Consider the following 72,089-nt stretch of genomic DNA (forward strand, 5'->3'; position numbering starts at 1 on the left):
CAAACCTATTGCTTTAGAATGAATGTACTTTAATGAAGTGTTGAATTAAAACCTGTAATGGGTACATGAAATTCAGGTTACTTAATCACAGTGGGTTTTTTTTCACTCCTGTTTTTATGTCAACATTTCTGATCCTTGTGGCTTTATGTCACTATGAAGTCAATCTTGTGAAAGAACTCCATTTGGGGTACACAGATGTGATTAACAATTTTATTGTAGGAGAAAACACAAGATGCTGCTTCCTGATAGCAAGGCTTCAAATTGGCAATGAAATTTTGGGTTTTTATACTGTTACATTGATGGCAATCCTTAAAATAGTTTAGAAATGAAAACAACTTGGTATTGGCATAAAAACAAACAAGTGGAACAATGGAATTAAATCAAAGACCTGGGTATTAATTTACACACCTATGAACACCTGATTTTTGACAAAGAAGCTAAGGTTATACAATGGAAAAAAGAAATCATCTTTAACAAATGGTGCTGGAATAACTGGATGTCCATATATAGTAGAGTGCAAGTAGGTCTATATATAACCCCATAAACAAAATTCAAATCCAAATGGATCAAAGACCTCAACATAAGTCCAGCCACACTGAACCTCATAGAAGAAAAAGTGGGAAGTAGCCTTGACTGCATGGGCACAGGAGACCACTTACTAAATATGACACCAGTAGCACAGAAAATGAGAGCAACAATTAATAAATGGGACCTCCTGAAACTGAGAAGCTTCTGTAAGGCAAAAGACATGGGCAGTAAGACAAAATGGCAGCCTGCAGAATGGAAAAAGTTTTTCACCAACACCACATATGACAGAGGATTGCTTTCCAAAATATACAAACAACTCAAGAAACTAGACATCATAATATCAAATAATCCAATTTTAAAAGGAGGTACAGTTCTACACAGAGAATTCTCAACAGAGGAATCTCAAATGGCCGAAAGACATTTAAGGAAATGTTCAACATCCTTAGACATCAGGGAAATGCAAATTAAAACAACCCTGAGATGCTATCTTGCACCTGTCAGAATGGTCAAGATCTAAAACACTGATGACAGCTTAGGCTGGAGGGGATGTGGAGTAAGGGAAACACTCCTCCATTGCTAGTGGGGGTGAAAACTTGGAAATCAGTATGGCAGGTTCTCAGAAAATTGAAATCAATCTACCTCAAGACCCAACAATAGCACTCTTGGGCGTATACCTGAAGAAGGGACACTCACACCATAATGGGAGCCTTAAAATTAAAGCCTTTAGGACTCCCTCTCAGGGTGCAATTAAAGATGCCATGATATGCTAAGGGGTTAAAAATCTGAGGGGTAAGATCTGAGGGGTAAAGAATTCTACTCACAGCAGGTTCCAACTGTCCATGTTTCTTTATTCTTCTTCTTTCAATCCCTCTTCATCCTTGTGCTCTCTTGTTCTCCTTTGTTCTCTCTTGTTCTACCTGTTACAAATGTTCCTTGTAACACATACTCTTAAAACCAGCAAATCCCCAGCCCTAGCAGGTTCCAGGGCAGGAATTCTTTTGCTCTATAAAAATTGGATAAGGGTTTTCTCCTTTAATTTTTATTTTTATTAAAAATTTCCATCTTCTCCCCTCCTCCTACTTCCTTCCCCTCCCCTCCACCCATACCCCCCCTCTCCAGGCCAAAGAGCCCTCAGGGTTCCCTACACTATGGGAAGTCCAAGGTCCTCCCAACTCCCCCCAGGTCCAGGAAGGTGAGCATCCAAACTGACAAGGCTCACACAGAGCCTGTCCATGCCGTAGAATCAAAGCCCATCACCATTGTCCTTAGCTTCTCAGTCAGCCTCCACCATCAGCCACATTCAAAGTGTCCAGTTTGATCACATGTTCCATCAGTCCCATTCCAACTGGTCTTGGTGATCTCCCGTTAGATCTGTCTCACTGTCTCAGTGGGTAAATGCACCCCTCACAGTCCTGACTTTTTGTCCATGTTCTCCCTCTTTCTGCTCCTCATCAGGACCTTGGGAGCTCAGTCCAGTGCTCCAATGTGGGTCTCTCACTTTATCTCCATCCATCACCAGATGAATGTTCTATGGTAATATGCAAAATAATCATCAGTATGGCTATAGGACAAGGCCAGTTCAGGCACCCTTTCCTCTGCTGCCCAATAAACAAGCTGGGGATATCTCCTTGGACACCTGGGAACCCGTCTAGAGTCCAGACTCTTGCTAACCCTAAAATGGCTCCTGTAATTGAGATATATACTTCCTTGCTCCCCCAACCACCCCTCTTCCATCCCAACCATCCCATTCCCTCAAGCTCTCCCCATCCTCTCCTTCTCCCTTCTCACCCTGCATCTCCCCTTATCCCCAACTCACCCCACCCCTGTGCTCCCAACCCCTGCCCAGCAATTTTGTCCATTTCCAACATGCAGGATGATAACAATATGTTTTTCTTTGGGTTCACCTTCTTATTTATCTTCTCTAGGATCATGAATTATAGGCTCTATGTCCTTTACGAATGGCTAGAATCCACTCAAAAACACCAATGATACCCTATACTGGAGAGGATGTGGAGTAAGGGGAACACTCATCCATTGTTGGTGGGAATGCAAACTTGTTGAACCACTTTAGAAATCAGTGTGGCAGTTTCTCAGGAAACTGGGAGTCAACCTACCTCAGGACCCAGCAATTCCACTCTTGGGAATATACCCAAGAGATGCCCAATCATACGACAAAAGCATTTGTTCAACAATGTTCATAGCATTGCTATTTGTAATAGCCAGAACCTGGAAACAACCTAGGTGCCCCTCAATAGAAGAATGGATAAAGAAGGTGTGGCACATATACACTTTAGAGTTCTACTCAGCGGTAAAAAACAATGACATCTTGAATTTTGCATGCAAATGGATGGAAATAGAAAACACTTTACTGAGTGAGGTAACCCAGACCCAAAAAGAGGAATATGGTATGTACTCACTCATGAGTGGATAAGGGTTTTCATACACACACACACACATACACACACACACACACACATACACACACACACACACACACAGAAAGAGAGAGAGAGAGAGAGAGAGAGAGAGAGAGAGAGAGAGAGAGAGAGAGAGAGATCTGTGGCTGCAGTGGTGGGAGTGGCTAGTACACATCTAGTGAACTCTTTAATAAAGAAAGTTAAGGAAGGAATTAAATCATCAGGGAATCCTAGAGGAGGAAGGATAGCACACAGTTTTAGGTGATTAGTAAAGAGCTTATTTTCAGTGTGCTGCTTTTTTCCTTTTCCAGCATGCATAAAATCAGGCAACCAGCAACCTACATGAACAGTCAAGGAGAAGCTATGACTTGTGATCAGATAGCACATACACCAGACGGTGAAGTTTCTACAGGCCTAGGTCAGAAGTTAGACTTACTGCTCTAAGCAAAGAAGAGACCCCAAATTATCAGTTCTGGGATAGTTTATTATCAGTTATTCTTATCGTGGGTACTGTGGGATAAAACCAGAGCAGCAGTTTGGGCAAGAAGTAATTCTATGTCCTTAGGTATCTGCGAATATCTTAAAGGGAATACTCTTTCCTGGACTCTAAGCGCTGACCAAATGCCTGCTAGTAAAGATAATTGCAGGAAGGAAGATCTGTTCATTTACCTAGGAGAGAGCAACAGAGGCCTGACAGTGAGAAACTGTTTTCACACATAGCTAGAAGAAAACAGTTCTGAAATCTGGGAATTAATTCCCAAATATGTACCAGAAAGGGAGTTAACTACAGAGAAAGTCTACAGCAAAGGACAACAACGTATTCACAAAGCAATAACACCAAAATTTCCTTGAATCTTGGTTTAAGCTTTCTGAAAGCCTTTGGTTCTGATAAGTTGCTTGTGAAAAGCTGGCTGAATAATTTCTATATAATGTTGCATTTTGTAGGAATACCACCAGGACATCTTCTAAACTACTTTCATAACAGCATTATTGGTAATAACCACAACCTAGAAACAACATAGATGCCCCTCAACCAAAGAATGATGAAGAAAATGTGATACATTTACACAGTGGTGTATTAGTGGGAAATAAAACAGTGATATCTTGACATTTTCAGGCAAATGAATGGACCTAGAAAAAAAAAAAAAAACATCCTGAGTAAGGTAACCCAGACCCAGAAAGACAAACATGGTATATGTACTTGCTCATAAGTGGATATTAGATATAAAGCAAAGTATAACCAGGCTGCAGTCCACAACCCCAGAGAAGCTAGGTAACAAGAAGAACCCTAAGAGAGACAGACATGGATCCCACCAGGAAGGGGAAATAGCCACGAACTCCTGAGTAAGTTGGTAGCATGGAGAAAGGGGAGGGGGAGGAGTAAATGAGAAAATTGGATGGTCTTTCCCAGGAGGAAAAGACATGGAGAACAAAGAAAGAAATATCTTGATAAAGAGATCCATTATTGGGTTATGGAGAAACCTGATACTATGGAATTTCCCAGGAATCCACAAGGATAACCCCAGCTAAGACTCCAAGAAATAGTGGAGAGGGCATCTGAACTAGCCTTCCCCTATAATCATATTAGTGACTACCCTAATTGTCATCATAGAACGTTGATTCAGTAACTGCTGGAAGCAAATGCAGAGATCCACAGCTAAGCACTGTATGAAGCTCCTGGAGACCAGAAGAAGTGAGGGAGGAGCAGTAATATGAGCAAAGGGGTCAAGATCATGAAGGGAAAACCCACAGAGACAGCTGACGTGAGCTAATGGGAGTTTACTGACTCCAGACTGATAGCTGGGGAACCTCCATAGGACTGAACTTTGCCCTCTGAGTACAGATGACAGTTGTGTGTCTTGGGAAGTCTGTGGGGGCCACTAACAGTGGGATCAGGATTTATCCCTAAGGCATAAACTGGCTTTTTGGAGTCCATCCCATCTGGAGGGATACCTTTCTCAGCCTTGAGGGGCTTGTTCCTGCCTCAAGATGTGTCTTACTTTGTTGACTCCCCATAGGAGGCCTTGCCTCAACTGGGGTTGGGAGAGGGAATGGGGAAAGGTGGGGAAAGTAGGAGTAGGGGAGGGAGGGGGAACTGAGTTTGGTATATGGAAAAAAAATATTGTTTTTAAATAAAAATGTAATTTAAAAATAAATAATAAAATAAATAATAAAAATGAAAATAGTTTTGTTTCCAAGATTCACTATGTAGTACTCTGAACTACACAAATTTTGTTAGAAGACCCTATGCTATTTCTCACATATTTAGTCGACTTATTTGATTTCAAATTGTATTGTGTTTTCAAACAGATAAAAGAATAACAAAGCATATGCATTTTATCAGTTTATACTTCTAATGTTATTTCTTGTATTTGAAGCAGTGTTTCTTTTTCAAATATATTCACATATATTATATATTGCATCTATATTACATATTAGTCATGTAGCATGCTACTCTTAATAAGAAAAAACTCTGAGGAATTCTATTTATTAAATCTCTAAATTTGGGGGGCTTTTATAATTGTTTTCAGTTAGGACACTGAAAACACGATCAGAGGTATCTCCAGCTGGTCCATGAAACTGTCTTAGGGGAAGGGTTTCTTTTTTTTTTTTCTTTTTTTTTTTTCTGGTTTTTCGAGACAGGGTTTCTCTGCAGCTTTTTTAGAGCCTGTCCTGGAACTAGCTCTTGTAGACCAGGCTGGCCTCGAACTCACAGAGATCCGCCTGTCTCTGCCTCCCGAGTGCTGGGATTAAAGGCGTGTGCCACCACCGCCCGGCTGGGAAGTGTTTCTTAATTATTCTATTCACTCCTGTGTATTTGATCAATATAAAGAAATCATAGAGGATTTGGGACATAGCTCAGTTGGTAAACTGCTTGCACTGAGGTTGTTTCTCCAACTCACACATTGGAATGGGATTTCATCTTACCAACAGCATTACTTTCTGTTTAGGAAAATCCCATTCTTCTCATATTGATGTCCATGTTCATGGGATCTTTAAGTGGCGGGGCAATGACATGTACATTTCCTGTTTCCTTTGATCAGGAAGATGTTGTATGGTGTGTGTCCATTAGAGAATGTGAGCACACACACACACACACACACACACACACACACACACACACTAGTCTTTCTTCGTCCTTAACTCTGCATCTGGTCCTCACAGAAATTTTAGGAACAATGGTAAAGAAACAAGGATACGTTCTTCAGTACTGACTTGGAAAACAGATACAGGCTTTCCATGGAAGCTATTCAAACATCTCCAAGAGCTGTAGACATAAACAGACTAGACTACAGGTATATTATTAAAGCTGATGTTAACAAGTTCTAACAGCTTTCTTCTTCACTATGTTATTGTACACAGAACTGAAATGTTATGATTTGGGACAGGTAGGACTGCTCTTCAGTGAGAAACACAGGACTAACAATCACAGTGTTTGTTTGCATAGTTTCCTTGTCCAAGGAGATCTAAATCTCTCCCAGGGCCATTAATTCTTTTAAAAAGCATTCCATGGAGGCAGTGAGCAGGTTCAGCTTGCCTAGTGTGGAAGAGGGAACTCAAGCATGGGTAGGACTAATGTCCATTCATGTATGGAGATTTCTTGATGCAAGTTGATAACTGGGGTCACTGGCTCTTAATATTTGTTTGAATATTAGCCAGGAAAACCAAAATTATTTCATGTGTTTATTCAACAACAGCACTGTTGGCAGTGTTAAAAATGGGGAGGTTTCTTTTTAAAACCTGTATCTTTTGTTAACAATGGATAGTTTTCATATTGAAGGAGTGTACTCTCACACAATTACAGCCAAACTCAGGTCAACTTGAGTTTGGAGACCCCAGCACTGTTCCTTTCTCTGCTCTGTCTTGTTCCAGCAGGCATTTGTGTTTGGGAGACTTTGTGAATATATAACCATATAACAAACAGAGTGTGTCCTTAGCAGTGATTCTTCCCCTGAGATTTCTGAAGCGCCCTGGAGGCAGGCAGTGTGCCTTCTTCATGACTCGGAACAGTGCCTATCTTGTGACCACGAGACAACCAAGTTTTGATGAGTTGATAAAAGAATAAGCAAGGAAATGTCTTAAAATAGTATTTAATGCACACTGTCCCTTACCAGGATTATTTATGATAATTAGCTATCTAACTGGAAAGTGTATTTGAGAGGTTTTGTTGTTGATTTTCCAGAAATAAAATCATTGGTTGAATTTACATTTCTATACTGCCAAGTTTTTGGCCAAACAAATAAACAACAAAAAATAAGACAACAACAACAACAAGAAAATCACTGTAATGGTGATTTCAGCCCTAGAATTAAGGATGGCTACTTAGTTAGGGCTTCTGTCGATGTGATAAAGCTCCATTACCAAATCAGCTTGAGGAGGAACGGGCTGGTCTCCCTTTATGCCTCTTAGGTCACAGTCCACCACTGAGGAAACTCAGAGCAGGAACTGAAGGCAGATAGATACTCGGGGGCAGGAAATAATTCCGAGATCATGGAAACACTGCTTACTGGCTTACTGTTCACCACTTGCTTGCCCTGCTTTCCTTCTTATACAAAAGCCTACATAAGTAAACTTTCCATGTGTTTCTAGTTATAGAAGTAATTGTTCGATACAGCAGAGATTTTAAATAATTTGATTGATGGGTAAAGGAAGCACAGATATAAATAGTACCCATGCAAATTTCTGTTTGTTTTCAAATAAAACCACCATTTCAAATTTCACCCTCTTTTTTTTTTTTGCCTGTTCAGTGGAAGTCAAATAAGCCTCAGATAATAGCTGCCTGATGTACCTGTCAGTCATCATTGGAGCGGAAATTTCCTGTTCTTTCTGAGTTCAGAGAAAATCACAATAAGGCAAATTGAGAAAGACAGGCTGATGTAGCCAAGACTCATATATCAGTAGTTTAATGTTCCTAAATGAAACTCCATTTCTGGCAACATCATAAAATAATAATAATTCCAGTTGAAAAGCAGACAGTAAAAACTGACTGTCCAAGACATCAAGTGACTACCTCAGAGTGTCAGGGAGCAAACCTTCCTTCAATTAGGCAATGGACAAAATACATATGCAAAACATTATTTCTAAAACTTGAAAATATAGAGCATAAAAATATTCTATTTAATTACTGATTATTCTGAAAATTATTTTCATTCTGATTAATTTAAAACAATGTTAATCAAAAGTTTGGCATTATATTGAAATTATTTGCTATTCAAACAATATATTGCCCAGACTCCATACTTACCAAATATTGATATAAGACATGGAAGTGAGTCTTACAATAGCAAGACTGAGAAAAGTGGAGTTGGATAGCCAGAGAAGAGGAAGAGAAGTTAAATAAAATGAACAAAGAGAAACTGAGATATACAACAGTCTTAGAAAATGTAAAGAGTTTTGTGATCTAATTCGTGGTTGACTGGGACATCATTGTTGCCTCTTTCAGAGGGAATTGCTAAGTGTGTAAAGATGTCACATGAGAGCACCATAGCTCAGCATCATTGTGTGTTTCTATGCAATCACTGACAACAAAGGGTGTAGGAAATAGCATAATTTGCATTTGAGGTAGATTCAAAACCTTCTGCATACTAAGATTAGACTAGGCAATAACCTTGTACTTGAGATACTGGAAAATAAGGCAAAGTCATCTGCACTGGGGAAACAATACAACAATAACGATAATGACAGATCAGAAACAAGTAACTGTAGTCATTTCCTCAGCTACAGTAGGTTAGTTATCAAGAGGCTGTCCAGAACGGAGGCACATATATCCCAGCACTGACTTCACATTAGTTAAAAAAGGGGGGGCCTTCTACATGCCTAACTTTATGAAAATACTTCGATTCAAGTCCCAACAGAACATCCATGTCTCTTATTGCCTCCTAGAACTTTTGGGCCCCAAATCTCTATAATGAAGTAGACACTAGAAGATCCCTCAGGCTCATTGTGTGTCTAATATTTCACACAGATGTTAGGTGAAAAGAAGCAATGCATGCGCATTATCTGTTCCAAGCTTTTGACCTGGAGGCAGCCCCAGGGAAGCATGACTAACCAGTCTGGTAACACAAGAATGAAATAAAATTCGTCATTGTGAGAGAGCAGCTGAAAATGCAAGACATTTCCAAAAGCCAGACAGATAACTGCATACAAGTTCACAAAGTGAAGGATCAAGAATCAGAAAAAGGAAAAGTTAAAGGGCAGAAATACTTACTTTGTTGAACCAGAAAGTTGAGTGTGTACCAGAAACAGCTATTCTGCTGACTGTGCTGTATGCAGGCTACAAGAGTACTTTTTGTGGTGTGTGCCCACTAAACAGAAGTTAGAAACTCCTTGAAGCATTTTTGAAATTTGTTTTTCTTTTAATCTTTTATTGTATTTTAATGATCTATGGGTAGGTTGCTCTCACTTGTCTGTACGAGTAATAGTGTATTTTTATAGGTAAGTTATGTTGGCTCATAGATGCAAATATGCATCTATTTTTTTGTTTTACATACCAATCCGTTTCCACTCCCTTCCCTTCTCTCATTCCCTCCACCTTCCCTCCTCCCCACCCCTTATAGATTCATTTTTTAACCTGAACAAAAATAAGACTTACTGCTGAGATGAGCAACAAATTCATGATCCTAGATTTTTGCATGGCACAATAAACCACTGTTTTCTGTTAGTGCTAGGATACACTGGGAAGGTATCCTAGGTTAAAGATGTCTTTTATCCCTGTAGAACCAGAGCCAGAGGACCCTGATAACTCTGGAAGGTACAGAAACACACCAAGTACTTCATCAGACAATCATTAGAAAAAGTTCTTCTACTTTCCTGGAAACCCTTCTGGCATATGCACAGCAGGCTGGTAGAGTGACAGACTCATCTCTTTTGCACGTGTATGGTCACGGGCTGATAGGATCACTATTACTTTTAGTGCCTTGTTTGACTAGGATGAGGTTAGTAAGCCTTGAAGCTTGCTCCACTGTTATACAGTGTGTGGTCAGTATGTGTTAAATTATAAAGACCAGAGAGATTTCTGCTCCACAGATAATTTTTCAGGATCGAAAAAACACTATACTTGTTGAATGATTAGAAGCAATTAGAAGATATTTTATGGGGTATTTTCTTGAAATTCTTTACAAGGGTAGAATGCCTATGAATATTTGAAATAAGAGGTTGAACAACAGTGTCTCATTTTCTCACATTCTTCTTGAAAATACATTAGTCCAACACGTTATAAGGTTTCCTATCTTTTTTTTTTTTTTAATAACTGAAAACCAAGAAAGCCATGCACGGCTTATTCCAATAATAGTCTTACCCAGTGTGGTCTGAGCTTGGTTTTAAGTAAGACACTTAATGTCTAACCCTATTAAAATTTGCAAACATTGGTTGCCTAAGGCGGACAGAATCTTAATTTGAATTTTAAGTGGAAAGTTAATTGTTTTGTAAATTAATCAGTAACTTGGCTTAGCTCTATTTGCCCCGTTAATTACTTTTTGCTGTCCTGTTAACTCCAGTGTTACAAAAGAAAGTCATTTCTTGGATTCCCATATCCATTGTTTACCATTGGGATGTGTGTGCAGGTGTGCACGAGTGTGTGCTTTCCAAAAACAGCTCTTTGTCTCGTAACGATTTGACCTGTGATTTTTCATATTGAGCAACAGCCTTTGGTTCTGTAAAGGAGACAACTTATTTCTGATCATCCTTCTCAAAGTACTATGGAAACTGACAGCGGACAGAGCATCACTCACTCTAGTCTCTGCTCTCCCAAAGCTGTATCTGCTGCACGAGGTGCATCGCTGCAGTGAAATAAGAATTGGTTTGCTGTACTCCTGGGTCTACAGTCAGGGAAGAGCTTGACAGATGTTGAGTTCTACCAAGCCCATTAGTTGTGAGGTTATAGGTCAGGCATTAAATACCCCAACCTTTGCTTTCTTTAGCTCTAGAACATAGCACTGGTTGTATTTAAAGGTTTCTGGAATGTCAAAATCATATAAATAATTAATCATAATATCATTCAATCACTCTCATTGTAAATATAAGTAAACATTATGAAATAGTTTTGGATTAGCATATTAGCTAATGTTTCTCTAAAATATAATATTTTATGCCTATGTAAGTATGTTGAAAATATTCTTACAAAATTTGCATAGTATTTTGTAACATGAACGAGGCCTACTTGTTGGGGTTTCTGTCCCACCCGGTACCCCACAGCTGGCAAGCCCCAAAGAAAATTACACGGAGATCTCTATAAGTTATAAACTGATTGGCCCATTAGCTCAGGCTTCTTGCTAACTCTTATAACTTATATCAACCCATTATTCTTAACCATATTAGCCACATGACTAGGTACCTCTTAGCCATGCAGGTTACATCTTGCTTCTCCCGAGTCTGGGCAGGAGTGGGAGGAATCAACTTTCTCCTTCCCAGAATTCTCCTGCTCTCATTGCATCATGTCTACTTCCTGTCTGGTTTTCCTGCCTTACTTCCTGACGAGTATTTTTTTATTATTTCTTTGCATTTCTAATAAGATTTAAAGTTCCTATGAATTGCTCTAAATTGAGAATAGCATTTTAAGGTATATTTACTTGTTGGGATATTGTTCATTGCCTTATGCTACTCATTCTGATACTAATCATTTTCTCTGCCTGGCCAGAAATTCTGCCACCAACAACTTTTTCTCTTGTTCTGAATCTGTGCAGACTCCATTGCACTTCTGCAATAGCAGAGATGTGACAATTATTTGACATTTTTTAAAATTAAGTTCAAAGTGGTACAGGATGCAGTTGTGAAATGACATAATAATGGTTTTGCTATTTTCTTTGGTCAATGATAGAAAGAAAATTTCTAAATGAGTCACTCGAAATAAATCTTATTGGATATAAAGTCCCAAGTGTTGTCACACCTGTGTTTTGAAATTCTTGTAAAACATAAAGAATAATCTAGTGCTCTGGAAAGCGAGACAAGAGATTATGAATTCCATACCATATTGGATAGTGTAACAAGAATTTTTCAAACAATCTAAAATGTAATACAAACAAAAAGGGGAGAATTTTCCTTCAAGTAGAGGCAATTGATACATAAAGCCATTCACTTCACTGTTAAGATTTTTTTAAATGTGTTTTAGTCAAATTTGTGTTAAGTGGTGATCAGTTCACTGAGTGTCATAATGTGGGATAAAGCAGAAGGCCTTTACACCCTCTGGGAAGAAGGAAAGAAAAAGGCACTATGACACCAGAGTGCAGTCTGTTGACCCTCTGTGTGCTCTGTGATAGTTCCCCAAGCTGAACATTTTGAATAGAAAATTTATAGATTTAAAACTTTTATAAACTAGATTTTAAAAGAAAAAAAGTGAGAAATCTGTTTCTTCATTAAATATGACCATGTACACTAGTACTTCTTAAAATGTGATTATGTGAAACTATTTTGTTTACTCAGAAAATGATAAAAACCCATTAGTATACGAATCAAATCACTTTTTGTGAGTAAATGCATCTCAATACAAATATAACACAAAGACTGATTCAGAGTCATAATTAAGTATGGGCACTGATATTTATAATTTTTATATAGTTTTACTTTAACTGTACTAAAGTTAAAATTTATTTAAATTTATTTAAAGTTTTAAAGTTTAAAGTCATTCTTTAACTTTACTAAGGATATGCTCTACTTTTAGGTGAACAATTGTTGAATTATGTTACTATTTAAATAATTTGGGTGATACCTCTTAGGAGAACAGGAACTAAGGAGAAGAATTAAAAAATGGGTTTTAGAGGAGTGGAAATGTTGAAAATAGAGTACTTATACATTTAATATTTAAATAAAAAATAAAAATTGTCAGACGTGAGGGAAATATGTAAATAGTTTCCCAATGGTTTGCAGTTCCTGTGCTTTTTCAAACTACCATCTTTGCTGTGGACCATGACATGTGAGGTTCACAGTTTTAAAGCTTAGTTAACCTACAATACGGAAATAGAACAAAATCCTATGCTAGCACCTTAAAAATTTCCGTTTTCTAATTTCTTTTGAGGGCCTAGTAGGCAATCAAGTGAGAAAGGGCATAGGTTCCCCTGTCCATTCTTGTATATAACTGTGTGCCTAATGATGAATGCAGTCTCTGTCAAGTCTAAACCTACCCAGCTCTAAAAAGAATCATATACTCCTTGCATTTTATGGAAGCTTAAATGTGAATAAAAGAATGTTAGAAACTATGAGAAAGAATAGTCCATATTATAAACAGTAAATTTTACTTACTTCCCCCCAGAAAAATAAAAAGTACAGATCTGTAGGTTTGGGCTGTTTCATGGTTTATTACAGATTATTAATATTATCATTACTTCATGGATTACTACAAAGCAATCCATTCAGAACAAAGATAACATATTTTTAATACCATCCCTGTTTGTGATCAGTAATCTTGTCCACTAGATAAGATTTAGAATCACATGAAAGCAAATCTCTGGGTAGGTCTAACAGATATTATCAAGTACTGGGTTGATTGTGGTAGAAAGATCCATGTGAAATTGGGCAGTCTCATTTAATGAGCTAGTGCCCAGGACTTAAACTCTCAAGACAAACATAGCTGAGGGCAATGGTTCTTTCCATTCTGTTTCCTGACTGTGGTTGCATGTGACCATTGTTTCCTGACTCCACTGCTCTGCCTTGACTATCCTGGTAGACTGTGTCTCCTGGAACTGTAAACTAAAGTTAATCCCTTTCCTTGAGTTGATATTTTTTTCATGTATTCTATTATATAAGCCTGAAAATAATAACAATTACAAAAAATTACTACCCAGAAGGGGGAACTGTTGCCATCTAAAAATGGACCATAGGATTCTAAAGCCTTTGGAGGTGGTTTGTGGGAGAAATGTGGAAGAAGCAGAACTTGGAACTAGAACAGTCCTTCTATTGAAGGCAGAGTTTAAAGGGAATCCATGGGGGATCTTGGAAGATACTCAGGTAGAAGTCTCCCTTATGGGGTTTCAGAGGGGAATAGTCACTTTGTCAGAACTGGTTCAGGTTAGTTCATGGGATGTTCTAGCAGAGAATTTGGTTACCTTCTGCCTTTTTCTTGAGAACGTGAATGTTGTTGAGATTACAGACAGCAGAGTGATCAGTTAGGTAGAGAGAAGTTAAGGATGAGATGGTGTTCAGCTGGTTTCATGGTCACTGCTCACTGTCAGGGTCATCCAGCTCTAACGTGAGAGGAGAACTGAGAGCAGGAAGTAAAAGCTGTGGCTTGGAAAGGAAGTCTCAGGCAAGGGGGGCATAGACCACAAGTATGTAACTGATAATGAAGAGAATCCTGGTGCTCTTCACAGGGGCAAGAGGAAAGTGCTCAGAGGGCAAAACTCCATCTACAGGAGCTTCTTTGAAGGACTGAATAACGTGGAGAAAGGATCTGAATTCGAATAATTATTTCTTCTACTATAGATAAAAAAAAAAATAACAAGATGAGTCATGCCCCTGTATCTATGACTTTCTCACCAAACCTTGACCATTTTGGCATTCTAACTCCCAGAAGAATGTTGAATACCACTTTTCCACTGGAATCAACAGGTCTATCTATGTGATTTTTGTCAAAGTATTGGAAATGGCTAAGGTACTAGATAATTACTCTAATGGTCTATCCTGTCTCTTTAAGAGACAAGCCCCACCCACCCCCTCCTTCTGCTTCCAGTTTGAGCTCTCTCTTTCCATCTCTCTCTCTCTCAGAGGCAGCTTCTGCCTCTCTCCCTTATCCCCACTTCTCCCTTTCTTCTCTCTTCCTCCTCTCTCTCTCTCTCTCTCTCTCTCTCTCTCTCTTTCTCTCTCTTTCTCTGTTTCTCCTTCTCTCTCTCTCTCTCTCTGCCTTTCTGCTCTTCTCCCTTCTCCCCTTCCCCCCATATACAGGAAAGAGCTCATTTTTAAGCTTAACAACTAAAATAGGTCATTAAGAGGTGGCAAATATGAAAGCCAGCTATTGGGGGATAAAACACAGAAGTGTCCATCAAAAAGGACAAGTGGTGTATTGGTTCAAGAGACCATGAAGCAAAAACACAGTTCAATACTGAGAACAAAGAACAAAGAGACCAAACTATGTGTTCACTTACCTTCTCAGGACAGAATGGTGAACCAAGTACAGCTAATTAACATTGACCAACAGTTAACAATAAACACAGGCTGAAAACTATCCACACAAATAAATTTCGGAAACAATTGGGATTGGCAACTTTGTGGAAGCTAAATCAATAATCATTTTTAAACAGAAAAACTATTAGTAAGCTATGTCTGAAGAGTGAGAGTACAGAAATAAAAACAACACAGAAAAGAGATTTCTGAGGGCAGTGTGTTATCATTTGTGAAGAGAAAGCATTTGTGTGCATTAGGTACTTGTCAGGGTTGAATTTAATTAATAAATTTAAAACTACAGCCATAAGATCCAGCCATGACAAGTTCAATAGAGGCCTGACTCTCAGTAGTTTACCCTGAGGCAATACTTGCTTCTGACAAAGACCACAAACTAAGACTACCCAGCCACCACCCAGGAACAGACCATCCAAAGGAAATTACTAATGTTCCAATATTATAAATAGGATCACAAGCCAGAACACACCCATTGCCTTTACCAGGACACCACTAAACAAATGTCAGCCAATCAGAGGTCCTAAACCTTAAAAACCTGTCACCCCACACCCTGCTAATGTAACTTTTCTGGTTTTAAATAGTGCTATCTAGAGGGGTGGGATACCTCTTCCTTTTGCCGTTGTTGTGCCAGTTGCTTTGATGAGATCCTTGCCGACTTGTACTGTGCACACAATAAACCTTGCTTTTGCATTTTGGTGAGTCAGTCTCCCTGGTAGTTTTTTTGAGGTCCCCATAGACTGGGCACAACAACAGCACTTAACTGAAGCCTCTGGTTTTGTCTCTGGTAGCAAGTGCTTTTGCCTGGGAGTAAGGGTTCATGCCTGTCCCACATGTGTTCAACCTTTTGACACTGCAACACCTTGTTGTCTGTTACAAAGTTCATCTTTGAGAGCCCTGCAATTTAGATACAAACAAACAAGTAAACAACAATAATAACAAAAGAAAAAATCACAAATAACCGCATGTACCATTACCATTTTGTGTTCTGAGTCTCAGCCTGCAGAACTGACATGGTTGCAAGTCATCTCAGCATTCAGAAGGCTAAGACAGAAGGACAAACAAGAGTTTCAGGCCAGTCAGTGAGTGCTGAAAGTTATGTTATAGGCCAGCCTAGAGCACACTCTGAGATCTCATCCTTAAAAATTAATAATAATTGTAAAAACACAGTTTGAGCACTTCTGTCTTATGTTCTTTTTAGCAACTGAGTTCCTTGTAAAGACACAGGCAAACCCATTAATCCGCTCAGGTGGCCTATAGTACCAAAAAACATGAAAATATTAAATCTACTAAATCTTTAATCACTACTACCACCTGAATATTTCAGAGAACTCAATCATATCAGTAGCACAGAAAAGTAGGTAAGCCATAAAAGACTTTTAGTCTCTGAACTCAGGCTTACGTCCCTAGAAAACAAGGCATTCCCATTTTCCCCTGCCTTTCTCATTTCTCTGATATTTAGTACATGGTTATTTCAAAATATCATGGAGCAAATTACATCAGTGCCTGACTTAATCTGGGTGCCCTGGGCTAGGTGCTACCAGAGCAGTTATCTGTGTAATTATTCTAATGTCAACCCAGGGTTAATCTCTCACATGGGCCTTAATCTTTGAGCTAAGACAATTTCAACTGGAAAGCACTTAATCCCTTTTAAATGAGGAGAATATTTACATCCATGACGTTCCTAACAGGGCCCAATGCTTAAGGGAAGGGATCCAGTTCCACATAGAATCAGCTGTATCTCTACATACACGGGCAGTTCTCTGCCTCCTTTGCCCATTCTGATGCAAATGCTCAGCAGTGTTTACCCAGAGCTCCCAGAAAATATATCACATGGGTATTTGGAAATTCAGTCTTGATGGATAACACATGCCCTTACATCCCCTAAGTAAAAACTGGTCATTATCCAACCAATGCCATCATCTCTGTTTCATTTTAAAATTATGTTTGCTATTCAATGTTCCTAGATTGAAAATTAAGGATCAATACTCTCTCCAGATCCAATTTCAAGTCTTCATTTGTATACTGAAGATTATTTCCAAAGATAGTATTTTTCTATTGCCCTGCCTATCACAGGCCTGTTAAGACTAATAAAATCTAATGAAGAAAACACTGATATTTATTTATACATCAGGATAATGAAGGAACAGTGAGTGAGTGAGTTCTTAACAGTTAAACAGATTAAGAAATCAATGGAAATAAAACATTTAAAGTTACTGCATAGTTCAAAATATCCACTATAATAAAATAATTTGGATTGCTATCCTCTCTTAGTGCTTAGAAGACAGTTTACTTTAGTGTCTCCATTTTTCCTTCCCTGCCATACGTAAATTCTGCTTCAAAAGTCTTTACAAATTACTCAGTTTTTAGACCATTAGAATTTCAAAGTGTGATGAGGTAGCCTGAAACAGTATCTTTAATCTTTGGATTTAATGTACAAAGAATCAGACAGAAGCAAAACTTTAAGGGGAGAATTATTATTGTAACGGGAGTGGTGTCATATACCTCAATCAAGGTACTCCAGAGGTAGAGGCAGGGAGGTCAGGAGTTCAAAGCCTTTCTTGGCTAAGTAGCAAATTTCAGGACAGTATATACTCATAAGATTGTCTCAAAAGCAACAAGAAAGAGAGAGAGAAGAGTAGGGAGGATGTTATTTTATGTTGATATCTTTTATAGTAACAGAAATTAAAACACAATTTGAGGGTTTGGGCATGCAGCTCACTTAATAGAGGGTTTGCCTGGTGTAACCAGGCCCTAGCATTGCATAAACCATGTGAGATAGTGCAGACCTGCAATCCTACTGTTTGAAAGATAGAAGCCGGAGGATAAGGAATTCAAAGTCATCCTCTTGGCTACATTGCAAGTTCAAGGATTACCCAGGTTGCCTGAAGGGGGAAAATAGCTTGATGTTTAGAGAGGAAAGGCAGAGACAAAAGAAGACCTCCAAAGGAAAATATCTAATGGAACTCTGCCCCAACCATGTGGATGCTGATTCCACTAACATTTGTATTGTTAGGTTGCAATGAGTTCAAATTGCCATGCATTTAGAGGCTGCTAAGTGCATCTGCATAACACATGTTCTCATATGTAGGAAAGATAATTTTCATTAATGTTTAATATAGTTCCTTTCAATGAAGATGTTACTTTAAATATCAGCAATTTGCAAGGACCTGGGAATTCCTTGTAGTGTTCAGAATTCCATTTTCTTCAGACCAAAAGACAGAGGAGGAAGTAGCAGGCTAGAAAATAAGGTTTCAGCTTTAGTAGCTGCAGACAGTCTCAGTTCAGCACTGTAGTGATTCCCCTCACAAAGCCATCGGCCTTCTCTTTTGGTGTGTTTTAACACTTCACTATAAATAAATATTATCATGGAAACAAATGCCAACAAGTAGTTTTTCAGGTTTTTAGTGCCAAGAAGGAAGGCAACCAGCTTTGTTCAACTATTCCAGCCTAGCTTTGGGCTTTTGGCATGCCATCCTGGCTGAACTCACTGTGGGAGAGCTACCTTTGAAGTTCTAGACAAATTAAATCAACCCTTAAGATCATATGTGTCCCAAAGAATGTGGTTTCTCAGGTATGAACAATCTGTCAACCCTTCATTCTCCCTTAATTTGGTCTTGGTGTCCCCCCACCCCCGTAGAATCCATAGGAAGAGAGTTTATTGGATCCTCAGTCACGGCAGCTTAGGGTCAAGATTACCTGTACAAGCAGGAGCAGTGCCTCTTTTGCTGGGAGAGACTGGCTTTGTCCTTGCTGATTGTGCAAACACTCATAATTGTGCCTCTAGGTAAACACACTGGTGTCTTCTTGGAAAAAAATGAGAAGTACAAAGAATGTTTATTTGCAAGTCCAGCCTTCCCAAGTATCAGGAGTTGATTTAGACACACCTGAGCTCCCATCCCCCTCTGATTGGCAAAGAAAGCTGCCCCACTTGATCTGCAAGTTTACTGTTGGAGTCAGTGGAGAGGGGGAGAGAGGTGGAAGGGGGAGTGTCTCAAGGCCAACACTGGATTTGATCTAGCTAGAAAGAGCAAAGTCGTCATTATTGAAAAACCAGGGTGCTCTGAGCTTATTTCTTCATGAGGACGGTTCTCTCCGAAGGCACACGGATTTCTGCTTGAGAGCAGCCCTACCTCCCTGTTCAGCATTCCAGCTGGATAAAACTCAGCAGCACCATGGCACGTTACGCTCTTCAAATGGCTGGACTGCTGCTTGGTGGCGTTGGCATGGTGGGCACAGTGGCCGTGACCATCATGCCTCAGTGGAGAGTGTCTGCCTTCATCGAAAGTAACATTGTGGTTTTTGAGACCCTATGGGAAGGCCTGTGGATGAACTGCATGAGGCATGCCAACATCAGAATGCAGTGCAAGGTCTACGACTCGCTGCTGGCTCTTACTCCTGACCTTCAGGCATCCCGAGGCCTGATGTGTGCTGCATCTGTCCTGTCCTTCTTGGCTTTCATGACAGCCATCCTTGGAATGAAGTGCACCAGGTGCACGGGAGATGATGAGAGCGTCAAGAGCCGCATCCTGCTGACAGCCGGGATCATCTTCATCATCACTGGGTTGGTGGTGCTTATCCCTGTGAGCTGGGTTGCCACTTCCATCATCAGAGACTTCTACAACCCGCTAGTGGAAGTCGCGCAAAAGCGTGAGCTTGGAGAAGCCCTGTACATTGGGTGGACTACAGCACTGGTGCTAATTGCCGGAGGAGTGCTTTTCTCTTGTGTGTTTTGTTGCACCGAGAAGAGGAGCAGTTACAGATACTCGGTACCATCCCATCGCACCACTCAGAAAAGTTTCCATGCAGAAAAGAGATCCCCGAGCATATACTCCAAAAGTCAGTATGTGTAGTTGTGTGTGTGTGTGTGTGTGTGTGTGTGTGTGTGTGTGTGTGTGTGTGTGTTAACTGTACCTATAAAGTGAAGCAAATCACTGTATCAGGCACTATTTTCAAGAAATGGAGCCCACCGTGTATCCATTTACCTTTGTTAACTGCCTAACACTCATTACAGGAAATACGCCCGGTCTTTGATTCTATAAATGATTTAGCAGAATGAGGTATTATGCACACAGCTTCGATTGTTCTAGAAAGCACAGTCATTTGTTTTCTAAAATGGTTCACACAGCTTTTCCTTTTATCGGCTACTCTAAAACGACACATCTCAAAGGCCGTTGGTTTAAGCTGTGTCTTCTCTGTGTCATGGCATTATACGAGTAGATGAGGGTGGCAGTTATAGCTCACACAAATAGAGACAGGCTTATGCGGCTCTATTTAAAGTGAAATGCCAATCCATCAGGCTGAATAAATACAAATTTTCAAGGGGAGCTGGGAATAAAAGGGAAGAAGACTGATATTAATTGCTTAAAAACAGCTTAAGGATTAGTGTACTCTATTTATAGTGAAGGTTAAAATGAAGGCTTTAATCATTAGTGTAAAGGAAGCTAAATGGTGTTCTGAGATCCTGCTTTGCAGTCTACTGGAATTAGAAAGCCCATCACCGTCATCCTTTAACTCTAGCGGCGATTTTTTTCTTTTTCTGGTTGGTTATTAAGTTCATATCTTTTAAAATTTAAGACGGATATTTTGTCAAAATATTTTCATCCAAACTACTCTCCCAAGGCTGTGTGAAGAAAAGAGATAAAGCAGTGGAGTTCAAAAAATTAACAATTTCAGAAAAAATAATTTATTTTAAACTGTAAGTTTAGAGAAGGATGTATTGTCTTTCAAATGAAGTCACATATGTAAGGGACGGTTCAAGCGCTGTTTGTGCATCGTCTTCGAGACTTTATCAGTATAAATGAAGGAGAAAGATGGTATGTTTGGTTGTCATCTTCTTACCCTAAAAAGGTAAAACCACTCCAACTCCAAAAGCTTGTATTTCTGACTCTGTGACTACATCAGAATCGTCATTTCAGTTATGTTAAGCATAATTTTCTCCACTTGCTATGTCTTTGCTGAGGTTTATTGAAGTGTGATATTACTGTGTTTCCTCCCAATCTGAGAGGATTGTTAATCCAATTTCACATTTCATATATATGAATCTGTATTAATAATATGACTATATGTACTATTTGCTTTGTGCATTTTATATTGATAAACTGTGTCGTTTATAACAATATAGCATTCTTATGGTAACATTTTTTTATTTCTTTGAGAAAATTTTCAGAACAACTCTTTTTTAGTTTTGAACACAAATCCTATGTTCATTCTTAAGTGTAGTGAATGACTTAAAACCAATTTGCCTTATAATGATTACACACATTCACTAATATTTGAATATAATATATTGATAGTATGTTAAAATGTAGTTAAGCTCAACGAATCAAGTTTGTTGAAAATATTGTGCATGTAATCATCATGTTTTAAAACGTTGTCCACATGTATTTCAACTTCTGAGAATTAATATGAATTAAAGTGATACTGAATGATTTTTGAGTATATACCATATTTATGTAAAACGTATTATTAAACCTTTATAATATAAAACTGTAGTTATTTCAATTCACAAATGAGAAAAAAATATCTCAAAATTTCATTGATTGCCAAAACCACTAGTGGAAAACAAGAGCTGGCATTGTAAAAATCTTCAACCAAAGTTCTTTATGTTTCAGTACATTTAGTTCATGACCCAATCTTCGTATGTGAAATTAAATGTTCAAGAGCTGTTAGTTGGAAAAGCTTTAGTTATTGTTACCATCTGGGGTGTGATGTCACTATGCTAAGTGCTTATCTACCCTGGGCAATTTTTCCCCTTTTAGTCAAAACATTTGCTAGGAGCAGAAATAAACCAGAACTAACAAAATGACTCAGAGAAGAAATCCAGAGAGCTCATTTATTTTTACATGCCAGTTTCTAAACAATAATTATTTAATTGTCCTAAGTGTCACAGACTCCATTCATTTTTTTCTTGTCTTTTCTACAAAACAAATAAACAACCCTCCCAATAAAAAACAACAAAAACAAAATCTATGAGATTGAGATCACTTCTTTGGTGTTTCTGAAATCTCCCTTCATTGTCTACCTTGGTTATAACCCCATCTCTTTTTTCGAGACTTCTTGTATTTTTATGTCACTGTATCAATAATATTTCTCATTCAACTAGCTGCCAAATTCTTATTGTTGTTGTTTATACAATATATCAAGAGCAGAAAGAAGTTTCAGCAGGGAAAGGCTCTTGCTATGCAAGTCTGGAGCCTCAAGCCCCATCCCTAAAATCTTTAACATATGTGCAGTGGCATATGAATCGCCCCCTGCCTCAGAAACATATACATATATTAGCAATAAACATTCTTAAAATGTACAAAATTTAATAATTAAATATAAACCATTTCCACCATACTCGGACCCTGTCTTTGGAGGAGATGCCCGATTTCCTGAGCTGCAAAAGCCCAAATGCTGTGCACACAGTGAGTAGCAGGAAGAAATACAGCCATTTTATATTCGGGAAAGTGAATTCCATCAGATAGTGAAACAGTGTGTGACCAGTAAGGAAACTAGATGATGATGCCCAAACAGTAGAAAACTCACAAAGCCCTCCTTTAGTGTTTTGAAATAGATATACTGAACTTGGAAAATAATCCTGTTGGTGGCAAAGCAAATGCCAATATAAGTTTTTCAATACTGCTTTAAAGGAAAAATGATGTTGATACAAAACAAAGAATACGCGGACTAAAGGTATTATTTATTTATTTCCTTGTTTATTTATTATTTATTTGAGGTAAGATCTCATGTATACCAACCATGCTGGCCTCAAACTTGTTAGGCAGCTGAAGATGACCTTGAATTCTGATCCTCCTGCCTTCACCCCACAAAGTGCTGAGATTCCTATTTTATGTACCACAACACTTGTTATATGTGGTACTGAGAACTGAACTCAAGGATTTGTGTATGCCAGACAAGTGCTCTAATCACTAAGAGTTATATCCTAAAATGAGGATTATAGCATGATTAATACAAACCCAGAGACAGATAACTGTGTTCACCCTGAAGACCAGAAATGCAAAGCAGTTCGTCATGGGCTCTTACCTCTGCTGCAGTCCAAAAGTGGCGATCCTGCCTCTAGGAATCTCTGAATGAAACTGTGTGTGAGAGTTGTCTGCTCCCGTTTTATATTCCTCTCTAGTGCTGGGATTAAAGGCGTGCATCACTACTATGACAAACTAGTGTGGTTACTGGTTTTAAAGGTGTGTGCCACCATTGCCTGGTCTGTATGGCTGATTAGTATGACTTTTTACTCTCTGATCTTCATGCAAGCCTTATTTATTAAAATACAAATGAAATAAGCACTACAGAGGATATGATTTTAGTCCTTTACTTTATAGCTAGTTGATAGTATGATTTCAAACAAATCTATTTTTTATAATGATTAAGTAGGGTTAGCATCATACAAGGCTTAAGGTTTTTGTAGGCTAAGGAAATGAGAAACAGAAAGTATATTATGCAAAAAGTTAAAACGTACACAGCACACAGGAAATGAGTTTTTCTTGTTACCCCACACGTGCTTCCAAACCAGCACTGCATGGAGGCAAACACCTAAGCCCTATCAGCACCATTGCCCATTCACAAACTTTAGACAATAGGATTGTTATAGAAAACAAATTCAAACACAACTGCCTTAATGCTGGAGTTAGCAATCACCAGATTGCTTCTCTGCTTACAACATGCATTCATAAAATTCACTGGATTTCTATGCAAAATATACACATAGAATAATGAAGTCAAAATGTTGAATGAAGGCTGGGTGTGTGGGGGCACACATCTTTCAGAGGTTGGTATCTGTGATTTTGAGGCTAGTCTTGTCTACATAGTGAGTTCCAGAACAGTCAGGGCTATATAGAGAGATCTTGTCTTAAAATAACAAGAAAAACAAAAACAATACAAACTATGGAGTGAAATGTGAAAACTGCAATCTTTTCATCAAATTTCCATTATGAATGCTTTCACTGAGTTATTTCATGACCGTACAGTCCCAAGAAATATATCTTGCACTGAATTAAATAAAAGATAAATGTACTTTTAGAATTAAGACTAAGACAAAAACATTGGTAATTATGTATTTTTTGTTTAAAACATTTAGATGACTGCTTTAGCATATAAATAAAAAGTGTTAGATTAACTTTCTTTGACCCAAGCTCTTTAATTATTTACAGCACAAGAAATTTCTAGGTATTTCTGGGATGTTTTAACAATGTCTTCTTTCAGAGTCCTTTATCCTTCAATGAATTTCTAAGAACTTAGTTCAATAGGGAAGCTTTTGAGTATTACTCAATACTTACCTCAGTGGCTGCTCAAAATAGTAGCAAATATAATTATATTGAAGGTTCCATAAGGAAATGCCATGATACTCAAGCTATTGCTTTGGCTAGTCATTTCTTTTCATTTGGGGATATCCGTGTTGAGTTACCTAAGCCCTGAGATTGCTTAAAGATTAACCAAATTAATGTACATAGAGCCTTTATCACAGTAGTAAAAACAGAATAACTGTGTGTTAGTCTTGCTTACCTTTTGCACCTAACTTTTCAACCCATGTATTTGTCTTTTTTTTCTTACCATCGTGTACCACCTATATCTCCAAAAGAAACCCCCTTCTGCTGACTCCACACCTGAAGCAATTTCTGATGTGCTGTATAAAGTTAATAAGCGAACTAATGAGATAGTTCAGGTGGTAAAGCGTGCATAAAAGTGATGACCTGAGTTCAATCTCCAGCACCCATGTGAAAATCTTTCATAGGATCATGGGCTAACAATTTCAAGAGGCCAATCTCTGGGGCTTACTGACCAGTCAGCCTAGTGTAACCAATGAGGTCCAGCAGTTAGCAGTGGTCTCCAACAAGGTTGCTTGGAAAAGATTCCTGAGGAAAAAAAAAAAAAGAAACACCTGAGGACATTCTAAAAGCCTCTACTTTTCCAGCCCTGTGTCTGCCTAAACCTGGGGATGGCCATACAACTCTGCCTGAAGCTACAGGCAGAGACATAAATACCGGTCCTTGCTGGTAAGTGCTGGCACAGGCCTTTAAGCCCAGCACTGGGGAGGCAGAGGCAGGCGGATCTCTGTGAGTTCAAGGCCAGCCTGATCTACAAGACCTAGTTCCAGGACAGGGTCCAAAGCTACAGAGAAACCCTGTCTCAAAAAGCCAGATAAATAGATAGGTAGGTAGATGATACATAGATAGATAGATAGATAGATAGATAGATAGATAGATAGATGATAGATAGATAGATGATAGATAGATGATAGATAGACAGATAGATAGATAGATAGATAGATAGATAGATAGATAGATAGATAGATAGATAGATAGATAGGTAGGTAGATAGATAGATAGATAGATAGATAGATAGATAGATGGATAGATAGATAGATGATAGATAGATTGATAGATAGATAGATAGATAGATGATAGATGGATGGATAGATAGATAGATAGACAGACAGACAGACAGACAGATAGATAAATGTAGGTCCTCTATGCTCCATAAGCAGCCCTGGAGGGTAATCACACTGTTTTCTTGAGGGGAGAACATAGAAACTGAAAAATAGGCATGGTCAGGCTGGACCTCTTCTTATGGTCTTAAAAGAGGGCTGGGCCTAGAAGTGTGGACACTCAATTGTTTCAAGCACCAAGAACACTTCCCAGAATTTCTGTGGAGAGAATCCAGCAGCTGCTAATAACATACCGTTGAATCACTGCCAATAGGAACATGAGCCACACAGGTTTGGGTTTTGATAAATACAACAACAAGGTTCCCACAAGAAAAGACAACCTGGGTTCTTGATGGAGAAAACAATGCAAAGGACTCAAAACCCAGGAAGAGGAAATGTTGTGGAATATTTGACGATGTGTTACATTCATTTATGCTGTGGAATGTTTGTATAATGATGCAAAGACTTGTTGCATTTTTTCTAATGTTATATTTGTTTAACTTTGTAAAGATGTGTTACATTGACTGTCTAAAACACCTGATTGGTTTAATAAAGAGCTGAATGGTCAATAGCCAGACAGGAGAGAGACATAGGTGGAACTGGCATGCAGAAGGAATAAAGAGGAGGAGAAATCTAGGCTCCAGAAAAGAGAGAAGAGAGAGGAGGAAGAAAAGGAGAAGGATGCTAGGGACCAATCACCCATTACACAATCAGTCATAGAGTAAGAAGGAAAAAAAGATATATAGAATAAAGAAAGGTTAAAAAAAAAAAAGACCAGGGGCAAAATGTGGTTAAAGAGAAACAAGAGAATTTAAGTTAGAAAAGCTGGCTAGAAATAAGCCAGGTTAAAACTGGGCATTTGCAAGTAAGAATAAGTCTCCATGTATTCATTTGGGATGTGGGTGGCAGGCCCTCAAAGAGGAGACAAACAAACAGAATAACAACAACAAAAGCCCAACTACAATGAAGAGCCCACTAGATCTAACAGATGATCACCTTTTAAGGAATGTATTTACAGGTCACTGAGAGGACAACATAAAGAGATGAAGACAAAAAAAGGCACAGAGACAGCAGACAGAAATACAGTGTAAAGACTCGGTTCCTAAAAAATAGCATGAAGTTTGCACTTCAGAAGTCTTCATGGAGCAGAGAATCGACAGAGGTCGCCTACGAAGTAAAATAATAAGCATTTACAAGATGATGTATAAAAAAAAGGCTCAGGACAGGAAGAAAAGAAATAATTCATAAGGGAAAATGTATGAAAGAAATTTGGTTTAAAAAAATTCAAGATTCTGCAAGATACACTCAGAGTGGCAAAGAACAGATGAAGCACAGGAAATCAGGGTAAAGATGAAGCAGTGTTGGGAAATTTTCTAGTCATTTAAGTTATGGGTACAAATGACTCATTGTATCATCCCCCATGATTAAAACTGAATTTTAAGTTAAATTAGTATTCCAGCAAGAAAGCGTGACAGCCACACATTAACTACAAAGTCATTCTTTCGTCAGATACTTATCTCAACCACAAACCTAAAGCTAGACAAACCACTGCTGTGCCAGTTTAATAGATATGGTGCACATTTGAGCAAGATGAAAACCCAAACCATAAATAACCGGGGAGATGTACCTTGAGCCCAGTAATTCCAGACAGGCTGGACAGTGTCTGCTGTCAATAAAAAATGAGGAAAATTCAACATCAGATGGCCTAGCTTCTGACCTAAACATTCTGCTCTTCTGAGTGCTAATAGTTTTGAGTGCCACTGTGTTCTTTTTTGTTTTCCTATCTAGAATTCGGTCCCCTAAGCCGTGTTAATGTCCACTGTAACATGCTAACAATGCCTGCCACACCCTGTTGTGAGAAAGATGGGGCTGGTCACCTTCTTTTCCATTCTGGGAAGAAGTTTGGTCCATTAATGTCTCTCTAGGTTTCTACTTGCTCTTTAGTGTAAAACGCCTCATCTATGCCGGAGTTTCGGTAGACTTTTCTTTTTTTATAGCTATGTGAAAATTCTCTTTGAAGAATTTACTAGGTACTAATTGCATGTGCTAAACTTAAAGTCTGCCTGTTCCCTGGTCCTTTCTCAGCCAATGAAAATTGCAGTAAAGTATTAGAGACAGAAAGAACTTTTTATAAAGAGAACTGGAGATTTTCCTGGTAGAGCAGAGCAGAATTTATAACATCTCTCTTACCAATGAGTTAAAAATAATTGGCACTTCACCGTCTTTTTCAGAGTAAACAGAACAAATCATATCAACAGTGCCTTCGAACAAGCCCATGACTCACATATCCAGTTCCTGTCTTGCTTCCCTTTTCTCTAAACAGCCCATCTTCTTTCCCACACAACAACTTTCATAAGCCTCACTTCCATCAGAGAGCATTCCTCCTACCATTATCCACCTCAGCTCCTTGCAATTTGCCTATTAGAGATCCTTATGGGAGAGGAAACTGATCCTTTTGGAAAAACTTTTCTCTGAGTGTGTCTGAAGCATAGCAATAACATAGCCACGTGGGCTCCATGAGTACCACCTTTTGTTTTGGGATTTTGTTTTGCTTTAATATGTTGGACCACTTTTACTGCAGTGCTTTTTCAGTGTGTATTATAAATATAGATGTAGGTTGACATTTCCATAGGTCTTTGAGCTATATGAAGAAGGAAAGGTACTTTATTAGATGATAAAATCAAGATGAGCTTATGCTTAAGAAACCAAACTCTTCTGTGGCTTTAAAGTTCAGAAAACCATCACCTGAGTGCAAACACAGACTCTCGACTTGATAGTCTTCATAGAAGAAGAATAGAGAGAAAGAGCAGCAATCGACCCTGTTCCTATGACTTACTGCACAACAGACTATCCCAAGACATGATGAGAAAGAGCAGCAATCGACCCTGTTCCTATGACTTACTGCACAACAGACTATCCCAAGACATGATGAGAAAGAGCAGCAATCGACCCTGTTCCTATGACTTACTGCACAACAGACTATCCCAAGACATGATGAGAAAGAGCAGCAATCGACCCTGTTCCTATGACTTACTGCACAGCAGACTATCCCAAGACATGATGAGACGGCCCAGCAAGCACAGCCACTTGGACTCAAGCCTCATAACCTGAATTGAGTTCAATCCCCAAACCCACAGGGTGGAAAGAGAAACCTGACTCCTCCTGCCAAGCTGTCTTTGGATTTCTATGTGTGCACCAGGACATACACTCACGTCTCTCTCTCTTACACTCGCCTCTCTCCCTCTCTTTCCCTCTTCCCCCCTCTCTCTCTCAGAAAGAGAGAAAACAAAATTGTAAATGATTATGCTATTTTTATAAAACATAAACTAATTTTATATGTCATGATTTTACAAGGTAGGAATATAAGCAGCTTCTCTATCAATTCCCCTTCAGTCTCACAGTTCAGATTAGTTAATAATGATGTTTTCCTTTCCTAACTGGCACCCTGCTGACAATGTCTGAAGTCTGGACATTCTGGGCTGATGCCCCTTTTTCATGTCTTCAGGGCCTTCCTAGCTCACCATTTCTGAAAGGAAGACGTCCAACATAAAGGCTGAGAGCTCCCAAGATCCAAGAGAAAACTCATCAGTCCTTTTATAAGACTTGACCTCTTGCATAAGGAGTTTTTAAATAACACCCAAGGATAGAGAGTGGAAAAATAAATAAATAAAAACCACTTCTCAATGGGAAAACAGCCAAAGAATTTAAAGCCTTTAGTTCACTCCAGGAGCATAAGGATTTTATTTATTTATTTATTTATTTATTTATTTATTTATTTATTTATTTATTTTGAGGTTGTAATTTAATTATGTCCCTTGCTTTCTTTTCCTGCTTCCAATTCCTCTTATATACCTTCTCCAGTCTTTTTTCAAATTCAGGGCCTCTTTTTTTCTTTTTGCCTGCATAGATGTATTTGTGTATCACCTCTTCAGCCCCTACAGCATTGTTAAACATACGCTTTCGGGACTGCCCATTTTGCACTGGACAATCAATTGCTGCGCTCTTCCCTACTTCTGCTCTTAGTATTCTTTAGTTGCCTAAAGTTCCCTGTGTAGGGCTGCGATTTGGTGGACTTTTCTCACTCACGTTCACATACGCAATGGGGTCATCAGTTCGTCTCAGGGCATTTATCTTGGTGAGACTTTAACACTGTAGTTTCTGATATTACTGGAAGACACAATCTCACAGAAGTATGATGCTCTAGTTATTAGAATCTTTTCAACCCTCTCTTCTGCCATGGTCCCTGAGACTTAGAGGAGGGAATGTTTTGTAGATGCAGCCATTGGAACTGGGCTCCACAACTCTGCATTTTGATCTGATAAGGTCTTAATAAAAAGAAATATGTTATGATTTGGGAGCCCCCTCTGTGTGCTGTCATTACCATTAATGAATAAAGAAACTGCCTTGGCCTGTTGATAGGACAGAACTTAGGTAGGCAGGGAAGACAGAACTGAATGTTGGAAGAAAGAAGGGCAGAGCCAGAGAGACACCATGGAGCTGCAAGAGTCAGACATGCTAAATCTTTGCTGGTAAGCCACAGTCACGTGGAGACACACAGATTACTAAAAATGGGTTAAATTAAGATGTAAGAGTTAGCCAATAAGAAGTTAGAGCTAATGGACCAAGCAGTGAATTAATTAATACAATTTCTGTGTGGTTATTTCGGTTCTGCGCAGCCAGGACGATAAGCCAGCCCTTCCTGCTACAGCAATAGAGTGAAGAGCAGGTTACAGAGTGTGAGACCACATCCTAGCCGTCCAGCAGAGTAAAGTAATATGCAGAACATATAAAGTAATATGCAGAACATATAAAGTAATATGCAGAACATATAAAGTAATATGCAGAACATATAAAGTAATAATATGCAGAACATATAAAGTAATATGCAGAACATATAAAGTAATATGCAGAACATATAAAGTAATATGCAGAACATATAAAGTAATATGCAGAACATATAAAGTAATATGCAGAACATATAAAGTAATAATATGCAGAACATATAAAGTAATATGCAGAACATATAAAGTAATATGCAGAACATATAAAGTAATATGCAGAACATATAAAGTAATATGCAGAACATATAAAGTAATATGCAGAACATATAAAGTAATATGCAGAACATATAAAGTAATATGCAGAACATATAAAGTAATATGCAGAACATATAAAGAACTCAAAAAAGTTAGCAACAGAGGCATGAACAGTCCATGAATGGGCAAATGAACTGAAGAAATAAAAGTGGCTATAAAGTACATGAAAATATGTTCAATAAGCCTGGCGGTGGTGGCGCACGCCTTTAATCCCAGCGCTCGGGAGGCAGAGGCAGGCGGATCTCTGAGTTCGAGGCCAGCCTGGTCTACAAGAGCTAGTTCCAGGACAGGCTCTAGAAACTACAGGGAAACCCTGTCTCGAAAAACCAAAAAAAAAAAAAAAAAGAGAGAAAATATGTTCAATAAATTTAGCCATTAAGAAATATAGATTAAAACCTAAAACTCAGATTCCATTGAATCCTAGTGAGAATGGCTTCAACAAGAAAAAATAAAAAAGGAATACAAACTGTAGGGAGAGGCAAGGTTGTACAATGTTGTGAGTATAAATTGGCCTCACTACCATGGAACTCAGCATAGAATTTTCTCAAAAAACTATAAACAATATTAACAATCTACTATGTGTTTGTAATATGGACCAAAGTATTCAAAGACTGCACACAGCAGAGATACCTGCACATTCATGTTTGCTGCAGTACTATTTGCAGTAGTAAAGGTGATGATCAGACAAGGAGTCATCTATGAACAAATACATAAAAAATACCGTCAGGCTACACAGACAAGCATATTCTCATGAATATAAGCATTCACACTGATATCCACACACCCACACATCTACGTCCACACACACAAACACCATACACACACACACACACACACTCCCACATGCACACGCACATGTACATGTACATGTACATATGCATGTACTCACATAAACAAAAACACACACCAAAAAATAAATATTTCTTCTTTGAGGCAAGATTGAGAATTATGGTTCACAACGCAGGGAAAGATAATTAAAATAACCAAAGAGAAAAATGTCCACAATAAGGAAATGTATGCTTGGAGAAAAGTCGGATGTTAATAATGCTTGATAAAAACATGTTTATCTGAAGACACTTAGCAAGTTGAAAAGTTTCAAGTAATCTGTGTTAACAAATGATGGTATAGCCACCCATTTTTTGTGTCTCTTCCTGCTAATGAAATGTTCTAATTGGTATAACCAAGAAAACAGAGTTGTGAAAAACAGGCTAAATTGAAAAATCATCTCTCTTACACACATGTAAGAGACCATGTAAAAGAAAATGAATAAAATCTATAAAGGGTGATTTTAATTTTTTTCTGTTCTTATATTTTATTAAACAAAATTTGATAATGAGAAAAATCAACACGTGTATAAAGTATACATTTTAAAGACAGAAGTACATAGAAATACAAATAACTGGCTTGCTGGTAAACAAGTCTGAGGAAAATAACGTAACTACGGATGGTGTGATTAATATTAACTAACAATAACTTTAACGCAGATGAAATAAGATAACAAAAAGAAGCATCAAGAAATACTGCTCAGATAAGTACATAAAAATATGTGGCTGTAAGACAGCTAATTTGCTACATTTTGGGCAAAATTAATGATGAAAGGCTAAGCCAGTATGACAGTAATCTTGAGCTGACATTTTAATATGGGGTCTTGACTGCATCTTACTCTACTTTTATTTTTCTTACAGTGACAGTATATCCTGGAAAACATCAGTTTAAAGGAGAAAAGGTTTATATTATTTCAAGTTCCAGGTTACCATCCCCCTTTGTAAGGAAGTAAAGGCAGGAACTCCTAACATCACCTCCACAGTCAAGAGCAGAGAGAAAATAATGCATGGTCATTGCTTTCTTCCTTGTTCTCAGCTGAATTTCTCCACAGTTCTATACATTTCAGGGCACAGCCTATGAAAAACTGCAGCTCACACTCAAGATGAATTTTTCTATATAAATTAACAATCAAGTTGATTTCCCAAAGATACACACAGAGATGTGTATGATTTGGAAAAGTCCCCATTAGGACTCTCTTCCCAAGAGATTCTAAGTTGTATCAAGTTGACAATTAAACTAATAAGCACTAAGTGAACATGCTAAGAGGGTGGGGAAAAGACTATTAGGCCTCGACCCTATTCAAAGAACCATTGGCAACTGAAAACATCTGGGAATGGAGAGGAGGTCTTCCTAAAGAAAGACCACAACACGTGCTTGTCCTGTGCCAAGTGGTCATCCCTGAAAACATATACATATGTATAGGTAACATTATACGGATCAAGAAAGTTGTTTATTTAGAAAAAAATGCATATATATTTGCATATAAGTATATATGCAAATATACATGCTAACAACAATTAATGGATAAAGAGGCGATGAGTTTGAAGGTGAGCAGGGAGAGCTATATGTTGGTAATTACAATAAAGCAGTCCCACATTAGCTCAGAATGGAGTATAATAAAGGGTTATTTATTTAGGGGTATACTCACAGATCAACAGTCTTCTGCATGAGTGGAGAACAGGAACCAAATCCAGCAGTCAAGAGGTTGCACATGTTTTCTACATCTGTTATATAGTACATGTGGCCACACCCAGTGTGCCAGTATCTTAAAGGATATTGGCCAAAGGACTTTCCACAGCACCTCCACCTGTGGTCTAAATAAGAGAGTTCTAAGCCTAATACAAAACTATATAAAATAAGAACAAATATCAAGTATAAAAATTAGAATTACAGCCAACATAAACAATATTAAGTGACAGACATATAATAAATGTTTCAATAATTATCTATTCTAAGGAGTCTAAGTCTTGTATTAGAAACAGCTTGGCTAATTCACGAGAGGAAAGTAACTTTGACTATCTAGTCTTCAACCCCTTCGAAGACCTGAGAAGGGAAACAATATTACTTGAGTAGGCAGGAAGTGCAATCAAGCAAATTTCAAAATATGCAATAAATGAAATAATCATGCAGAAATTGTATTAATTAAATCACAGATTGGCCCATTAGCTCTAGCTTCTTATTTGCTAACTCTTACATAACAATTCACCCCATCTCCATTAATCTGTGTATCGCCACGTGCCAGTGGTTTACCCACAAAGTTCAGCATGTCTGTCTCTGGTGGTGGCTTCATGGCTTCTCTCTAATCCCTCATTCTTTCTCCTAGCATTGAGTTTAGTTTTCCCTGCCGATTTCTACTCCCTGCACAGGCCCAAGATAGTTTCTTTATTAAACAATGGCATTCACAGTATACAGAGGGGAATATCACATCAATTGACCTATAATTCTTAATATCTATATAGGTTAAAGACTAAGGCTTCATATTAGAATTTTAGACAATCTTTAAACAACTGTGCAGCAAATGAGGATAATGACCTCAATATGTAAACAATTTATAAGTATCTTGATCAGAGGTAGAAATGTATAGTGAAATATGACAAATGTTTCCTAACATATCAATATACAAAATGTCTTAAGCAGAGGTAAAAACATGCATACATACAATATGACAAAATAACTTTGCATATATGTACAAATATTGTAAACAAAAATAGGAATATATTCAATATAAATTGAATTTGTTACAATATGCAAGAATCTATACTAAAGGCACTCTTCTACTTACTATTATTATTAGTATGAGTAAACTCACACTAATCTACCTATTATCCCATCCAATCTCCATTTTTTCAAAAGAGATTCCTGAGCCTACATAATTTCCACCCCAACCCCCAACCATATACCAGTTATAATCAACCTCTAATTGATGTCCCTAACACTGAGGACAAACTTTGTTGAGAGAGGGAATGTTGTCTTCTAGAATTACTTCCAGATGTCATAGAGGTAATGTTCTTTCTATGGGATCCTATACAAGTAAAATGATGGTTAGTTAAGTTTCAAGATTACTCTCTGGTATAATTGCAAATAGTCTATGAGTAGTCAGTAGGGATTTTTTTTATGAAGTTCTTAGTTGAAGTTCTGGCCAAAAAGTTATAAGAAGATGCACCATTTCGACTAATCAAATTGAAATCATCTTGAACAGCTGGTACCCAAAACCAGTCTTAAGGTAGCACTATCAGCATCATGACATCATATCAATCAGGTGAAATCATTGTTGTGGGGGCCCATTTTCTTCCTGGAAACTTCAAGGATTACTGCAGGAAAATTGATAGCTCCTTGTGGAGAACTTAAAAGTTATTTATATAGACATATATTCAATGAACATTATTTATATAGAAATATATTAAATGAAAGGTATAATAGAGACAAAAATATTTATGGGGAAAAGTAAAATCTTTCCTAAATTCTTTCTTCTTTAAGTCCCATACCATATGGCTCCTGATATGAAACAGAAACTCTGAATTTTTTTTAACAACATGCTTGGATTTAGAGAAGGATAGCTATTGTCCAACTCCAAAGCCAGAAGGATGAAAAGGAATGGAGAAAGACTGTAGTTAGAAAATCAATAAATAAGAAAAATTTATATATATGGAGAGAAAATGAACAAACTAACGAACACACTATCCCAGTTGGGAGAGAAAGGTTTTAAAACTAATGAGCACAAACTGTACTTTGATTCTATCTTCAAACAATAACTAAAGGAGACAGCAGGTTATTTCATTTCATTCTTTGGTATGGATTTTGAATTTAACTCGAGTCATCTTATCTCTCAAGGCCAATGCACTTTTAACATGATGAGACATGAATATAAACTAGTGGTTTACTAACGAAGCAAATTTTAGCTCCATTTGTTAGATAAACCATTTCTTGCTGTTTGCTCATGCATTATTTATCAAAGAATAAATGCATACTTCTCTCACTGTCTGTTGCTGGGCTATTTATTCTTTGTTGGTCTCTGGGTTTTTTATCAGTAATTGGTATAAAGGTAGATGCTATCATCAAGTCCTTGCACACTTATCTTGAAGCTAATTCAATTTATATTCTTACTCTGTGCTGGTTACATGTTCACTCTGTGTTAGACCCAACTCCATACAGATAAGCCCTGAAGAAAAATGACTGTATTAATAAAAGGTGCATTCAGCATTTTCCTTTCTTATTTTTAGTAACAAATGGGACAGGCATACACATTCCAGTTGTATCTTTAAAGAATACCTTTTGTAAATCAAGAGTTAATATAAAATCTTTTCCTATTCAACATTTCAAGTCCATATTTGATAAAAGAAGATAGAAACGCCATCCAGCAAGCCAAGTTTCTAATTATTTCCTCCAATTGACCTTTAAACTCAATGCAGTGAATGTAAGCCATTCCAGGGTCAGTTTCCTATTGCTAAGGTAACTCAGGAGGTAGAGAAGATGACCCATTGGCATCCAATGTATCTCTGAAATTCACAAAAAGGGATATAAAATACAACATAATGAACTCATTATTTTTATTTCAGATATTTGAAGAGTACATCATTAAAATTATTTTAGATATATGTATGATTTTTCTGTGTTGGTGGCTCTTATTCATCATTCCCAAATGATAATATGGAGACTTAACCCAGGACCAAGTACAGACAGGTAAACATTTGATGCTATAGCTCTACAATATACTTGAGGTAAGTCACTATTTTTTAAAGATTTATTTATTTATTATTTATATAGGGTTCTGTCTGCATGCATCCCTGCAGGCCTGAAGAGAGTACCTGATCTCATTACAGATGGTTTTGGGAATTGAACTCAGGACCTCTGAAAGATCAGGCTGTAATCTTAACCACTGAGCCATCTCTCCAGCCCTGAGTTACTAGTTTTTACGAATTATTTTCCTTCAGGACCTAGGCTGTTTATTATGTGTCAGGTCCATAAATTATAGAGAAAATTGTGGATTTTGTTCAAATTGGTCAAGCAGCTAGGTGCTTATCAACAGGTATTTACTGTTAAGATATTATGCAAGAAATACTCTCTTAACAGAAAATCATTGAAGGTTCTAATGAGATAAGAACCTGTCAAGAAGGATCATCTTAGATACACTGTGTCCACAATTCACTTCACGAGACTCTAAATCACAGAGTTAAAGGGTTTTTGCCAAATATCCAGTATGAAATTATCTCTATTTCTGTAGGATAAGGCCCAGTATCCCAAGGAGTTCAAAACTTCATAAGTTCCTTCAGAGCCTGTATATAGCTGAAATTAAGCAAGCAAACAAACAAAAATCTACCTAAATTCTGGATAACTTAGGTTGAGTTTCTTAATCCAGCTTATCTAAAAGTATGATGGCGTCACTTACTAACTGGACTTTTTGCATGTTAACATCTGATACTTATGTTGGACATTTTCTCATGTGAGAACAACAAGATGATTTTTTTCAGACATGATACTTCAGAATTTTCCCCCTGACCTTAAAATGAATAAAATGTGTTTTCTTATATCTGCTGTGGAAAGTTGTCAGCATAACACGGCCAACGCTATCAGTAAGGGCAGCTGTGACAGCCCACAAGAGATTTTCAACAAGATAAGGAATACAAGGAGTCTAGGGGAAAGTTACTACAATCTCACCTGAGACCCCAGGTCTCTGCTACTCCCACTTCCATTCTACCATTGTGATTTGGGAGAGATCAGCACCCATGTCCACTTGAAGCTTTTTGGTATTGCATCCTTTTCTTAGGTCAGCCAGGCTCCTCTTAGTAACCCTCCTTTCACCATTATTGAATTAAGCTTAGGAAACTTATTGGTTTGCCAGACAGAATCATTCTCTAAACTGCCCTCAGTTCCCTATCTAGTCCTGTTAGATGCCTGTTCATGACTCCCCCAGGAAAAGCTAAGGCAATAATACCTTATATATTTGTTCTAGCCTTGATTTTTGTAATGGTTGCAATGTCCTGGATTAAATATAAAGCTTCACACATATCCAGTAGATGCTCTAACACTGACCACCCAATAACCTAGGCTTTGTTCTGCTTTCTATAAGAAGAGAAATGATCAAAATATTTTTGTTATACCTCTAGGAGAAATGTCCCCTATTGGTGATTCAAAGGAGAATAAAAGTATGGCATGGATAAGAAGATAGAGATATGAGGTACACAATCCAAATCAGTATTCAGGGTTTCTCTTCATGTATATATACATACATACATATACATATGTACATATATGATTTAAATTTGCCTGATATTTCTAATCTTTTACCTTCTTTCAACTACTGACTTCATTTGGCCACGGTGATGATATCATCTATAGACTATCAGAAAATCTAATCTAAAATCCAGTGATCATTATTAGTGTTTGCACTATCCTGAACCAGAAAGGTTAGTCTGGCATCTCTGGCATTACTGGGATCCTTTGGCCATTCTGGACCATGTTGAACAGTCCAGTATCACTGGAGATGCCTCTTAGATAACAACTTCAGTGGTTTACCTAGAAAGAAATTCCATAAGCCTAGACATTAATGTTAACATACTTGAAGGACTTAAACCGGTGAGTAATAAAATCTTAGTTCTGGATAAATTGAATGAGAAAACCCATGTTCACCAATCATGGATTCTGGGAAATATAAGGATGAATCTGAGTCCTTCATGTTCCCAGCTGTTACAGAATCGGATTAAATGGCATCTTAAATATTCAGACACTTCTTGACATTTATTTAATGGGACTACCTCTTTGTGGACCCATTCTAACTTGTAAATGTTTTAAGTCTTGCTTTTGAACCTGAGGAAGAGTCACTGCCCAGCATCATGAGACAGTATCCTGCAATAAATTGGGAAAAGATTAAAATATGAAACTTGAAAAGAACCTTCTATTGAGAACATATTACTTTTGAACCACAACAATGCAGAACAATAATGTGAATGGAAGCAATCTAAGCAGGGGGACACTTCATCCACACACTCCCACCATCTCTGGGATCTTAAATGAATTGTATTTATACATGGTTCAATTATTCAGTGAATAATTAATGAGCAGTTGATACCTTCATTCTTGAACACAACTTCTAAGAAGACACGTGCTATCTGAAGACTGTTATAATAAAAAAATTGTACTGTATTGATTTTATAATGGATTGTTGCTGAATTCTACAAGGAGTGAAACCACACCAGGTCTGAAGCATGTGAGGAGAGCTAAGGGTGACAGTGGTTGACAGAGTATTAGTCTGAACTGGAGGAACTTTCCTTTTTGATTTTACCATTCCTGGGGTAGTTTCTGCGCATGCTTTGAGTGTTGGAGCATGTGACACATTCAGCTTGTGGAAATCAGTGGACAGCATCGAGGAGTCAGTTCTCTCATTCTGCTTTAAAAAATAATTATCCAGGTGATGATAGCAAAAGCCTTTAATCCCAGCAGTCAGGAGACAGAGGCAGGTAGATCTCTGTGAGTTTGAGGCCAGCCTGGTCTACAGAGTGAGTTCCAAGACAAAGATACACAAGGAAACCCTGTCTCAAAAACAAAAACAAAAAACAAAATAAATAAATAAAACAAATACTCCTATGTTTAGGGGGGATATGGGTGGAGGGGAGGGGAGGGAAGGGGGAGGAGGAAGGGAGGAGATGGAAATTTTTAAATATAAAAAATAAACCAAAAAAATTATATTTCTTTCGTGTATATGATTGTTTTGCTTGCATATATATGCCTGGTGCCCAAGGATGTTAGGACGAGGGCATTGGGTCCCCTAAAGTTTGAATTACTGAAAGTTTTGAGCTGCCACATAGGTACTAGAAACTGAACCCTGGTCATCCCTGAGGTGTAGCGAGCGGTTTAATCAGTGATCCATCTTTCTAGTCCCTCTTTCTGCTTTTTCATCTGTTAGCATTTATTAGTTGAATAACCCATGTATTTCACAACGGCATTCCTTACATGCACATCATATATTTTGGGCTCCAGGAATTGAACTTAGGTTTTCAGGCTTCGTGGTGAGCGCCTTGGCCTGCTGAGGCATCTTGCTGGTGCCAGACTCTTTTTAATGATGCCTAAGATTAAAGGAGTTGTTTAGTGTTAGAGTAAATTGTCTTTGCATATGCTACAGTGGATGGAAGGGGCTATTTTATTTGTGAAGAAAATGGGTGTCTAGAGAAATTAAAACATGTAAGAATGAGTCCCCACAGTAGCCTAGGCAAAGCATCTAGATTGTTAAGTTATATACGCCTGGCAGCCAATTTTACCTTTGAGACTCAATAGCTATGAAAACTTAGGCAAGTTATTAATCTTCCTAGAGTATCAGTTTTACAGTTAGGGAAATTGAAAGAATAATAGAACCTTCTAGGTTCACTGTAAAAACTTGCTCCTAATAGTAACACTGAATTGCAAAAAGCCTCTGCAAAAGTATGGGAATGACTGAATGCCACTTGACACACATTAGCATTACACTTGAAATGGAAACTCAGATTTGGAGAATAAAAACCATCAGGAATTCTGAGGTTTAGATGAAAGTAGCTAGATTTATTGGGTCCTGAAATAAGAATGACCACGAAGCTGCTGAAGGGTTCAGCACTCGATCGGAACTGTCCATGAACACAGTGGCAAAAGTTCTCACTTACAGTGAGCCAAGTGCTCAGATGTACACGCATGGCAACCATGAAGAGAGCAAGCACTAGGCATTCCTCCTTGTGGATCTGGATTACCTCAGTCAGAATGCTCTCCTCTGGTTCTGCCCGTTTGCCTTCAAAGGTCATAATTTCACCTTCTAACGGCTGAATAATATTCCACAGTATGTCTGTATCACATCTTCACTATTTATTCATCAGTTTAAGGACATTTAGGTTGATGCCATCCATAGCTGTAGAGAACAGAGTAGCCATGAGCATGTCTGAGGAAGTATTTGTGAAAGAGGGTGTCGAGTCCTTGGGACATATGCTGAAGAGAAGGTGCAGGTCACAGTGGTAAACTGTGTCATATGGTCGATTTACTTTTAGGTTTGGGAATTCTACATGCTTATTTCCGCAGTGGCTGGACAATTTTGTCATCCCACAGTCTATAACCATTCTCTCTGCCCATGTTCTCTCTAGCATTTGCTGTTAGTTGTTTTGTTGATCTTAAGCATTTTGACTTGGGTAAAACTAAACCTCAAAGTAGTCTAAATCTGAATTTTTCTTATTGCTAGGGACAATAAATATTTTTGTTGTATTTATTAAACATTTTTATTTTTTTCTTTTCAGAACTCTGTTCAGATCCAAAACATATTCTTTGAATGAGTCCTTTGTTCTTTTGACCTCCCTTGCCAAACAATTAACTCCAAATGTACTAGCAAATTAAAAACACGAGGGGGCGCTCTGGTTTACTTTGTGCATCAGGGACAAGCATGAATCATTCTCTTCGGTTCAGAATGACAAAAGGTTAAGCAGAACCTAGTGAATGATAGGGCAGAGAGATTTGAAACTGTATACCATTGTGGCTTGTATCTACAGTTCATAGTAAGACTTTACCCTATTGCTTTGACTTTCAGAAGTTTAAAAAAAAAAAAAAAAACAATGGTTCTTGCCAAAATTCCACAGCATGATTTTATCACTGGGATTTTTAACTATCTTGATAGAGTCAAACACTTTAAGGGTCATTTGTAAGTTGTTTGTATGAAAGATACATTTTATCCACCAAAACAAAGCAGAAGTAAGATAGTTCCTGACTTTTAGGTTATCACATTACTATAACTTTTCCAGTCTCCTTAATACAATTTTTTTTTCATTTAACCACTCATGGGAATCAGTGAAATCATACATGCCCCACTTTTTACACTATATATTAGGCATGGAATGCATGCAAGGCACCACAAATAAGGAAATTAAGATGCTGAGCCTGGTCCCTAATATGATAAATCATCCAGCCTTGTCCTTGACCAAAAGCTTGCATTACAGAAAGGAGACACAGATAATGATATCTAAAGAGGTAGACAAATGAGACAACGAATGCATAAACAAAGAGTGGACAAATAATATCTAACATTAGAACTTCTACCCACAGCCTACAGGACCCTAGTCCTGTATCTAGACCAATCCATTGGGACTCCAGCCAAGAAAATCAAACTTGCAAGAGGTCACACTGTTACTACTAGGCTCAGCCTAATGAGCTTAAAAAAATAACTTGTAAAACTGACAAATGTTTGTCAGTACTTTATTAATAACTCAAAGCTTCTCAAGTTTTTTTTTTCATGGTAGAACCAATAAAAGCGAATCAGTTATGTGCTAGTAATTAGCCCCACGGGATGCTTAGCTTCCAGTTATCACAGCTCTAGGTTTCCCAGACTATGAACCTCTAGTTAAATGACATCTTTCGTCCATCGCAGAGCTTTCCCACTCCTTTCCTTCTCCTCTCTGTGCATCAATGCTGAGATTCAAGAGACACACACTGAACCACTTGCTACGCCGAGTCCTGAGTACACAGCCTTTGCTTTTCCATGCACGGCACTGTGTTTATTTCTACACATGTGACAGGCTGGGAGAAGAACCACTAAGAATAATACATCAGAATGGGGGCATGGGAAGGAGACCCTTCATTTTATGTAGAAGGAGATGCCCAATACTTTCAAAGACATAAAGTCTGGAAGGAATTGAATCTATGAGACATAGGGAAATGTATATTCACACAGAGAGAATACAGTGACAATTCCAAATACCTCTTATGTGGTTTAAATATCTCTGCGTGGACACTGCAGACAGAGATAGAATGAGTGAGTCCAGAATGGTAACAATTTTAAGGACTTTGACTCTTATTCTAAGTAGGAAAAGATTTTTTGAAGGCTTAAACAGAGAAGTCATGTTTTGTACTGATTTTCCAAGGATCATCCTGGTTGTTATATTGACTCACTTTTTTAACATGTAGGCCTTGCTCCTTGGGGGTTTCTGTCCTGCCTATTTCCCACAGCCAGTAAGCACCAAAGAAGTCAAACAGAGAGTCTACATTAGTGATAAACTGATTGGCCCATTAGCTCAGACTTATTGCTAACTCTTAAAACTTATATCAACCCATTATCCTTATCTATGTTAGCCACATGGCTCAGTACCTTCTTCAGCAGGGCAGATCACATCCTGCATCTTTGGTGGTCTGGGCTGGACTCAGGGAGAGCTTCCTTCTTCCCAGAATTCTCCTGTTCTCATCACCCTGCCTCTACTTCTTGTCTGGTTTACCCGCCTATACTTCCTGCCTGGTCAATCAGCATTTATTTAAAAAAAACGATGGACAGAATACAGACAATTCTCCCGCACCACACTTTTGTGTGAGCAAGGCCAGAAGTTATAACAGACCAACTTTCATCTCCCTGGTAATGTCAAACAGATCATGAAGGTTAAAAATGTAACCTGAATAACACAAGAGTGATAGAAGGATTAAGAAACCATTCAGATCTGCATATAATTGAAGAAAAACAGACAAATACATTATTGTTCAATAAAAACTGAAATATTAAATAGAAAAAGTAAACATAGCAAACATGGCTGAATTGAAATCCAGAGAAGCTATTTGCTGCCCTGAACAGGTGTCTTCAGCATGGTGGAAACAATTGATAAATTTAGCCTTCACTATTGTGAGATTTGGGGGGTAGATTACAGACCTGACATACATATACATCCCTGTATTTTGGGGGAAAGTATAAAATTAGGGATAAAAGTTGGGGAACTATCAGCGTGTAATTACCATAAAGCTGCAGTGTTTACCAGCTGAGCAAGACAATAAGAAGCAGCTTGCATAAGGCTGGGATAAGTGGCTAGAGACGAAAGAAAAAAATCAAGAGCAGCAATCTTAGCACTCAGCACAAAAAGAACAATGGAGTTACCAGACTATTTTGTCTTCAAAGAACGAAAAGTAAGAATGGAGGACATGATTTAACAAAGTGGAGAGATCACCATTGACTTTGGAAAGTGTTTTGAAGAAAGTTGTAAAGAATAAAGTCTTTGAATATAATTTAGAAGAAAAGTGAGAGAATCACAAATGGATATCAAGATTAGCAAGAAAAGGGCAACGACTTTTGTCTTTAAAAAAACTTTAAAGAAAGAAGTGAGGAGTAGAAGAAATAGGATGTGAAGAGGTCAAGAGAGAGTGTTTCAGAGAAAGTCTACTGAGAACAAAATGGAACTAGAAAGATGTTTTGTTTACTTGCTTCCTGCGAATGACTGACTTCATCCCAAAGGGACTGAATGGTCAGGTTGTCAGAGCACCAGTCCCCAAAATATATTCTTCATGTAATCCTTTGACATTGTGACTATGTTATACCTTATGCCATATAGTGTTTCACAGATGGATTGTTATTTTGAAATAGAGGGATTATCTGAGATTAACCATACAACTCCAATTAAATAATTAGAGATTTTGATGAAGAAGAGGCAAGGACAGAGGGGAACTTAGTAGAAATAAGAGTAGAGTAGAAGTATAGTATAAGGAGAGAGAGACAGAGACAGACACATGGAGAAACAGAGGACAGAGAGAAACAGAAAGGCAGATGACAGAGACAAAGATAGAGAGACAGAGACATGGAAGAGCATTAATAGAACATGGACAGAAAAATGTAGATTCACTGCTTAGATACACCAGGCTGAAAACAACCTGCTAATTCACTTTGGTCTTCTTACACTGGTACTATCTGTTTTTGAGGAACCTCAAGGAGTCTTGGACTATAACCCTCTGGTCTTACAGAGGACACCTGTAGAAATATATGGCACAATCCATTTGAAAGAGCTTTATATGTGAAAATTTAAGGGAAATGAGGATGGTGTTAAAGCTGGCAATGGCAGTGATTAAGAGAAAAATATTCACCTTAAATCTAAGGTGAAATAAAGTAGAGTAGAAATGTTTAAGGTGGTAAAGCAACTGTGGGTGAAGAGATGTGCCATGGGAGAGTACATGGCTGTGTCCCCTTAAGCAGGAAGGTGAAGGGGTCATTAAGGGAGGAAGATTGGAAGAAATGATTGAAGTTATCAGCATAGCATGCTGTAAATAAAACAAATGAACATGTACAATAATCCCAAAATAGTCTCTTTCAAAGAAAACAAGTGAGAAATTATCAACTGTTTTTCAGTATAGCTCATGGAAATATATATGATCTTTCTAAATTAGTATTTTGTCCTTCTTTATAGAAGGACACTGAATTTCACTATTTTCTTTAGGAGTATTGACCAATGTGCCACGTGGCTGTTGCTAAAGAAATGTGAAGGAAATGGATATGATTCTCTCTGTTCATGTCTGTCATCCCAAGTGGGAAAAGCTTATAGAATTCTGACTCTAATTATTTGGCAAATATTTCGAATATTCAAAAATTGAATGCATTTTACTTAAAAAGAAAGTTACGGTTAGGCCCCCAAAATCAAACTCAGAAATTGCTATCCATTTTACCTTGTATTAAATAAACTTCTTCTGCGTATGATGTCATAGGTGTGTTTCTATGCAATAGACTGACACTCACATGCTCCATGTCTGTTTTTAATTCCAGCTTTCCAAGAGCGTCACACTACCATTCAGGGTAAAAATTACACTTGCTTTCCTTCTTCAAAGTTTGGCCCTCTCAACTCATCTTTGACCTGGAGCTGTCAAGTGATGCCATCTGGCCTGTAAGTACTCTGTAGGGATTTTCTAGACCAGAATTACCAGAGTTTTGTACTTTTTCTGATGCAGTCAGAAGCAAGGCATTATCTGTGCTTTCTGTCACTTCTTCTGTGCGTTTTCACAGAAGTGCCTTAGTCATTATGGGACTCTGAGAATAAACAGCACATGATCGGAACAGGGAGTGAACAAAGTCTTAACCTCTGAGATGTCGCAGGATGGTCCCAGCATCCTTGAACTGCCAACAGTACAGAAGAAAACAATGATTGCTAAAGGTGTATGTTCCAGGAAATCAAGGATAATTGCTGACAAATGCAATTTTGTCTAGAGAGAAATTTTTAAAATGCCTTCCTTTGTCTTCTAAGTAAAATAATAGATGAGTCATAATAAATCATGGATATGTACCTTCATAAAATAGGATAGCATTGTATCAAGATGAAGTGGACAACGTATAATAAAAATGCTTCTGACAAACTATCAGAGGTAGAGGAAAAAAATAGAAATGACATAATGTGTATATATCATGCTTTATTCAGATTTCTTTCATATAAGTTGTAGGAGGAGGGCTTGCTTGTTCATCCTGGCTACCCAGCTAACGTAACCCCAAAATAACCACACAGAAATTGTATTAATTAAAACACTCCTTGTCCATTATCTTGAGCTTCTTATTGGATAACCCTTATATTAATTTAACTTATTTCTATTAATTTGTGTATTGTCATGTGTCAGTGGCTTACCAGCAAAGATTCTAACCAGTGTCTGTCTCAGGTGGAGAATCTATGGGTTCTCTTTCTGACTCTGCCTCCTTTATTCCAGTATGTCATTTAGCTTTCCTCACATACCTAAGTTCTGCCCTATCAACAGGCCAAGGTAATTTCTTTATTAATTAACCAATGAAAGCAATACATAGACAGAAGGACCTCCCACACCACTAAGTCATCTTCCTCTGTAACTGGTTGTGATACACCAAAGTCAAAGTTAAAGAGCCAGGAAGATATGTTCTGAGAGCCAGTCTATGGGGAAGCTGAGAGCTTGCTTAGTCTTTGTAGAGTTTTAGATAGGTGATTGTGTGGTAATATAGAAAAGACACAGGTGTTTAATTCCCCATATTCTACCATAGATTATTAAAATTTCTCAAGAATTTCAAAGAATTATTTCAAACCGTATAAAAATTATGCAATTAATATATTTTTGCTTTTTCATTAGTTGTTGAATGACTTTGCATCCTGGCTTTAAAATAAAAGCAGACAGCTAATATTTCAAGATATTATCTGCTGGGTCAAGAGATATTGCTCATTGGTTAGGAGCACTTGCTGTTCTTACAGAGGACCTATGTTCAATTCCCAGCACCACTATGTTGGTTCACCACCATCTGTAACTTCAGTCCTAGTAGATGTGACACCCTTTTCTGACTAATGCTGGCACCAGGCAAGCACATGTGCACAGACACCCTTTCATGCAAGTCATCCATACACATAAAATAAAATTAAGAAGATATCTATTACTGAGAAGCATAGTTAATAATTAAGTTTATTAAGTAGTTGATAGTAGCTTTAGGGAGCAAACGTTTACAAATCAGAAGACCCTGAATTTCCAATTAATGAACTCATTTGTTTACAGCCAAAACCCATCCTATTCTGACTTCTAAATTCACAGATGACATGCTCTATGAACCCTGTTTTCATGATTTCTAGCCAACGTTTTTGAATTACTATACATTCAATTATAGTAAGAAGTGAAGTACAAAGCTCTTTTGAATCCATGCACTATTTATGCAAGCAATGGTATAAAAATTAGCACTTGTATTTACAAATACACTTACTATCATCCCGCTGCACAGTGTAAAGTGTTGCATGGTTCACTAAGCCTTTAATACACAGCCTACTCAAAGGGGCTGCCTTCTTTTATCTTCCTTCATATAATTTGGAAACGTTTAATAATGAATATTAAAATTACTTATAGTGTGTACACATTTCTCCTCTTAAATCATTAGCAACTAATTTTACATAAGCTATGATCCACACATGCTGTCATTTTTGTTGCTGCTTTTCACATTATGGCTGGTAGCCCTGGGATATTCTTTAGGCAATGGTATATTCTAGAGTAGTGCAGAGGGCACTACTCCATCAAATTGTGATGACTCCTTTACTCAGGTTAATGAAGGCTTAGCACTTGGTTTTTTCAGACAAGGATCACCCCCTACACAGAACTTCATGAACAGAACAGTTTCTACTTACAGAGGCCACACTTAAACATTAAAATAAAACCTTTTGAGAGTAATGATTCTTTTAGACTTCAGGATTTTTCCTTTCTTACACAATCTCTTACATTTCTCTAATAATTACACAGACAAGCACAGAAATTCATGTGGCTACCTGCTATTTTTCAGGTACTACAACACAGAGTCACCTGGGGAAAAAGACTCTCTCCCTGCGGTTTAAAAAGAACAAAACTTGAAATGCCTTAAAGAGAGAATCAGCTTTCTCTTATATATCTTACAAATAACAAAAACTGCCTTGAACTATGGATATAATTTCACGTGGCTGGGACTCCAGGCACAATTCTTTAGAATGTTAGTTAATCTAGATTAGATATCACCACAGGGGGATTATGAAACTGCACAGATGAGTTTCTTTTAAATCAGTCATTGCATTTTATATTGGCATTATTTCTAAAATAAAATAAATCCAAGGCATTGTTATTGATTTAAACTGTATTAGACTGAATGGACTAATGTGGAAAAAATAAGCCTAAATGAATGGTTATGGTATCATATCAACTGTGTTTACATTCAGATGTTTAACGTGGAAGTCTAGGCAAAAGGGTTGGTACTTACTGAGCTAAGCATGCTAGTCTAAGTGGCAGGCTGTCCAAAAGAAAGGTAAAGAATTATACTGGAGGTTTGCATGAAACGAGGAGAATAGGTCCCAACCCAACCTTGGGAAAAATTCATGAATGCTTTAATGAATCAAAAGCCTCGGATGGAAATTATGATGGCATTTAGCCAGAGTTGGAAGTTTAGCTGGGCAGGCAGGAATGGAATATTTCCAGGTGAATGTGAATGATAGCTCTGATAGAAGTATGGAGATTGAAAAGCGATAAGTCAGTATCATTTGGCTAAGCAATGGGGAGGGGGGAACACCAGTGAATGGAATCTAAAAGCTGTTTTCCCTAACTTGGGTGTGTGAACATTCACCATAAGACATTGCTTCATTCAGTTTCAGTCATGACATGAAATTCCCTTGCCCTTGGATCGAGGGATTTAGATGGTTGATGCTGCCTGTCAGGTCCTAGCATATTACACCTACCAAGAAAAGCCAGCTTCTCCATCCGAGCCCCCTTTGAGTTGCATCTTACATCCCTATAAAACTGAGCTGCACTTGATCCTGAGATGACGCTAGGTCTGCACATCTTGACCTTCCCTAACAGTGGATCTCATGGAATTCACTGATTCATTTGCATGTCACGGTACTGTGCATCCCTTTGCTAAGCTCCAGAACACCCAGAGTTCCCCCATTGTAAAAAGCAACGGAAAGTACAAGGGAAAGTTTCAGTCAATTGTTGCTGCTGTGTCAAAGCACCTCAGTGAGTGTCACAAAGGAAGAGTTGAGTAAGATCAAAATTTCAGAGGTCTGTGGTGTGAGTTGGCTCCAATGCTTTGCAACCTGGGGTGATGGGATATTGCACTGTAGGAAGGCATGGCACAGTGAGGATGGTTATCACAAGGCACTTAAAAGAGCTGGGGAAAAACAGAGGTGAGAGGGGGCAATAAAGAGTAAAAGAGTGAGGAAGGGAGGGGAAACGTAAGATATTGCTTCAATGACTGCAATGATCTAGTTTCTCCAATTAGTCTGACCTCCTAATCGTCCAGTAAGCTATTATTTTATAATAGAATTTATCCAGTGAGGAGATTAGTGCTCCAGAATCCCATAACTGCTCAATACCACCACAAAGTGAAGAGCAGGCTTTAAACACAGGAGCCTTTGAAACATTTACTGTCACATCCAGGGAGATCCTGACTATGAAGATGCCCTTTGTGGTTTCAAGGCATCTCCATGAACAGCTACTGTGCTAGATAATTTTCTGTTTAGATTTCTTCCTCAGTGCTTTCTATGCCACAGAAAAATTTATCTATAGCTGCTCTCTGTTTTTTCAGTCTATAAAAACAGGAAGAGATTGGTGCCTATCTCACTGACTTGCTGTGATGAACACTCTCCACCACCTTCACTTCCGAAGTTCATGATGCCTTTGGAAAGACACAGTCCTGACCTCCCTTCTAGCTCTTCCCACCACTGTGAATGCTGGGAACATCTGCAGCTTCACTTTCTCTGGGAAATGTTGCAAGCTCAGATGATTAGCATGAAGGCTTTGTTCCTCAGGCCACAGTATAATTATCTCTTCCCTTATTAGCATTTATCTGCCCTGTGATGACAACCATTCACTGGGGTCTCAATGAATCATCTGTGTGCATTCTTTTAAACTAGTCAAAGTCATGTCAGTGTCTTTTTTCCCTTAACTACAGTACAAAATATACATAGCTTTCTGTGTAAATGGACAGCTTCAACTGGCCTCATGATTAGCTTTTAGGACATAATCAAGTAGCTTAGGAGACAGGAGATGCTGAATGGGATTGCACATGCTGATAAAATTTGCTTAAAGAGGTTGAGGCGAAAAGATCACAAGTTCAAAGACGGCCTTGTTTACACATGTTGGGGTTGAAGATTTAGCTCAGTGATAGAGCACTTGCCTAGCAAACATACCTCCTTGGGTTTGGGTCTCAGATTTGGTGTCCAGGGTGGGGGTAGGAATGGGAGAAAGCACAGTACACCGATAAAATAGTTTATAGTCTTTATTTATATTTCACAGTGAAACAATATCTTTCAAATTAATTAGATAATAAACTGGTCCAGGAAATAGAAAAATTTCCATCATTATCAGATTAAATTAATGATAATTGCACATTGTTATTCATTTTTATTTGTTATAAAATTACAGTTTATTTGAGACTGAAGGAGGGCTTCACCTAAATTTCATTAGATGAAACAACTTGAAGTAGCACACAGTATTATAAGATGTATCTCTGAGACCATGCTGAGGGTGAGTCTGGGTTCACAATTTAGCTTTATGACACTACACCTTAGGGAGCCATGCCCAGTATTCTCTTCTGAGGAAGGCAATGTAAATAATACCAGTGGTGTGGGACTTCTTGAATACTTTCCGAAAGCAGAGAATGCAAAGTTTGCATGCAAAATTATCATTAGAATGTGCCCCCATGCATCATATTTAAGTACTAAGTTCAGAGCCATGGGAACTGTGTTATGTTGTGTAGGGAGTTCTACAGATCTATAAGCAATAGACAAGGGCTTCAAGTAGAACTTCACCATGGTAATATGAAAAATGTCTGCAGAGACTGTTGAAAGCTCTTTAAAGGACATGTCCTCCCAAACAAAGACCATTGTTTCATATTGTTGGATATTATGTGGTATAGGATGGTCTCACAGAGAGTCTGGATTCTTTATTATTGTGTTTTCTTTGAATTTTTTGACTGTAAAGGAGCTAAGTACAGAGAGACATTTCATTATATGGACTGCCAAGCTAAACCAGAATGGATATCATAAGGGTATTGTGACTTCAAAATTTGGGTCTAAGGGTATGATGCTTTGGAAAAGAGGTTCTTCTTTTGTTTACAAAGAGGATGAGACCCTGTGGATTGCTTCTATCCCAATATGGTATGATAAACCACGCCCTCCTGAAAGGTTGCTGTGAATACCCTCAAAAATTACTTTGTTCAACTGCTGACTGAGAGGAACCTAGCACACAGGTTATATCATGAAAGACCTGAATAACAACGCCCCCATAGAGCACAAAGCAGTTTGGAGAGAAATATCTGCACCTATATTCCCAAATATTGTTTATAAATATTCTTTTACATTTAAAGGGGGAGATGATATAGATATGAATACTTTGCATTGGTATGGATTTGGCTTTTTCAATATAAATTTAAGGTCAATCTTGTTATATGTATATGTATTTCTGATCTTGAATAAGGTATTGTGATTGTGTAGTTCATTTTAAAAATGTAATGTATAATTAGGAAATATAGGTTGTTAGTGGATAATCATCAGTAATAGTCAAGCGTGTAGTCATGTTAGTTGGATTTTGTAGATATGTAGAGATATATTTCAGTTAGATAGGCATTCTACATATCTTTTAAAAACTACAAAATATAGCATATAATGTTTTAATAACTTAGGGCTTTTCATGACAATGAGACACGTCTGCTCCTGGCAGCACCAAGCTATTTCCTGGGGAAGATGGGCATCAAAGAGGTTCCTTATGGAGTTTAATAGTCATTTGGGCATGAAACTGCTCTTGCCTGGACTGTTGCATAAACTGGACACAAAGAACCCACACAGAGAGGACTGCTAAACTTGCCTAAAGGTGAGATGATCCTTTGGGGTTCCTGATTCATGAAAGAGTCTCTGAGACGTTCTGCAGGACACAGAAGAAAGTGTCTGAACTGTCTTTGAAATTTCCTGCTTCATTGAAATGTCTGCTGGATACTATGGGCCTGTAGGCTGAAGACGGATGCCCCAATGGTACAAAAAAAAAAAAAAAAAGATTGATGGTGACTGTCCAGGCAGCGAGATGTCTCTGTCATTTCTAGAGTTTTGGAAGTTGCTTACTTCTCGTTTACTCGTTTAATATTATATCCTTCTGGAGTGTTTGATGGAGTTGAAGAATAGTTAGATCGTTATAGTTTTCCTTTGTTATTAAAATATATCTAAATATTTTAATTGTAATTCTTGGTTGATACATGTTATATGTAATTTTACTATGTTATAGTGAAAGCCTTTCTTTTGTGCTTAAACAGAAAAAGGGGAAATGGTGTACGAGGATCTTCATTCTATGTGTTGCTTTCATTGGTCAAATAAAGAAACTGCCTTGTCCTTTTGATAGGGCAAAACTTAGATAGGCAGGGAAAAGAAAATTGAATGCTGAAAGAAAGAAGGTAGGCAGTGAGAGATGCCATGAAGCTCCGGCCTGAGACTGACGTGGGTTAGGCTCTTTCTCAGTAAGCCACGACCTCATGATGATACAGACTATTATTATTATTATTATTATTATTATTATTATTATTATTACAAACTTTCACCTCCTCCCCTTCTCCTATTTCCCTCCCTTTCTCCCCACTCTCCCTTCCCCTCCCTCTCCAGTCCAAAGAGCAGTAAGGGTTCCTGCCCTGCGGGAAGTCCAATGTCCTCCCCCCTCCATCCAGGTCTAGGAAGGTGAGCTAGACTAGGTTCCCACAAATCCAGTACATGGAGTAGGATCAAAACCCAGTGCCATTGTCCTTGGCTTCTCAGTCAGCCCTCCATGTAAGCCATGTTCAGAGAGTCCAGTTTGATCACATGCTCCATCAGACCCAGTCCAGCTGGCCTTGGTGAGTTCCCATTAGATCGGCCCCACCCTTTTAGCTATTTTTAGGAACAAACCTAGGAGTCAAAGTATTTGGTAAAGATAATCTTCTTAATGAGCATTTCTGGTATTTTTAATTTTCTGGGTAACAATAACTCTTGCCTAATTGTACATAATTTAATATCCTGGTTTAGGACTGATGAAAGATATCACAGAAAAGGGGCATTGCCTAAAATAAAAAATTTAAACATTTAACCTGTCTGATATGCCTTTGACTTCCTTCAGGTAGGCTTCTTGATATAACATAAAAAAAGGTTCAATGTGCTTACTGATTGAATTATTTATTTGCTTGTTTGGTTGACTCTTAACTTATTGTTTGTTTTCATTTTACATACCAACCCCAGTTCCCCTCCCACCCTTCTCCTGACCCCTCACTTCCTTCATCCCACCCCCATCCACTCCTCAGAGGAGGCAAGGAAGGACTCCATTGGGGAGTCAACAAAGTCTGGCATACCAAGCTGAGACAGAACCAAGCTCTTTCCTCCTGTATCAATGCTGAACAAGGTATCCCACCACAGGGAATGGGCTCCAAAAAGCCAGTTTATGTGCCTGGGACAAGTCCTGGTTCTACTGCCAACCAACACCCCCCCACACACATAAGATCAATTCATATAACTGTCACCCACATTCAGAGGGCCTAGATCAGTCTTATGCAGATTCCCCAACTGTCAGTCCAGAGTTCATGAGTTCCTACTAGCTCAGGTCAGCTGTCTCTGTGGTTTTCCCCATCATGATTTTAACCCACCTTGCTTGTATGATACTTCCTCCCTCTCTTTAACTGAACTTCCAGTAACTCAGTCCAGTGATTGGCTGTGAATCACTGCATTAACTTCCATTATGTTGGAAGGTTTTATGATGACTATTAGGGTAGTCACCAATCCGATTACAGAAGAAGATCAGTTTAGGCATCCTCTCCACTATTGCTATGAGTCTTAGCTGGGTCATCCTTTTGGAATTCTGGGAATTTCCCTAGTTCCAGGTTTATCCTTAACCCCAGAAATGCTCCCTCTATCAAGACATCTCTCATTGTTCTCTCTTTCCATCTTTCCCCCAACTCGGTCATCTCAATCTGTCATGTTCCCATCCCCATTCCCTCTCTTCTACCCCCTTCCAGTTTCCTCAGGAGATCTTAACTATTTCTTTTTCCTGGGGCCCTCCATGTATGTCACTCTTAGGGTCCTCCTTTTAACCTAGCTTCTCTGTAGTTGGGGATTGTAGCTGATCATCCTTTGTTTTATATCTAATATCTACTTATGAGTGTGAGTCCATACTGTGTTTGTCTTTCTGCGTTGGGTTGCCTCACTCAGGATGATTTTATTCTAGTTCCATTCATTTGTGTGCAAATTTCAAGATGTCAGTGTTTTGTTTTGTTGTTTTTGTTTTTTTACCACAGAGTAATACTCCATTGTGTAAATGTACCATATTTTCTTTATTCATTCTTTGATTGAGGGGCATCAAAGTTGTTTCAAGGTTCTAGCAAAATCAGGAATACCTGATTTTGACAAAGAAGCAAAAATATAGAATGGAAAAAAGACCCTAGTATTCGCTTATTTTCTAACTGCTCAGACCCGAAAAATCATGCAGGAACTATGTTAATTACAACACTGCTTAGCCTATTAACTCAGGCTTCTGTGGCTTACTGGTAAGTTTCCAGTCTGACACTTTTCTCCTTTAGCAACTACATGGCATCTCTCTGACTCTACCTGCTCTCTCTTTATATCTCTATTCAGATTTTTCTCCTGTCTTTACTCTGTTAAGCTATTGGCCAAAGGCAGCTTCTTTGTTGACCAATGGCAATAAAATGTTTTCACAGCATACTGAGGAGATCCCACATCAGAGCCTGACATAAATCCGCATACCTATAAACACCTGAATTTTGACAAAGTTCCAAAAATATACAATGGATAAAAGAAAGTATCTTCAACAAATAGTGCTGTCATAACTGGATGTCAACATATAGACGAATGCAAATAGATCCATATCTATCCCCATGCACAAAACTCAAGTTTAAGTGGATCAAAGACTTCAACCTAAACCCAGTTACACTGAAGTTGATAGAAAAGAAAGTGGGAAGTATCCTTGAATGCATCGACACAGGAGACTATTTCCTGAATATAAAACCAGTTGTGTCCACAGAGAAACCCTGTCTCAAAAAAAAAAAAAAAAAAAAAAAAAAAAAAAAAAAAAAAAAAAAACCAGTTGTGTGGACACTGAGAACAACAATTAATAAATGTGACCTTTTTAAACTAAAAAGCTTCTGTAAGGCAAAGAACACTGTAAATATGACAAAGCAACAGCCTACAGATTGGGAAAAGAGCGTCACCAACCCCACATCTGAAAAAGAGCTGATCTCCAAAATATATAAAGAGCTCTTTGGGTCTGGGTTACCACACTCAGGATAGCGTTTTCTCTATTTCCATTAATTTGCATGCAAAATTCAAGATGTCATTGTTTTTTACCACTGAGTAGTACTCTAATGTGTATATATTTCACACTTTCTTTATCCACTCTTCCATTGAGGGGCATCTAGGTTGTTTCCAGGTTCTGGCTATTACAAATAATGCTGTTATGAACATAGTTGAACAAATGCTTTTGTAGTATGATAGGGCATCTCTTGGGTATATTCCCGGAGTGGTATTGCTGGATCCTGGGGTAGGTTGATCCCAAATTTCCTGAGAAACCGCCACACTGATTTCCAAAGTGTCTGCACAAGTTTGCATTCCCACCAGCAATGGATGAGTGTTCCCCTTGCTCCACATCCTCTCCAGCAAAGGCTATCATTGGTGTTTTTTATTTTAGCCATTCTGACAGGTGTAAGATGGTATCTCAAAGTTGTTTTGATTTGCATTTTCCTGAAACTAGACATCAAAATACAAAATAATCAAACTAAAAAATAGGGTACAGATTTAAACAGAGAATTCAACAGAAGAATCTCAAATGGCTGAAAGATACTTAAGAAATTGCTCAACATCTTTAACCAGCAGAGAAATGCAAATCAAAATGCTCATTACACCAGCCAGAATGACTAAGATCAAAATCACTTATGACAGTTTATTCTGAACAAGATGTGGAGTTAGGGAAACACTCCTTCATTGCTAGTGGAAGTGTAAACTTTTACAGCTACATTGGAAATCAGTATGGTGGTTTCTCAGAAAACTGGGACTCAATCTACCTCAATACCCAGCAATTCCACTCTTGGGCATATACCCAAAGCATGCATAATCAGACCACAAGAACATTTGCTCAACTATCTTCATAGCAGCATTATTTGTACATAGCAGCCAGAATCTGGAGACAACCTAGATGCCCTTCACCCAAAGAATGGATTTTTTAAAAATGTAGTACATTTGTACAATAGAGTATAACTCAGCAGAAAAAGACAATGACATCATGAAATTTGCAGACAAATGAATGGAACAAGAAAGAACCATCCTGAGTGAAGTGATTACACCCAGAAAGACAAACAGTATAAGTACTCACTCATAAATGGATATTTAAAAATAAAGCAAAGAATAACCTGGCTGCAATCCATAACCTCAGAGAAGATTGATAAAAAAGGGGTACCCTAAGAGGGACAAATGTGAAGTGGCCCAGGAAGAGAAAATAGTTAAGATTTCCTCAGTAAACTGTAATAGGAGTGGCGGGCTCGTCTTGCCACCCGGCTAGCTTTGCACCAGAAATAATTACATGGAAATAAAAATATTCTGCCTGGCCCATTAGTTTCAGCCTCTTATTGGTTAATTCTCACATCTTCCTTTAACCCATATTTAGTAATCTGTGTAGCACCACGAGGTGGTCGCTTACAAGGAGAGATCTTAACCTGCATCTGTCTTGAAGAGAAGCATGGCGACTGCCTGAAGTGTCTGCCTGACTCGGCTTTCTTTGTCCCACAATTCTGTTCTGTCTACTCCACCTACCTAATTTTCTGTCCTATTAAAGAGGCCAAGGCAGTTTCTTTATTAACCAATGAAAGTAACACATAGACACTCCTCCATCAGTAAGCTATGAGGGAAGAGTATAAAGGAGGGGATGAAGGATGGGAACATGAGCAATTGTGATAGCTGAGTTGGGGAGGGGATGGAGAGGGAGAGAGATGATTTAATTGTTTTAATTATTCCCATATTTATTTGACAGTAAGCTATAAACATTAACATATGTTAAATTTAGTTTTGAGTTTCTTAAACTTGTGAAAAAATATCAGCTCAGACTGAAGAGATGGCTCAGGGATTAAGAAACTGATTGTTCTTCCCAAGGATCAGAGTTATATTCCCAGTATTCACATGGCAGCTCATAACTGTCTATAACTCCAATTCTGGGAGATCTGATACCCTCACACATAAATATATGCAGGCAAAACACCAATGCACATAAACTCATATAAAAATTAATTTAAATTAAATTTAAAAAAGTCAGTTGTGGTCATGGTCCATATGTAGAGTTTACAGTCACAATACAACTTATGAGATATCAAGGAACTGTGTAATACAAGAAGGAACTAGCTGAAGTTTTCTCCTATTTACATTAAAATACAGAGCAAGTCTCACTTTCATGCTCTAGAAATGTGCATTGGTATGGATCTTGGTTTATTGATACAAATATAAAATCAATTTCTTTATACTGTGTATATGTATTTCTGATCTTGATTAAGTTATTGTGTTTGTGAACCTCACTTAGAAATGTAATATAAAATTAAGAAATATATATTAATAGATAATCATCTGTAATAGTTAAGCTTGTCATGTTAGATTTTCTAGATGTTCATAGATTGTTTCAGATGGATAGGCATTCTTCAAACCTTTTAAAGACTGTAGAATATGGCATTTAAAATGTTTAATAACTTAGAACTTTTTATGACAATGACACTCATTTTCTCCTGGCAGTACCAAGCTACTTCAAGAGGATGATTAGCACTGAACTGGTTTCTTATGAAGTTGGTTAGCTATTTGGGTAAGAAACTGTTCTTGCCTGGACTGCTGGATGATCTGGACATACAGACCCCACAGAGAAATGACTGCTGAACTTGCCTAAAGGTGAAAAAGGGCCTTTGGGGTTCCTGATTCATGGAAGAGTCTGCCAGACACAGAAGAAAGTGACTGAAAATTCTGTTGGATATTATGGACCTGTAGGCTGAAGATGGATACCCCAAGAGTACAGAAGAACTTTGGGTGGCTATTCAGGCAGCAAGATGTCTCTGTCAATTCTAAAGTTCTTGAAGTAGCTAACAATGCACTTCCTGTTTTCTTAGGTAGTATTATATTTTTCTGAAGTCATTAATGGAGTTGAAGAATAAGATAGTTACAGTTTTCCATAGATATTATAAAAGATAATGTAGATATAAATATTGTAACTATAATTCTTGCTTGATACCTGTTTTTTATATGTAATTTTACTATGTTAAAGTTAAAACCTTCCATTTTGTTTAAACAGAAAAAGGGAAATGGTGTGGGAGGTCCTTCTGTCTATGTGTTGCTTTTATTGGTTAATGAATAAAGAAACTGGCTTAGCCTGATAGGGTATAACAGAGCTAGGTGGAAAAAATTAAACTGAATGCTGGGAGAAAGAAGGAGGAGTAAAGGAGAATCCATGTAGTCCCCACTGGAGACAGACTCAGAGCAGAACTTTACCTAGTAAGCCACAGCCACGTGGCGATACACAGATTAAAAGAGATGGGTTAGTTTAAGATATGAGTTAGCCAGAAATACACTTAAGCTATTAGCCAAACAGTATTACAAACAAAATGTTTACCTGTGTGATTATTTCTGGGCTGAGTAGCTGGGAACCAACAAGCGACCTCCCTGCAACACCTTCATACAGATCCTTTCATATAAGGTTGGCAATGAACACATAAAGTAAAACAGTAGATTTTAACTTTGCTTTAATTTGCCACTATTTTACTTAGTGCAGATTGTTAGCTGTTGTATGAATTTTAGTTGTTCTTAATAATAAACACCTGTAGTCAAATATTGGGGTAAATTCCAAAAAATCAGAGAAGTAAAGGAGTCAGCCATGAGAGAGACTTTGTACCTCTCCAGAATCCTCAAACCAAAGGTTAACTAGTGTGGCTAGCTCTGCACTCTGATCTTTATGCAAGCTTTATTTGTTATAGCACAAACAAAATATCACCACAGCAATTTCAGGTTCTAGGAATGTGGTTTGGCTTGAGAAGAATCTCTTTGCTAATGAGAGTAAAGGTGAGAGTGACCAGTTGTTGCTCTCTGTGGTAGTTGTTCAGAATGCCTGAAGTATAATAAATAAGAAGGACAAATGGAGGACAAATTATGAAGTACACATTTTTATCAGAAAAAAGCACACCAAGTGTTTTGTATTAAATATTTGAAGACTGTCTAACAACCTCAGCTGATGGCTTAGATCTTAACCATTGCACAGTTTTGTTTGTGCTCCACTTCTTAATAATATTCATTTTATAATTTTGGAAGAACCATAAATGTAAATGTTTATATCATGTTTTATTTCTGAACATAATTGAAGCAATATTGCACTGTAAATATTTATTTAAACACTTGCTTTTCAAAGATGCCTGAACATAATTCCCAGTTGAAAAGCTCCATGCTGAAGCCTCAGCAGAGCCTTTTTAATTATAATTGACAAGTGCTGTGCCCTCCTCCTGCTTTGTAGAAATATTGCTGCCTAATTACAGTGAGATAAGAACAATAACATTATCATCTTTATTTCAAAGCTTTACCACCTACTCATGTAAGATATAATTTAAGCAGAAATGCAGAATATTTAGACTTCAGGTGTTCGTCATGGACTATAACCACATGTTCACTCTCAAGACTTGAAAGCACTATTGAGAGAACACTATTTGTTAATGAAAACTTGCCTTAAGAATATACAATCCAGCCGGGCAGTGGTGGCACACGCCTTTAATCCCAGCACTCGGGAGGCAGAGGCAGGCAGATCTCTGTGAGTTCGAGACTAGCCTGGTCTACAAGAGCTAGCTCCAGGACAGGCTCTAAAGCTGGAGAGAAACCCTGTCTCGAAAAACAACAACAACAACAACAACAAAAAAAAAGAATATACAGTCCAGCTATTCATAAGCTATTCATAGCAGTCAGTGGCTCTCAACCTCAGCTTCACACTGAAATCGACTAAGATTCTTAAAATAAGATATTGCCTGGCTCCACAATAAACTACTTTGTTTTAATCCACCTGCTATATAAAGTTATATGTACAGCATGATTTTAAATACAACACAAAAGAAGCACTATGGTCTTTTCTGTGTGTTCTTATTACAGAGATATGGCTGAGCTACCAAAGTATGTATAACAACAAAACTAAAGTAGATATGAGAAGGAATGGCCATGAACAGAAAGGGAAGAAATTATGTATTTTAATTTTTAAAAATATTTATGGTGATATAGTGTACACCCAGATTTTGGTTTAATAGAGTGGGAGGGGGAAGAAATTAATATGAGTGATTTTTCAAAATGAATTCTAATGTGAAGTCAATGATAGGAGTCACTAAGTAAAATCTGAAGACCTGAGCACATGTACCTAGAAAAGTTGGCTCCTATAAACAAGGAACACCTGACACACCATGCCTGGGAATTCACAGTGTGGATGTTGCAAACTCTATTCTGTAGTGCAAGGGCTTTCTTTCTGCTGCTAGCAGGAAGAAGCTTATGAGACTCATTATGAAAAGGACACTTGTTGTTTGCTGGTTTGATTTTTGTTTTGTTTAGCAGCTTAAAGCCTTAGAGGCAATGATGTTTGCCAACTGGGGCCTTCTTGACTGACAACTCCTAAGGAAGTGTCCTATAGCTGCCACTGCGGTTTTTGTTTCATAACCAATGGAACAAATAGCAGCACAAATAAATATCCTAGCTGCGCAGGATATCTCCCCTCTAACTCATTTTAAATTTATATATTTTAGTAACTGTACAAAGTAATAGATTTCCATTTTCAAAGACCATTGATTGAGTCTACCCCCTTTCTGTGTCCCCTTACCTCCCCAGTCCTCAGTCTCCATCCCTGCTGAACTCTTTCTACTCCCTGTATTCCACATCTCTACTCTCATGTCACCTCTGTTCGGCTATTCCCCATTTCCTTATGACATGCTTCACTCCAACAATTTCTGCTTTCTTGGCTTCTTCACAAATTCCAAGTTGAACACACAAATCTAAAATTCAAATCTAAGATTCACATATAGGAGAAAGCATGCAGCATTTATCTTTCTGGGTTTAGGTTACTTCACTCAACTTAAATTTTCTAGCAGCTTTGATTTCACTGCAAATTTCATAATTTCATTTTTCTTTACACATGAATACATTTTCATTGTGTGTGGGTATAGTTTTATTATCCATACAACAGTTAATAGAAATCTAGGCCAATTCAATTTCCTATGTCTTGTACAGACTCTTAATGAACATGGATGAGCAAGTGACTCTGTAGTAAAATACAGAGTTTTTTGAGTACATGCCCAGGCATGGGAGAATTGGGTTCTTTGCAGTAAACTTAATCATGAAGGTGGAAGACCTTTATAAGAAAAAGTAAAACTCTAAAAAAGAAGTAGATAAAGACACTAGAGGGTGGAAAGATCCCCATGTTCATGGATTGAAATAATAACCACAGTAAAAATGACCATCTGACAGAAACAAACGGACACATTCTGTGCAACCCCAATTAACATCCCCATGTTGTTTATCACAGATTTTAAACAAAAATGTATATGCAAGCACAAAAGACTTAGGAATGGCCAATCATTGGTTAAAAAATACTGGAGACATTACCATACCAACATAAGTTATAAATTCATAGAAATAAAAACCGCAATATGGCCTGTGCATCAGTGGATAGAATATAAAAGTCAGACGTAAGTCAACACAATCACATCTTACAGCTACCTGATATGTTTAGGAAGGTGCCAAACACACACACACTGGACAAAAGAGAGTACAAGAAGTACTGGTTTAACTGGATGTCTGAATCTAAAACAATGAAACCAGGTTATTATTTCTCAGTCTACTCCACACTAATCAAGAATGTCTATGAAAAACCTAAAGCTAGAAGAAAAGGTATGGAGGCTTATACAAGAGAGAAGTATACATAAAGACATTCTAAATATGACTCTGATCATGCAAGAAACAAGGCTATTAACAAATAGAACCTCATAAAGCTAGAGATTCTGAACAGTGAAAGAAATGCTCAGTCAAGTGATGTGATAACTAAGAGTGAGAGAATTTTCGTTCTGGCTTGACCCCTGACAGGGAATATCCACAAAGATTCATCTAGGCCAAGATCTGAAACAATAAAATATTAAGGGAACAATTTAAAACAGGTTGTTTTGTACAAAGACATCTCAAAAGAAGTAGGAATGGCTAATAATTTTTTAAGTGGTTAGTAGCATAAAAAATGGGGAATAGTCCAGGCATGGTGGCCACCACCATGCTTTGACTTCCAGCATTGTGGAGTCTGAGGCAGGTAGATTTCTGTGAGTTTGAGGTCAGTCAGATCTGCATGGTAAGTTCCAGGACAGTCAAGGCAATACAGAGAGACCCTGTCTCATTCCTACCCCAAACTCCTGAAAAACAATTGATGAAGTATAAACTGAAACTACTTTGAGCGTCCAACACACCAAACTCAGATGGCTGCCATCAAGAAGTCAAGTGACAACAAATACAAATATCAAGGAAGATGGGCTATAGGAACCCTTAGTTGGTGGAAGCATAAACTGGTGTAGCAGTAACTATAGAAAGCTGTGCGGTGATTTCTCAGAAAGCCAGAAACAGACCTCATAAAACTGAAGGCTCCAAAAAACAAAACATGTGGTACATATTTTGTATATAAATTTTATGCCATTTTACTTTTTGTTTTCTTGGGCTAGACTATGGAGTATCCCTAAGTGATTTCATGGGAAGGTCTATTTGTAACTGATAAGCAAACATAATTAAAACAGGGGATAAAATGTTTTAGGAGCATAATTTTTCCACATACTCTTATACCGTTAGTCCTATTCACATAAAGCAGGCATTGAGAGAAAAACTGATCTATCTACACAGAGAAAAGTTAAAACACCTTCAAAATAAATTATTTATGAACTCATTACAAATCTCACAATAACAAGACTACAGAGTAAACCAACATCTCTATTGTCAGGTTTGCCCGGCAGGACACAATCTAACAATAAACAGCTTTAAGCATGATGCTTTCTTCCATAAGAATATAGTCTAGACTGCCCCTGGGAGATCCATAAGAATGTCGTCTAGACTGCCCCTGCGAGATCTAAAACTGCTAATTCCCTACATCCCGTGCCAGGATGGCTGACAGACAACTCAATTTTAAATACGAAAATTAAACTCTTGATATTTTTTTTACTAAAATGATATTTGTACTTCTGTGGCCCACCCCTAAGTAGACCCATGATGGTGATACAGAGTCATCTTTGACACCTTTCTCCACCTTAAATCTCTTTTGTCTTGAGCAGTTGAATCTCCTATACATAAGATAGATCCATCTTCCTTCACCTGTTGTTACTTAACACAGATTTAATTATCTCTCATCTGGATTATTCAAGTAGTCTCCATGGTTTCTTCATGCTCATTTTGATGTGTCTCCATCTGTCAAAGCATCTATATTGTCTTGGTGACTGGTGATTTTGTTTGGTTATTTTAATATGGGCTTAAACTTGCCACTTGCATGCTTAGAATCATTAGCTGGATTTCACTAACCTTAGGTAATTAGAGTGGTCAAATGGCCTTACATGCCTACTTCCTGCCTACATTTCCAGCCTCGATTCTCACTTGCCCCTTGGTCAAGCTCTTTTTGCCTTTGGTCCAATCTGCTATTGGCCTCAATACTTCCCCTATACTTGTTCTCCTGCTTTTATCTCTATTTGTCTAATTATCTGTCTATCTCCTATACAAATTATTTCTATCTATTGAAAGATGAGACCCATTCTATTCATTATTTATTTTTACAAAATGAATAATATCCAGTATAAAATAATATAAAACACATATTTTATTAAATATAACATGTAATATAATGTACATTATACATATGCATCAGTGATATTCATTAGTGTAGTTACTTGTTTAATAATAATGTGCCCACTAAAATTTAAAATCTGTAAAACATGTGATTGAGTAATGTATGATCATAAACTAGGTTTTAGATTTGTGCAGGTACCAAATTCAAAGATTATTGTCATGTCAAGGAATTTGAATTTATCCCATGGAGCTATCAAGAACCAGTGGAAATTTTGAAGTGAGATAGAAACATATTCCAGTTTCAGTTTAGCATGGAGTTGGAGTTTTGTTTTTTGGGTTTTTTGTTTTTGATGGAATATGAATAAAAAATGTTAGACCATGGGTAATAATACTTAAGTAAACCGTATTGAAATTATTCAGAATGGAATGTTAAAGGGCTAAATTAGGCCAGGGCAATGTTGGAATAGGAATCACAATTAATAAACTAGACTCGGTTGCTTTGGATTCTGGCTGCATAGCAGTGATTAATATACTGTATTTCCTGTAGATCAATGCCTGAGCAAAGACAGGAAGGAAGAGACTTGAACAGAAGAGATGTCCAGTGTGGTATGCATGTCATCAGGACTTTGTCTGACTCCCACAGGGAACTCGGGAGCAGGAATACCCACTCTAAGTCTCTGTCTGGGGCTGACAGGCTGGCCCTTTACATTCCATGATAGATTAGTCACTGGGTATGGGCTTCCCGCATGAATGAAGAGTGACTTGGGTGTATGTTTGTCTGCAGGCAACATCTGAAGGAGGCTGACGATAGAGGGTGTTTGCTGCAACCCTCTCAGCACGTCCATATGTCCCTTGCAGTCAAGAGTGAGAAGGAAAAATGATAATAAAAAGACTTCAGAAATTACAATCCGTTTGAAAATAGTAGAAACTCTAGCCACACATGATAATCCCGACAAAGATTATATGAATGACAGGTATATTGAGGTGTATATAAAACCCTGAAAGAAAGCAGACATGATTATCCATGCCTTTGACAACAAGAGTGCAGAATGAGCTAAAGATAAAGAAGTAGTAAGCCTGATAACATAACAAGAACAAATAAATTGAATATCAAAAACAAACATTTTCTGTGTGTTTGCTAGAGGCCAGATATTTTACACACATTACACTAATTTAATCTTTAAAGTATCCCTATGAATCAGTGGTGATTATGTTATTTCATAGAACAGAAGCTAAAGGAGATTCAAAAGCCCATTCCAAATGGATAGCTAAAACAGCAAAACTCTAAAATTAGTTCCAAAATTTGTTCTTTACTCTTTCCTAAAAAGATGAGGAATAATGGTCACCTTTACAGAAAGAATTCATTGACAACAGTGCCTAGGATGCTTGGATTTGTCTGACACATTTCCAGTACACAGGGCAATCAGTGATGTTAGGCAGTCTCCAATGTGTGGAAAACAAAATGTGTATTAATTTAGCTCTTAGTTGTTCCTCAAAGTTTGAAGGGAAATCCCTATTGTTGAAATTACTGCGTCCTTAGGTGACTTGGGTGATTGGAGTTGAATCTACCATGAAAGCCTCCTTCCCTTGGTTTAGCTTCCATGGAACCAGAAAACACTTTGCATTCTGCCAAAGGAAAGAAACAATTATTGACCCTACTCAGGTGTAAAACCTGTGAACCACAACAATGATGTGTGACAAGAAACCAAAAAAGGCACAATAGCAACATTTGTTAGTAATAACCAATAGTTATCTAAAGGACTTAAGGCATGTTTAACAGGAGGGAAATTGTGTCTGCTACTACAAACTTGGCCAAATTCTGAGGACTAGTGAGGTCATGGACCTTAGAAAAATATCTATCACCACCATTTTTCTAGACTATCCCAATCCCCAACTAAATTCTACATCATATCTTTTATGCCCCCAGATAATTAGAGCTATCACCCTTCATCAAAGAAGGGTCTTTTTATAACAAATAGAGACCACCACAGAAAACCACAAATAGGTCAACAGGTCATGAGAAGTCCAGTCCTAGTGGACATAAACATCACAGCTTCTGCATCTATAGCTCAGAGAATCTCATAAAAGAGGGGTCAGAAAGGTTTTAAGGGACAGAATACCAGAAAGTACATCATGAAACAGTGTCTCCTAGAAATGGGTACAAAAACAAGGCTGGAACAATGGCAATATAAGTAGACAAGTAACATGGAGGGGAGGATTTGAAAAGAATTACTGGAAACTGACGATTTTTGAGAAAGGTAGAATTAACCTCAAACAGAGATGAGCCCCCTTCATTCCCGTATCCCCATTACTGGTTTTTTAATACAAAGTGTTCAGGCTTGAAATCAAATAGATACAAACAAGAAAAAGGTCACAGCAGGTTACATTTATATATTTGTAAAACCACATATGTGTATGTGTAATAAAAGTTGTCAAAGGATAAATGGGCCGAGAAAGAAATCAGAGAAACATCACCCTTCACAATAGCCACAAATAGGATAAAATATCTCAGAGTAAGTTTAACCAAAAAAGTGGAAGAGCTGTATGACAAGAACTTTAAATCTTTGAAGAACAAAATTGAAGAAGACACCTGAAAATGGAAAGATCTTCCATGCTCTTGGGTAGGTAGAATAAACATAGTAAAAATGGCAATCTTACCAAAAGCAATATAGAGATTAAATGCAATGCCCAGGAAAATCCCAGCATAATTCTTCACAGTCCATGAACGAACAGTATTCAATTTCATATGGAAAAAGCAAAAAACCCAGGATAGCCAAAACAATCCTATACAACAAAGGAAATTTTGGATGTATCACAATCCCTGATTGCAAACTCTACTTCAGAGCTATAGTACTTAATACAGTCTGGGATTGACATAAAAACAGATTAGGAGGAACAATGGAACCAAATTGAAGTCCCAGATATTATATAATCCATACACCTACAAACACTTTGTTTTTTGACAAAGAAGCAAAATATATCAAATGGAAAAAAGAAAACCTATTTAATAAATGGTGCCGGCATAACTGTATATCAACATGTAGAAGAATGAAATCCATATCTATCACCATGCATAAAACTTAAGTCCAAATGGATCAAAGACCTTAACATAAAGCCAGCCACACTGAACCCTGTAGAAGAGAAAGTGGGAAGTACACTTGAACACACTGGCACAGGAGAACACTTCCTAAATGCAACCCCAGTAGCAGAGACACTGAGAGAAACAAGTAATAAATAGGACCTTCTGAAACTGAAAAGCTTTTATAAAGCAAAGGACACAGTCAATAAGATAAAATGGCAGCCTACAGAATGGGAAAAGATCTTCACTAACCCCACATCAGACAGAGGTCTGATCTCTAAAATATACAAAGAAATCAAGAAATTTGTCATCAAAAGAACAAATAATCCAATAAAAAATGGAGTACAGACCTAAACAGAGAACTCTTAATAGAGAAACCTAAAATGGCCGAAAGACACTTAAGGAAATGCTCAACATCCTTAGCCATCAGAGAAATGCAAATCAAAACAACCCTGAGATTCCATCTTATACTTGTAAGAATGACCAAGATCAAAAACACTGATGACAACTTATGCTGGGAAGGATGTGGGGTAAAGGAAATATTCCTGCATTGTTGATGGGAGTACAAACTGGTACAGTCCCTTTGGATATCAGTATGGCAATTTCTCAGAAAATTAGGAAGTAACTTGCCTCCAGACCCAGCAATACCACTTATGGGCATATACCCAAAGGATACTAAATTGTACGACAAAGTCATGTGCTCACCTATGTTCATAGCAACATTGTTTGTCATAGCCAGAACCTGGGAATAACCTAAATACCCCTCCACTGAAGAATGAATAAGGAAAATGTGGTACATTTACACAATGGAGTACTACACAGGAAAAAAAAAGACATTTTGAAATTTGCAGGCAAATGGATAGATCTATGAAACATCATATTGAGTGAGGTATCCCAGACCCAGAAAAACAAATATCATATGTAATCACTCATAAGTGGCTTTTAGACATAAAGCAAAGAAAATCAGCCTACAATTCACAATCCCATAAAACCTAAACAACAATGAGGACCCTAAGAGACCCTAATGAGCACTCCAAGATATGTGGATCTAATCTACATGGAAAGTAGAAAAAGACAAGATATCCTGAGTAAATTGAGAACATGGGAACCATGGGAGAGGGTTGAATGGGGCAGAGGAGAAGAAGGGATGGGAGCAGAGAAAAATGTATAGCTCAATAAAATCAAGGAGAAGAAAGTTATCAAAGGAAAAGAAACTATAAATTTAGTCATGGGCCGAGTTGGGGGGAGGCAATAAATAAATAAATAAAAAAATAGAAAAAAACAAGAAAAAGGATAACAATTCTATGGTAAAACCATATAAATGTTTTTTAAACGAAAAAATAAAGTAACAGATGTTTGTATATGGTTGTTTTCTAAAGGACAGCTCAGAGAACAAGAGAGGGGTAGAACCAATGGAAAGAGAGAATGGATGAGGGAACAAGATCCCCATAGCGCGTGGCAGACGATGAGGGTCTTAACCATTCTAAGAAGAAAGAAATTTCTTCTCCTAAGCAAAGCAGAAGCAAAGGCAATGTGACAGCTTGGTTTGACTTTTACAGACAAAAATCTAAAGGCTCTTACCTATTCGTGATTCTCAGATTAGTATTATATGCAAGACATAACCCTGTGTTCTAAGTCAACACACTCTCACTAGTACTTACTACTAAGACGGGCCAAAAAAGTCTCACTGGGGGAAAACGAAACAGCTGTAAAAGAACAGCAATCTGGACACTTCCACAACAAGGTGAAGTAAAAGCTGAAATGTTTTGAAACGAGGAAAACTAGTGGAACGAGGAAGAGCTGGAGGTTGCAAAATCAGAATTCTGTTGGCCAATCCTGGCAGGGTGGGAATGGTTAAACCTGTGTGTCAGAACCCAGAACAAAGGGTCCCAAAGCCTTTCTTCCTGACTGCCAACAGGAAGCTGTCAACTACCTGGATTATCTGCTTCCTCAATGATTGACACACTGTAGGGTTGGCGTTCACAGACCACCCATTCTAAACACTCATAGATTCTACAAGTTTGGTAATGCTGGCTCGTTCATTAGTTCTTTGGTTTGTATTTGACTGGAATAGAAGATCATTCGTACACTACAGTATCTCTCAGGGAAAGACTGGCTTACATGTTCACATTTGATTGAAATGATTCCCTAGGGATGCAATAAAGAATTAGAAAGGTCCGTGATCCCTACCATAATGACCGGGGAAAACGTAGTCCAGAATGATGAAGTCACATATGACTTTCCAAACAATCTCAATTGAATTTTGCTTGAAAACAATTTAAAATAAGTGGACAGGGGTAGTGTTAAACATCAGATTTATATGAACATGTTTCATAAACAAATCTCTCCATCCTTCTCTTGAATTATGTTAAATGTAGGGAAGAGATGTAGGAAATGAGCCTGAAGCTTCCCCCTGGGCAGACATCCTACAGCTAGCCTAGCCCCCAAACCCTGCGGACCTCACAGTCTGTGACTAGTAAATGCAGCTTGTAAACTGCAAAAATAGCTTCTGGCTCTGAAGAGTTGTCAGTGAGAACTTTGAGTGATACTGCAAATCAAAGGGCAACTTTATATTTTTCCAGAAAAAAAAGGAATGTCAACTTTCAGCTTCTATAAATATGATGTATTTCAAGCTGTCATTGAAGGAACATCTAATGAAAGTTTACATGCTAACCATGTTTCAGCAGGGGGAGAGGCGCCACTTAGCAGCTAATAGAATAATTGCTGGTATGTTCAAACAATTATAGCAGTAATCCTCTCGGTCCCTCCTTCCAAGATCGAAAGAGTAACTGTGAGATTTGAATTTCAGGCTGAGGGCGCTTCCGAAGCATCCCGAGTCTTAGGAGAAATCCTAATGTCATGTAACGAAACCTTTCTCTTTCTCCAGAAGGCATAGTTATTGATCAATATTTGGAAAAGAGGCCTTGCACAAGAAGAAGCTAGTGGCCAAAGTCTGAAATGATTTATATTTTCTCTCTGAAAAACTGGCAGAGTTTTGGTATCTTCCAGTTCTGACTTAACCACGTGTATTTAGACTATCATATAAGACTGCTTTTTAGATGGATGTTTTTAGCTCTGTAATTAGCAATGCACAATGGAAGCTTTGGTGCTTAATTACAGCATTGCTAAGACAATAATAACATGAGAAATGCTAAAGTTGAGGGCAGTATTTCTCGACACACCTCTGGCTATGTTCTTATTGGCTGGGAAAGAATTATATATGCTTAGTGAATAAACCAAACAGAAATGAAGGTGTGTGTGGGGGAACAGCACACATGAATTACAACAAGTACTTCAGGTTAAGCCTACTCCCAGTCACTGCCGCTGACTAGGACTAACACATCATGGGAAGCAGGAGTGGGGAAGACCATACACTCCTTTAGACGAGAGGAGTCCTTTACCTTCAGCATCCTGAGCATCTTCTATCCTTCTAGGCTGGACCAATCTGCAAAGAAGAAACAATGGCTTTCTATCCCCTTCAGATTGCTGGACTGGTTCTTGGGTTCTTCGGCATGGTTGGCACTGTGGGCACAACACTTTTGCCTCAATGGAGAGTATCAGCTTTCATTGGCAGCAACATTATTATCTTTGAGAGGATCTGGGAAGGGCTTTGGATGAACTGCATCCAGCAAGCTAGAGTCACACTGCAGTGCAAATTCTATAACTCCATTCTGGCTCTCCCACCAGTCCTGGAAGCAGCACGTGCACTCATGTGTGTGGCTATAGCTCTTTCCTTGGTTGCTCTCATTATTGGCATCTGCGGCATGAAACAGATCCAGTGTACCGGCTCCAGTGAGAGGGTCAAAGCATACTTACTGGGAACCTCGGGAGTTCTCTTCATTCTTACTGGGATCTTCGTTCTGATTCCAGTGTCCTGGACCGCCAATATCATCATCAGGGATTTCTACGACCCAACTATCCACGCAGGACAGAAACGAGAGCTTGGAGGTGCACTCTTCCTTGGCTGGGCGACCACTGCTGTCCTCTTCATCGGAGGGGGGCTGCTCTGTGGGTATTGCTGCTGCAACAGAAAGAAACAGTGGCGCAGATATCCAGCCCCACCGTATCGTGTGCCACAAAAAGATAACCCAAGAAAGGCGACAGTGCCTAGGAAAACCTCTACCAGCTATGTCTAGGGTTTGCTTTGCACATCAGCCGATGGCTTATGCTCCTGTGTTTTATAGTCTTCCTAGAAACTGTGAGTACATCGGGCAAAAGAACTACCTTAATAGCAGGTTTAAACTGAGATGAAACTTTTGATGTTTTTACCTGAGGCAGGAATATAAATGCCTTATTTGGACATTCTGATATCCTGTGTATTACTGTGTCCACTCTCGTCGGACTCAATATTTATTCCAGTTTATATAGTCAAATATCAAGTGTATTTTCAATTATAGACATGTGATGATGGTGTATAGTCAGTGGAGAGTATTAGTTTTCATTGGCAGCAACAAAGAGGATCTGGGAAGAGATTTAGACGAACTGCATCCAGAAAGCTAAGGTCACGTTGCCGTTCAAATTCTATGACTCCATTTTGTCTCTCCCACCAGTCCTGGGAGCAGCACGTGCACTCATTTTCGCTTGTCATGAAAACTAAAATTGCAGCTGACATTCAATATCAATGAAACACACACACATATTTTCAAAGATAATCTGTTATCATCACTTCAAATGTTTTATTACATACACAATAATAGCTAAATGGTTATAATTGGAAAACAATAATTCTAAAAAATTTATAGATTAAATAATAATATTGGTTGAATTCATCAAAGGCTATAGATGACTATTTAATACTTATTTTTAATTCTGGGAAACTCATACTAAAAATTCGACTTTTTTTTTAAGGATAAAGAAGCTCTGATTTCACTATGCAAGATGATTTTCAAAGTCTCCAGTGTAGGTTAACCTTTCTTGGACCTATCATTAGGAGAAAACAATACATTAGATGAAAACAGGGTACTTTCAAGGTTTATGCTTTGTACATTCAAGCAAACAGAATCATCCATCTGGATTAGGCACAAAAATAAATTAAAACAAACAAAATCCTTGCTCAAAGGATTCACGTCATGATTACAAAAGTTAAGTTCAGGCACTGAAGGAATAGCTTCAGTTCCTTGTCCTATTTTGTCAATGTACAGGTCTAAACGTGCAAAGAGAAGCAAAGAGCAAAGGTAGTTATTCAGACAATACGTCAGCCTGAAATGACAATAAGTCAGGCGGAAATGAGTTCTACCTTTCTATTCTCTAATAAGCAAATAGTGATGCCAATGCATTTTGTTTTGGCTGACACATATATGTTATTTTCTTAGTTTTTTTTTGTTTCCCGTATATACCTAACAATATCAAGATTAAAAATAGTATGGGGGTTTCAGAGGTAAATATAGGTATTAAATGTTTGTGGGGAAAAATCTGCTCTTGAAGGTGGCTTTTCTAATAGTTTTGCTAGGCTGTGAGTCAATGTTTATATATTCAATATTAAACCTTAAACAGTATATTTATTTTATGATAAAATATTTAATATCCAGTGTGTCATTTCACAAAAGTTTTAATTTTCTCACCAAATATTTCTTG

At 37.9% G+C, this 72,089-nt stretch overlaps 2 protein-coding genes across 2 annotated transcripts; both read left to right on the forward strand.

Annotated features, from left to right (window-relative positions):
- Positions 1–19,077: 19,077 nt before the first annotated feature.
- Cldn8 (claudin 8) lies at positions 19,078–21,550 on the forward strand. Its single transcript, XM_038346047.1, has one exon. The coding sequence runs from the start codon at positions 19,223–19,225 to the stop codon at positions 19,898–19,900; it is 678 nt and encodes a 225-aa protein (XP_038201975.1). The 5' UTR covers positions 19,078–19,222; the 3' UTR covers positions 19,901–21,550.
- A 48,426-nt stretch (positions 21,551–69,976) lies between these two features.
- Cldn17 (claudin 17) lies at positions 69,977–70,651 on the forward strand. The gene has a single exon (XM_038346891.1). It carries the CDS (start codon positions 69,977–69,979, stop codon positions 70,649–70,651), a length of 675 nt encoding a protein of 224 aa, XP_038202819.1.
- The last annotated feature ends 1,438 nt before the right edge of the window (positions 70,652–72,089 follow it).

Source organism: Arvicola amphibius, chromosome 10 (genome assembly GCF_903992535.2).
Source record: "Arvicola amphibius chromosome 10, mArvAmp1.2, whole genome shotgun sequence".
Taxonomy (NCBI): domain Eukaryota; kingdom Metazoa; phylum Chordata; class Mammalia; order Rodentia; family Cricetidae; genus Arvicola; species Arvicola amphibius.

What these genes read in the sequence shown, in the direction of transcription:
- Cldn17 (XM_038346891.1), top strand. Translation starts at nt 69,977, where the DNA reads ATGGCTTTCTATCCCCTTCAGATTGCTGGACTGGTTCTTGGGTTCTTC.
- Cldn8 (XM_038346047.1), top strand. Translation starts at nt 19,223, where the DNA reads ATGGCACGTTACGCTCTTCAAATGGCTGGACTGCTGCTTGGTGGCGTT.